The sequence below is a fragment of the Terrapene carolina genome, unplaced genomic scaffold, assembly GCF_002925995.2.
Source record: "Terrapene carolina triunguis isolate 2854851 unplaced genomic scaffold, T_m_triunguis-2.0 Scaffold68, whole genome shotgun sequence".
Taxonomy (NCBI): Eukaryota; Metazoa; Chordata; order Testudines; family Emydidae; genus Terrapene; species Terrapene triunguis.
This window is the reverse complement of record NW_020664419.1, coordinates 16,852,714-16,924,802: the sequence shown is the minus strand read 5'-3', so window position 1 is coordinate 16,924,802 and position 72,089 is coordinate 16,852,714. Positions and strand designations below refer to the sequence as shown.

At 42.6% G+C, this 72,089-nt stretch overlaps 1 protein-coding gene across 1 annotated transcript; it reads left to right on the top strand.

Annotated features, from left to right (window-relative positions):
* The first annotated feature begins 21,170 nt into the window (after positions 1-21,170).
* On the top strand, positions 21,171-61,189 carry CD36 (CD36 molecule). The gene is made up of 13 exons (XM_024194452.1): positions 21,171-21,388; positions 35,795-35,952; positions 37,792-37,936; positions 39,741-39,920; positions 41,409-41,500; positions 43,955-44,001; positions 47,411-47,480; positions 51,548-51,735; positions 52,554-52,672; positions 55,199-55,272; positions 58,262-58,316; positions 59,352-59,511; positions 60,574-61,189. Exons 1-13 carry the CDS (start codon positions 21,269-21,271, stop codon positions 60,594-60,596), a joined length of 1,431 nt encoding a protein of 476 aa, XP_024050220.1. The 5' UTR covers positions 21,171-21,268; the 3' UTR covers positions 60,597-61,189.
* The last annotated feature ends 10,900 nt before the right edge of the window (positions 61,190-72,089 follow it).

Genomic DNA, 72,089 nt, shown 5'->3' with positions numbered 1-72,089 from the left:
GTATCTAAATGGTGCAGAGGCCTAGTAGTGGCTTTTTTCACCTGGAGAAGGGCAGGGTTAAGTAGAAATACCATAGTCATCACTTATCGAGCTGTTTACATTTACCAAGTGCTATGCAAGCATAAATTAAGTCTCTCACCACACCTGGAAAAGTAGGTAAATATTAATACCTTTATTTTACAGGGAGAGAAATGAGACCTAGAGGATAAAGACCTGCCTATGACTCACTAGTTATGACTAAATTTTCAAAAGCTTGTGTGGGCACAAATCCCTGTGTGTGTATTTCAGGATGCAAAAGATGGAGGGAGGAGTTTCTAAAGGGGGTGGCTGTGCATGCTCAGGGTGTTTGTGCAATGGAAGATGAAAATGATACAAATGGCTGGGACAGGCACTGTGTGTATGACTATCCATGCATGTCTGCGTATTTGCTTATTTGCTTGTTTGGATTAAAGCCAGAGTGTCAGTACCTTGCAGAATACAGCCCTAAACTTTGTTTTGTTCTTGACTTGGGCACAGGAAAGTAAAATATACACAAAAACATCTGTCTATTTTACCTTAAACACAGAAATCTTTGTCATAAACAGGACCAATTCATGAGGCAGCACCACTTGGCAACACATTTAGATTAAGTTCCCTTAACTGGGAATGTTTATAACATGCTCGTGAATTATAAATATACTGTAGCATAGTGCCCATATGTAGACCTGTGCAAGTAATGGATTTTTTGGTTCTCTGGCAATTAAAACATTGTTGTTTTGGATCAACCTAACAATTTGTTTTATTTTAAATTTTTGGCAAATCAAAAAAGTCAAAATAACTTCATTTGGGGTTGAACTAAAAATTTTGTTTCAGCCAGAACGAAATGTTTCATTCCAATTTTGACCATTTTAATATACTGGGATTTTTAAAGGAAATTTAAAAACAAAAATAATTCTGAACTGAAAAATTAAAACATTTTTATTCTGAAAATGTCAAACCAATTTGACACTTCTGGAATTTTGTTTGTTTGTTTGTTTGTTTTAACCAAACAACTTGGTGAAATTGACACAAATTGACAAAATGTTTCAGTGTCCCTGAATCTACATTTTTGTTTGCTGAAAAGAGTTTTGTTGAAATTTTTTTCTCAGTTCTACCCACATATGCAACCAGAAGGCAGGTGGTGATAAAAGTCTGGACCTCCTATCAGACATGACCTGTCACTTACTGCTATCTTAAGGAGCATTCCAGAGGCAAACAACATGCTCCTTAGTAGTAATTTCATGACCCTCGTGGAGGAGGCCTCTCTTCCAGGAGCCATTTACTGGTCTCCATCATGGGCAGGGATATCACTCAAACACTTACATCAGTTAAGTGGCAGAACTTTAAGAGGATGTTCCTAAGAATCATCTCCAGCACATTTGTACCCATCTAGTTGTAAGGAGACTTTTAGGTGTATACATATCTTGAGACATGAAATACTGGCAGGCCAGAGATAGATAGATTTAGATGTCCATGCTGAGCAAATGAGACTTTAGCATCTTCAGATGGGCACATGCACTTTTGCACGTCTGTGCACATTTGTGTTTTCAAGAACTCATCCAGACAAACCATATGCACTTAAAGTAGAACCATAGAATCACAGAAGTGTAGGACTGGAAGGGACCTCAATAGATCATCTAGTCCAGTCACCTGTACTCAAGGCAGGACTGTGTAATAACTAGACTATTCCTGACAGGTGTTGGTTTAACCTTGTTCTTAAAAACCTCCAATGATGGAAATTCCACAGTGCTTAACTACCCTGACAGTTAGGAAGTTTCTCCTAATGTCCAACCTAAACCTCCCTTAATGCAATTTAAGCCCATTGCTTCTTGTCCTATCCTCAGAAGTTAAGGAGAACAATTTTTCACCCTCCTACTTGTAACAAATGTGTATGTAATTGAAAACTGTTATCATGTCCCTCCCTCATTCTTCTCTCCTTGAGACTAAACAAACCCAATTTTTTCAATCTTCCCTCATAAAGGTTTTCTAGATCTTTAATCATTTCTGTTGCTCTCTTCTGGACTTTCTCCAATGTGTCCACATCTTTCCTAAAATGTGCCTCCCAGAACAGGACACAATACCGATAAAGCCTCAGCTGGAGTAGAGTGGAAAAATGACTTCTCGTGTCTTGCTTACAACACTGCTGATCATACATCCCAGAATGATGTTCACTTTTTTTGCAACAGCATTACTCTATTGACTCATATTTAGCTTGTGATCCACTACAAGCCCCACATCCCTTTCTGCATTACTCCTTCCAGGGCAGTCATTTCCCATTTTGTATGTGTGCAATTGATTGTTTCTTCCTAAGTGGAGTACTTTTAATTTGTCCTTATTGAATGGCATGCAATGTCTCTCTGTGAGGTGAAGGGCTGAGTTGACAATCTGAACCTTCAATTCCAGATATTTCAAACCTGATGCTCAGACAGAGTTGAGACTTCTCCTGTGGGAGAAGGCAGACGGTCTGGCTGCAATGCTGCAGAGAGTGGCGCGAGGAACTTTGTGTTAGCATGTGGCAGCTGAAGGGAACTACAGTGAAAGAAAGAAAAACTGGCATATGGCTGGCTGGCAACATCAGACTGGAATGCACAGTATAAGAAGCTGTTCCCAGAAGCTCTGGGGAACTGGCTTTTGCATAGTTGTTGCCCTGTGGTATGTGATCTTGCTGTTGTCCCTGCCCAAGGCGGCTTGGGATTGTCCTGCTGCAGCTTTTCCAATATCCTCTTGAAAGCCTAAGTGCCTATTTGTACAGAAAGGAGAGGCGTGTGTTGGGTGCATGGGTGTAATTACAGGGGGTGATGCATGCAGCACCACAAGCAGGACACACCCCCTCCATGTCTGGAACGGGATGTTTATAATTGTGCGATCTCTTCCCTATACACTTTTATTATTTGTAAACGCTAAACTTAAAAGAAACCCTTGTTAAGTTTTCTATTGAAAACACGGGGGGAGGGGGGGGGGGGGGGAGGATGCTTCCAGCTATGCCAAGGGAAGAGGGGACAGAAGTGTCTTGGTCATTCCAAAGGCTGCAAAACACCCCTGTGTGTCTTTCTCCGCCTCATTGCTATTCCCACATATGGTGGAGCTTGAGCTACTTCACACTTTCCCCCCTGCCCAATCCCATAAACTACTAGAGTCTGCCCTCTCCTGGCAGCTCGGCAGGTGAGTGGTCAGGAAGTGACTGGCTCTCTGCCTTGCAGATCCAGACTTCCTTGTCTGGGCAGATCTGTCTCACAGTCTTTCCTGTGAGGCTGACTGCAAGGACAGTGCTGAACTACCATCGGGGCAGAAAAAAAAATCAGTGGATAGGGGAGCAGCAGCAGCCTCTCCTCTCCTTACGGGGGTTAGGGAGGGAAGACCAGGGTTGGGGAGGGATATTAGAAATGGGAAAGGGTTAGACAGCCTGATTTGAGAGACAGGGAGAAGGAGTAGGGAAGGGAGTTAAGGCTGGGTGGAGAAAGAAGGAAGCTGTGGAGGTATATTTGGGGGAAGGGCAGTGACTGGGACAGGGAGCAGAGTGAATGAGGGGAGGGCTGTGAGGCTGCGGATCTGGGGGAAGGAGAGGATAGGCTACAGGATATGGTGGTGAGGGAGGGGACCAGTGGGAAGGGGAGACACTGGATGAAGGAGTGACTAGGAAGATTTCAGGGTGGGAAGGGGAACTGGGGGGACTTGAGGCTGGGAATCTGGAGGACTCTGTTGGGTGGGAAGAGAGTGAGCTGGAGTGCTTCAGGGAAGGAAGAGGAGAAGCATGGCAAGAAGTTGAAGGAAGCTGCTGGGAGCCCAGGTGAGGCTCAGGCAGGGAGCTGGCCACCAGGATCCCAAGGAGGCCAGACAATGAGCAACAGCATCAAAGTAAGTAGAGCTGGTTGGAGAATTTCAACACCAGTGAAAATCTCTAGGCAAATGGAAATCAAATTCTGTGAATATTTTTTGTCTCTTTCCTTGCCCCTATCTTCTGACTAGCTCTAAAAGTCAGTGATGTGGGGGAAAGCTCATAGGAAGTGGGATCGGGAGCTCATCATGCTCCTGGGAACTTCCTGGGGAAGTAGAAGTTTCCTAGTATAGCTGGGAAGCAGTTTTATTTCCCCCATTCTCTCCCTGCCTTGGGGCCATGATTATCTCTCTGAACAAGTTTTATCCTAATGCCAAAAGGCTTGGAGTTTAGGAGCTGCTCAGTCTGCTCACCATCATGGTCCTGAGGGAGTGGAGTGAGGCAGGTGCCCTAGATCTGGAGTGCCAGTCTGAACCTGGCCGAACGCTGGAGAAGCTCAGTGCTTGTGGTAGAGAGGCCTAGCCAGTGAGTTGGGCCCAAAGAGACAGAATGGATAGCACTGATATGTTGGCCTACATTTTCATCTTCTAGCCAATAAGGTCCCAATCCAAAGCCCACTGAAGACTTCCATTAGCCTGAGTGGGTTTTGGATCAACCCCTAAGTGTAACCCTCCTCTAGGTTCACATGCATGAGCCCACATTCTCCTAGCGGACCCCTGGCCTGTCACTGTATTTTATACATAGCTATAAGAATTCCTGTGGCGCTGTAGAGATTTAATAATGATACCTCTGCCCCTAACTCCAGTGGGTGTTGTGAGGATTAGTTAAGATTAGTTTTTGTTTGCAAAGAGCTTTGGAGAGGAAGCATCACATAAGTGCTAAGTATCATTACCAAGGTTTCTTTCTCAATTAAACCTGTTCTCCTGGATAGTCCTGATACATTGCTTCTGAGCTCAGTTATTGTACTGGGGAAAGAGATCAGATGCAGGGGCTGGTGTGGAAAGGGTTTCTCTAGGCTGGTGCTTTATGTGAAGGGGAAGTGGGAAAATGGGTTAACTTTGACCACAAGGGTTCTTATGTTTCTATCTTTCATGAGACAGCTTCGTCACCAGAGGGTTTAAAAGTTCTCTGCAACTTGCTTTTCTTTCTTTGTGGCTGATGGAAGATCAACTGACTCTTAGAGGACTGGCCAGCCTGGGTTGTTGTAGGGTTGCTACAGTAACCAGATTTCTCTGTGTATAAGGAGCTAACTTTGCAGGCTCTTTTGCAACAATCCCTTTCTGCTGATGGGTATTGAGAGCAGCTGTCTCACCATATCACCATACAGGTATGTCTGTACCTTGATATGTTAAGTACAGTTTCAGAGCATGCCACTTGTCGGTGTGTCAGTTCCTTTGGGAATAGCTGTCAATGGACCGTGTTGCCAGAAATTGCACTTCTATATTTAATGGCATCTTCAGCAAAAGTTATTCACCTCATGTTTCTTGTCTGTTTAGCTCTCTATGAATTGCACATTTGCTAAGCCAAAGTTTAGGAAATAATAAAACACATTTGTATGTAGTGCTACTTAAATGAGTTACTATACATGTTAATGAATAATATTTTTCTATATGTTATAATTACTAAAGTTATATAGGTATATATGTACAGTATGTGTATATATATAATATACTATATATACACCCCAGTGTACCTAAATTATTTTGCCGCATATCGTAAGTGTGTGGGCATGTATACTGTAGTTAGGATTCTGAATAGTTCCATATTACAAGGGATGTCCCTTATTTAAATAGAAAATTGCCTGTCCCATACTAAATCAGTATGGGATACCTTTACTCTGTATTTCAACAGCAAGGGGCCAGTACTCGCTGGTGCATCTTTCCACTCCCCTCCTAACCCTGGCCCATGAGTGTGGTCCCGTCTGCTTTCCCTGCGCAGCACTGAAGGGCCAGGGTCAGAGGGGGAATGGAAAGATGCACCTGTGAGTACTGTTTCCCTGCTGGACGGGGCCCTCTGCTGACTCCAGCCCTTGAGTGAAGCCCTGTCTGCTTTCCCTGTGCAGGCTCTGTCTGGCAGGACGAGTGGACAAGGCTCTGTGGCCTAGGCTGTGCTGAAGGGCCAGGGTCAGAGCTCTGTCTGTCGGGGGTCTGTACTCCCAGGGTGTAGCCTCTCTGCTCACAGATTCTCTGCCAATGTCCCCAGCAGAGGAGCATAAATGCTGGTTGGTGGAAGCTGCAGCAACGGGGAGCAAGAAGGGTAGGGAGCCTGGTCCTGGCAGCTGAGACCACCTGCGCAGAGCCCTGTCCACTTCCCCTGCCACACAGACCCCCTCCTGACTCGATCCTGCAAAGATTTCTTCATCTCTGTACAACAAGATTGGGAGTTGCTGAGTGCTGCAAAAGCAAAAGAATGTAGATGAGTACTAATTATTAAGTGCTAAGCGGAGGTGCTAAAAAAATACAATGTTGTGTATATTATAGCTACACCTATATGTATTCATATATGGGTGTACACTACATATAGTGTGTGTGTGTGCAAAACTTAAGTAATTATGATCTACTGCCAATAGTATAAATACTGGGTTGTAGATTACATACATTATTATATTTTAGTTTATTAGTATATTTGATAAAGATGCTTATGTAAACAATTAGTGGGGTTTTTTGATGTACAGGTCCCAGGTTCAACCTAGAAAACACAACTAAAAGTGTCATTAGAGTTAGCACAATAGGTACCTTAAACCGTGGACAGAGAGCTAGATATTAGTTTTCTTCTTTTGTCTCCCTAATTCATTGAGATTGCTAATAGAGCATACTACCGGAAAAACATCAAATTCATAATAACTTGGGATGTTTTCATCATCTGATTCTTTTTAACAACCCAGTATTAATTAAGAGAATGATTTTTATGCCTGTAAAAATCTTATAACAGCAGTGAATTGTAGTAAACAATGTAAAATAACTATCTCCAGTTATTTTGTTACATTGTTTAAACATGACTTACAGCACCCTTTAATCATTTTTAGTGCTAGGAAAATAGTCAGTGATGTAGGTTTTTCTCTATTCTATTATTACGTTTTGGAACAACTCAAGGCATAATTGATAGTTATGATACAGAAATATGTCAATGGTTTGATGTAAAGAGATAGGGACAATTCCTCAGTTTATGTAAATCAGTGTAATTCCATTCACCATAAGAAAGCTACTCTGATTTATACCAGCTAAGTATCTGGCCCATGTCTTTCACAAAAATCACAGAAGTCAGAGTTATTACACACCTATTAGGTCAGCTGCTCCATCCCTTTACAGTGCAGGGCTGTCCCGGACAGTATATTTCCTTGTGGTCTGTCCTGCATAGTTTGAAATGTCGCTTTATTTACAATAATTCTTCACATATTGCTCTTAACCTGTTCTATGCCCTTTGGGACTTCATCTGCTGCCAAGACAGTGTTTCACAGGGCAAGGGTTATTTTATTTATTCTAGTCTTCTTTTCCCTTGTGACTTGGGTTCTTGTACCTTGTTTTGTTTGCAAAAGCAAAGCATCTTTGCAAGGGGAAAACAAAACAAACAGGAAACGTTCATTTTTCAATGTATGTGTGAGGAGGAAGATGTTATTGCCTAGTGCAAGGTGGAGATGGGAAAAATCTCCTTTGCATAATAAAAGGCATTAAGCTGTAGGGCACTATCTCCTCTTCAGAGCCCAAGTCACCATGTATTTGAAATATCCATGGGAAGAGGACATGGAAGGGGGAAACTCCATAGCAATCCTGTCACAGACTTTTTTTGGGAGTCATATGGGTAGCATTTCAGAGCGATCAGATCCCAGGAGATCTACAGGAGGCCTGGAACCCCACGCTAGCCCTGGAGAACCCCTGGCTTCCCACAGGCTTTCTAAGAGTGTGTTTTCACTGGAGCCATGTTGCCCTGACTTCCCTCCAGCTGCTGTCTTCTCTGGAATTCCCTACAAATGAACTTAGCATGGAGGGGCCTTGGACTATATTAACTCTCCCCATGACTTTCTATAAGACTTATACCCAATTGATGTGCTTGGCTATCCTGTCTGTCACCACTTCTCTAGTCACTAGATCACTTTCACATATTTCTTTTTTCTGGGCTGGGGGCTATGTAACTTATCTAGACCACTATTTGCTTCTTACATTTTTATGAGCCAGCAAAGGCAGACTGGACTTCCCTCTCCTCATGAATAGTACAAATTAGAAGCTATGCTAATGGGCGTGGTGGCTTGCCAGAGGAGAGGGAGGGAACCCAGCCATTAATTCTCTGCAGAGGAGTTAGCAATGGGCGGTTGTAGTGAGGAACTCAGTGCAGCGTGACTGGGGAGATGGCTGTGCCTCCAGAGGAGGAGACCTGAAGGACACATGGAGAGATGCAGCAATAGAAATAATTAATAATAATAGTGTGTGGAAAAGGGAATGTTGCCTTGGCGGCATCATTTATCTCACTTCTCTCAACCCTGCAAAATGTCTCCAGTTGGATTTGGCTTTATACTTGGATGGGCAGATGGAAGGGTATTTGGTGCACCGATGCAGGATGTGAAACTGAGCAGCATTCTGGGAGTCAACAGCTGGTGACAATGCACTGAAAACAAGTCTTATACAGGAACTGTATTGGAAGGTGGCTTTCAAAGGACCCCAGTCATATTCTCTCTCTCTCTCTCTCTCTTTCTCTCATTTTAAGAGGGCCCAGCTCTAGTCCTCTGCCCTTTTAACCCCCAACCCAGGAAAAAAAATCCTTAGCAAATACAGATCACAAAATGGTGTCCCCTTTTCATATCTCTCAACCTTAAAACCTGCCACTATGCAACAGAAACAGCTGGGACACATGGCAAGTGGTCAAAATGTGAAACACTTGGGTTTTGTTGCACGTTGTGCTCTGATTGACAGATTATGATGATCTTGAACTACGACGCTTGTTGTTAAAGATGTTTTCTCTCTGTGCAAATAAACTTGTTTTTTAAAAAGAGAAGTGGGAAATCAGGCATTCTATCATGTGTAGTCACCAGGGTCTTTTTTAAACAACTGGTTGGTTTGACTCACAGACAAGGTAAGTCTTCACTGCACACTGCTTTTTGCAGCATATAGAGTATATTTATATACGCTGCACGCCACCCTAGGAATGTAGATAGTAAGGCACTGCTTAGGCAAGCAGAGTAAAGACATACTCTGCACGGCTCACTATGTGCCCGAGACACGCCTCCTCCTTCTACACTGCTAGTTTTAGCAGTCTGGTGTCCCCCTGCTGGAGCCTTTCCCCGACTCAGGGAACAGCTGTGGCAAGGGGAAGACAGAGGTGAAAGGCTCCCTACTTCCAGAGCCTTTCTCTGCTGCCTCCCCCTGGCTGAACCTTTCACTGATGCGTGCTGCACTTTGCTTTTCACTGAGGCTTACAGATACGCATATCCTACACCCTATCTCAGGTGGTGTGCAGCGTAGACATTGCCACAGAAAACATCTTTAGACAGAGATTTTATAGTGATAGTTGTCAGTTATTAACGGGAATTGCACTGGCGTGGTGATAGAAAAAGCCAAGGAACCAGTGCAGAGGAACGGGCCTCCTCCACCCCCAATGGATGGCCTAGTCTATGCCGTTTCTCCAGCTCCACACACAACCCAGGGGTCGGCCCCACCATGTTGCATGACAGACACTTGACAAAATTACCGTACTTAGTGATGGACATTGGGGGTGGGTGGGTGGGGGGGCTGTCATTCCGTCATTCAATTTTTTAAAAAATTACCATGGACCTCAACATTTTCCCCACGGACACGTTGCTGACCCCTGACACAACCTGCAGGATCTATTGTGGGGAGGGGATGGCAACTCTCTGTTATTCCATGGGGAAAGGAGTCAAACCATGGCCCCTGATGAAAGCATTCAAAGTCATGGAGTTTCCTGGCCCTGCGTAGGGCCCTGTAGGGCTTTTTGAGACTAACACTGATTTTTTTAAGGGCAGTAGCTGAAGAAAGTTTGTGATACTACTTTGCTTAGGTTGCAGTGCACAAGAAAGAGGCTGCAGCCTACAGTGGAAAAGAAAGCACCCAACTTGTTGAACTCTGACACAAAACTGTCCATAGAAATAATAGCCTGCTTCCTGTCCCTATTAGCTCAATATAATGAGGGGAAAGGATGCAGATAAGGATAAGTAAAGAACACATCAAAGCTCTTCTGACTAATTTGAACTCAAATCAGCGGGGCCAGATGCTGTTCACCCGAAGGTACTGAAGGAATTTGCTGAAGAAATCTCAGAGTCACTGGCAATAATATTTACAATATTTAAAAAGAGGGGGCGGGGGAGGAGGAGCAGCCAGGGCACTATAGACCAGTCAGCCTGACTTCGATACCTGGGAAGCTACTAGAGTAGTGTATAAAACTTGCAATTTGCAAATACCTGGAGGGTGAAGGGGTGATCACTAGCAGCAAGCATGGATTTATCAAGAAAAAATCATGCCAAAACATTTGGTTTCCTTCTTTGACAGGGTAACTGGTTTGGTGGGAATGAGGTGGACATAATATACCTGGACTTCAGCACGGTTTTTGATACAGTCCCACATGACATTCTGATACATAAGCTGGAGAATTGTGGGCTCGACAGAACTGACATTAAGTGGATACATAATTAGTTAAACAACTGCAAACAATGAGTAACTATTAATGGAATGATGTCAGAATGGAGGCAGGTGGGGTTCCATAGGAATCTGTTCTGGGACCAGTGTTTAACATTTTTATGAATGACCCAGATGTAGGAATAGAGAGCATACTGATCAAGTTTGCAGATGGCACAAAGCTAGTGGGGTTGTCCACACTCTGGAGGGTAGAGCTAAAATTAAAAGTCATCATAATAAATTGGAGAACTGGGCTAGAGATAACAAAATTAAATTCAGCAAAGACATATATAAGGTGCTACACTTAGGGAAGAAAATGCACCAATACAGAATGGAGGGAAACTGGTTTAGCAGCATCACTGCTGAGAAGGATCTGGGATTTGTGGTAGATCACAATCTTAACATGAGTCATCAAAATGTGATGCTGTTGAAAAAAAAGCAAACACAATTTTAGGTTGCATTAAAAGAGGCATAGCATGCAAGTCACAAGAGGTGATAGTACCACTCTATTTGGTGCTGGTTAGGTCTCAGCTGAAGTGCTGTGTCCAATTTGGTCACCAATGTATAGAAAGGATGTAGAGAAACTGGAAAGGATCCGGAGGCGAGCAACAAAATGATCAAAGGGATGGAATACGAGGCATATGACCAAAGGCTGAAGGAACTGGGTATGTTTAATATGGAAAAGAGGAGATTAAGAGGGTTTATGATAGCGGTCTTCAGATACTGGAAAGGCTGCCATAAAAAAGATGGAGAAAAGTTGTTCTCTTGCCACAGAGCGCAGGACAAGAAGCAATGAGTTCAAATTACAGCATAGCAGATTTAGATTGAATCTCAGGAAAGAAAACATCCCAACAGTAGGACAATGGAGCAGACTGCCTAGGGAGGTTGTGGAAGCGCCTTCACTGGAGGTTTTCAAAAGGAGGCTGGAGCCATCTGTCTTGTATGGTTTAGGCACAACAAATCCTGCATCTTGGCAGGGGGTTACATTAGATGACCCTTGTGGTTTCTTCTAACCCTATGGTTCTATTATTCTAACTCCACCCGTGACAGTAACACGTGTGATTACATTTGGGTTATAACTTGTCTGGCGTTATGATAGCCCTGTCAAGGCTGTGGAACTGTTCCCTTGATGCTGGAGACATCAGTTCCTCCTTGGACTGTGGACTGGGGCTTGGTCCCTCTGGAAGCGATGCAGGTGCTGGGACTGTTTCCATTGACTGTGCACCGCTGTCCGCTGGTGCACTATGTGGTATTTCAGGCTCTGGCTGAGCCTCTTGGGTAGGGTTATCTGCTACTTCCGCCAGTTCAGGCTCGCTGGTGCCCTCTGGCATTGGAGTTGTAGATGGGTTTGCAAGCGCTGGACTCAGTGCTGGCAATGGTTCTGGTGCTGGTTGCATTGTCAGTTCCGGTTCCGGGACTGGCTTTGGCTGGGTCTCTGGGATTGGATCCACTACGGCTGTTGCAGTCGTTGGCAGGGGATCCCGTTCCACCACCTGTGTTTGGGTCTCCGGTAACACAGACGGGGCCCTGGTGGACGGCTCAGAAACAGGGATGGGGGTGAAAGCTTGCTTAGCCTGGCTGTGGGTGACTATTCCCACCCTCTTGGCTAGCTTCACATGGTTGGCCAAGTCTTCCCCCAGCAGCATGGGGATGGGATAATTGTCATAGACTGCAAAAGTCCACCTTCCTGCCCAGCCCTTGTACTGGACATGCAACTTGGCTGTAGGCAAGGTTACAGACTGTGACACGAAGGGTTGAATTGTCACTGTAGCCTTCGGGTTGATGAGTTTGGGGTCCACTAGGGATTGGTGGATAGTTGACACTTGTGCCCCAGTGTCCCTCCAAGCGATAACCTTCTTTCCGCCCACTCTCAAGGTTTCCCTTTGCTCCGAGGGTATGAGAGAGGCATCTGGGTCTGGGGATCTTTGGTGTGATTGGGGTGTAATGAACTGTAATCGGTTGGGGTTCTTGGGGCAGTGAGCCTTTATATGTCCCAGTTCATTACATTTAAAACATCGCCCTGCTAAGGTATCACCGGGGCGATGTTGGTTGGTGGAGACTGGTGGGGTGGGGTGAGAAGGCGTCTGGGGTTTCCCTTGGGATGTGGGTGGGGCCTTGGGTTGTCCCCGGTGGTAAGGTTTTGTTTCGGCTTGCTCCTTCTGATATTCGCTCCAACTGCTACTAGCTTTTTTCTTTTCTGTCACCTCCACCCATTTGGCTCCAATCTCCCCCGCCTCGGTTACAGTTTTGGGCTTCCCATCTAGGATGTACCTTTCTATTTCCTCAGGAACACCCTCTAAAAACTGCTCCATTTGCAATAGGAAGGGCAACTCTTCCGTAGATTTAACATTTGCTCCTGATATCCAGGCATCCCAATTTTTCCCAATGTGGTAGGCATGTCGGGTAAATGACACATCAGGTTTCCACCTTAGGGCTCTGAACCGCCGACGGGCATGCTCGGGTGTTAGCCCCATTCTGAGTCTGGCCTTGTTTTTAAAAAGTTCATAACTGTTCATGTGTTCCTTAGGCATTTCAGCCGGCACCTCTGCTAAGGGTCCACTGAGCTGCGGCCTCAGCTCTACCATGTACTGGGTTGGAGGGATGTTGTATCCAAGGCAGGCCCTTTCAAAATTTTCTAAGAAGGCCTCAGTATCATCGCCTGCCTTGTAGGTGGGGAATTTCCTGGGATGGGAAGTGGTACCTGGAGAGGAGTTGTTAGGATGGTCTGATGCACCCTGCCTAGTCCTTGCTGCTTCCAGTTCCATCTCTTTTTCTTTCAGCTCCATCTCTCTTTTATGGGCCTCCTGTTTGGCTTTTTCTTCTCTTTCATGGGCCTCCTGTTTGGCTTTTTCCAGCTCCATTTCTCTCTTGTGGGCCTCCTCTTTGGCTTTCTCTTCTCTGTCTCTCAGCTCCATCTCTCTCTTGTGGGCCCCCTCTTTGGCTTTCTCTTCTCTGTCTCTCAGCTCTATCTCTTTTTCTTTCAGCTCCATAGCTCTCTTGTGGGCCTCCTCTTTAGCTTTTTCTTCTTTGGTAGTCATTTTCCTGGTTTTCTTGTGCTGGGTCACACCCCTCTGCAGTTGACTGAAACTGGGATGTACTTAGCTCTGGCTGCTGCTGAGTTAACAGAGACTTTCTAACAAGCTACTCCCGAGGATGTAAAAAGAAAAAAAAAACAATTCAGCCTGTAAATTACCTTTACCAGTTCAAAGTTTGCTCACTGATTGAACCCTTCTCTTAACAAAGCCCCTTGTTAAAAAAACTTAACACATCTGCCTTCAGGCAAGGAGAGATAAGATATGCATCTACCTTCAGCTCTGCTTTCCAAGCAGCTACAAGGAAAAAAAAAATCTCTTACTGGCTTTTGGGTTTAAAATGTATCCCACCGCTATGCCACCATGTCAAGGCTGTATCCCCACTTTGAACTTTAGGGTACAAATGTAGGGGCCTGCATGAGGACTCCTAAGCTTAACTACCAGCTTAGCTTTGGTCCGCTGCCACCATCTCAAGAATTCCCGCCCTGGGAAGCCTTGAGAAACCTTTCACCAATTCCCTGGTGAACACAGATCCAAACCCCCTTGGATCTTAAAACAAGGAGAAATTAACCATCCCCTCTCCTTCCTCCCACCCTCCTTTCACCAACTCCTGGTGAATACAGATCCAAACCCCCTTGGATCTTATAACAAGGAGAAATCAATCTGGTTCTTAAAAAGAAGGCTTTTAATTAAAGAAAAAGGTAAAAATCATCTCTGTAAAATCAGTATGGAAAATAACTTTACAGGGTAATCAAACTTAAAGAGCTCAGAGGACCCCTCTCTGTCTTAGGTTCAAAGTACAGCAAACAAAGATAACCACTCTGGTAAAAAGGTACATTTACAAGTTGAGAAAACAAAGTAAATCTAAGATGCCTTGCCTGGCTTTTTACTTACAAGTTTGAAATAGGAGAGACTTGTTTAGAAAGATGGGGAGAACCTGGATTGATGTCTGGTCCCTCTCAGTCCCAAGAGCGAACAACCCCTTAAACAAAGGACACAAAACAAAAGCCTTCTCCCCCCCCAAGATTTGAAAGTATCTTGTCCCCTTATTGGTCCTTGGGGTCAGGTGTCAGCCAGGTTACCCGAGCTTCTTAACCCTTTACAGGTAAAAGGATTTGGAGTCTCTGTACACAGAGAGCTGTTACCCTTCCCTTTATAGTTATGACAAGCCCAGTGCCTGCAATGAAAACACAGTGTTTGTATAACAAAACAATGACATCCTAAGAATGTTTTTAAAAAATAATGAGGATGCGAAAGAAGCATGGAATTTATTATTACTCAGCTCCATCCTTTTAATCTGGCAAAGGGACACGATGCAGAACAGATGACCCGCAACTAAACGAGTTTCCCTTTATCTCCCTGGCCCCTGCCTTACTTGGATCAGAAGTTGACAAAAAATGCAGCTGCTGAGTATTTTACCACCAGATATAGGTAATAGGTTTTAGTCAGACTGTAAAAATAGATCCCATACAGCAATACTACATCACTTTCCTTCTAGCAAAAGATAATATTCAGGGAGGTGACATATTCTGGAATATATAAACCCTCCCACAAGTTTGGGGGTTGTGTTTTCAGTGTGGGGATTTAGATGCTCATCTCCTGGTAACACTGAAAGTCATATGCTGAATCCTGGTGTATTTAGCTGAAAATCAACTCACTCTCTTTCAAGGTAAGTCATATGATGGAAATGTAATAATGAGAGGAATCTCCACCTATACAGTCCTTGGTTTAGTGGGAGAAGAGATCCCCAAGATATTTACTTGTAACTTGGTGGGGGGGGGGCGGGAGGGAGAGCAGATTTTGAAAAGTTATACTTATTTAAATGACACTGTCAAATTAATTGTGTATTAAAACAAACATGTTTTCTTCCCTATTAATAATAACATATATTCAGGGTTGCCAACTTTCCTCATTTTATTGCAAGTGTTGTGATATTTGGTGGTTTTATTAAAGCTCCAGTTCCTTGTCATGTGACTATGTGGGAATCAGAGCTTTGATTTTTTTAACTAAAAGTAAGATTGTAGCCCTCAGTTGTGGAGAGAGCTTGAAAACGTGACTTTAATGCACACCAAAGGATCAAAAAACAGAAGGCAAATGAAAATAACTCCTAATGTAAATTTTTTAAACATCATGGTTTTTAAGACATGATTCATAATTTTTGAATACATGAGGTTGTCAGAACTGTTTATTATTAACACTGAGATGTTTCAGAATCCATGTAACTTTTCACTATTGATGCTATTTGTTTCCCATTTGTATTTCCCTCTGCTGGGACAATGACCATAAAGCAGTGGTCCCCACTCCTCCTTACCCTTGTCCGTACCACCACCCCCACCGGGACCAGGAGTGGGGGATGCGGACAGGGGAAAGAGTGCCAAGGCTGGGGCCACAGCTGGGGTTGGGGACAGGAGTGGAGCTTCGGCTGGCACCAGGTGCCCAGTGGGTGCGGGGACAGGGCCAGGAGTGGAACTTGGTGGTGCCCCCTCCCTGCCCCTGTGGGGGGGGGGTAGCCTGGGCCCCAGCCACACCTCCTGAATGTTCCTCCATGCCCCCGTAGGGGGGCATGCCTGACAGTTGGGGACCTCTACCATAAAGGATGTCAGTTTTGCTTTCAGGAACATAGGGCTCCAATGTCTGGCTGTTGGTAAAAATTGTAAGGCAGTGCGTATTTGTTTAAAAACAACTGTCTGAGAGACTGTAAAGAACATCCTAGGAGAAGGCTGATACAGTTTTTAGGTTTTTGTAAAGACTTTTTTTTACACAGTCTAAATTTTGGGCTAAACTTGATTAGGCAGTGTTCCTTTAAACATGCATTCATAACACACAAATAGCCCTACTAAATGAACCCAATGAACAAAGTTTTAAGGACTTTTTTTTTGTTTCCGCCACTATTCAGTGGCTCCCCAGAGGTTTGAAAAGATATTTTAAGCTGTTCTCATAAAATAAAAGGGATTTCAAAGATCAACTTCATAGACAGCAACAAGTATAAAGACTTAAATTATCTTCATGCCCAGCACTGTAGAAGCGGATTACTGTTGGATAGTGGTGCTAATGCTAAAATCAATTTGTTAATGTTAAAATGAAATTGTTTCATGGCACCATATATAATATTCTGTTTTTCATAATACATATAACATAAGGATGGAGTGGATGTGCTCTGAACTGGAACTTGTTTTATCAATTGTTATGTAATATTTTTATCTTCATATGTTATTTAGCTGTAAAATGATGATAGCTAAGGGTTACATACTTATTTCTATCTGATTGAATGTTGTCAGTAACCTTGTAGTTATCTGAAAGTAATTAGCTATTACACAAGATTTCTGAATTGCATAACTTGGGATGCGTCTAGACAGTTATTGCATTTTATTTGGTAGAAAAGTGGTGAATGCTTTACAGTTACAAAAGTAGGGAATTATGACAAAAGTTATTACCAACCAATTGGCAAATCGAGTTTGCTACTTTCATAAGTGCATAGATTTTTAAGGCCAGAAAGTAATTTTAGATCACCTAGTCTGACCTCCTGTATAACACAGGCCAAAGAATTTCACTAGAACTGGTCAGAAAAACGTTGATGGAACAATATTCTGTTTGGATATGCAGTTCTGTTGAAAGTGAAATACCAATTGGAAGTTCAGACAATGTTAAAACGTCCTGTTTTAACAGTTTTGGAACAACACATTATAGATTATGCTATAATGCAAATAACTAAAGTCAAACTTGAAACAAGATGATATATATTTTAGAATTTTCCTTCATAATTTTATAATATTAGGATTTAATTCAGATTGAGAACAAAGCCAAATGTCAAAAACTTGACATCCTTTGCAATATGGACTTTTTGTCCTCTGCAGAGCTCTAAATTAACCCAGTTCCCCCTGTTCTGAGGCCAATGGCTTGTGTTTGACTAAATCATATCTTCCAGAAAGGCATCCAATCTTGATTTGAAGATATCAAGAGATGGAGAATCCTCCACTTCCCTTGGTAGTTTGTTCCAGTGGTTAATCACCCTCCCTGTTAAAACTTTGTGCCTATTACTAACTAGAGTTTAGCTCCTAGCCATCGGCTCTTATTATGATTTTCTCTGTTAAACTAAAGACCCTTTTAGTAACTTGGTATTTTCTCCCTGCATAGTGTATTTATACACTATTAGCAAGTCAACTCTCACTCTCCTTTTTGATAAACTAAACAAAGCTCCTTAAATCTCTTACTGTACGTTTTTTTGTTTTCCATCCCACAAATCACTACTGTGACACTTCTCTGCACCATCACCAATGTGTAAACATCCTTCTGAAAAGGACACCAGAACTGAACACTGCTCTCATATCAGTCTTGCCGATGCCATATACAGAGATAAAATTGCCGCCTTCCTCCTTCTTGCTCCTCTATAGTTCATACATCTAAGGATCATATTAGGCCTTTATGCCATAGTGTTGCACTGGGAGCTAATGTACGTCCACTATGGCCCCTAAAATCCTTTTGATAGTCTCTGCTTTCCAGGATATAGTCACCTATTCTGTGGGTATGGCAAGCATTCTTTGTTCCTAGATGTTTGATCACGTATGTTTACTTAACCCTAAAAGAAAACAACTGCTTTACAATTAATGTAGCCTAAATCATTCACATCGTATTAACAGAAACTGTTAAGAATACAAAGTAGTAGAGGGAGCAACTTGCAACATGCAGGAAAGAGCAGTTTTGCTCTTACCCTGAGGTCTCAGGTGAATAAAAAGTTGGCAAGTTCTGTGACAGTGGTGAGGTCTGAAACTAGTATAAATTAAGAACTAACCCACTTTTTTCTCCTGAGTTCTACTGTATCTGGCACCAAATGCAGCCTTAGGCCCCAATCCTGCATAGTGCCAATGGGAGCTGAGGGCTCACCACACCTTGTGGAGCCATATTTTTGTACACATACTTGTCAAGGTTGGCCAGACCCTAAACTGTGCTAGCACCTGCTAAAAGCAAGGATCAGGTCCCATTTGAAAATTGGGGACCTTCCTGTTTCTAGCACTGAATGGTCATGGTTTAATGCATGTAATCATATATTAAACCTGCCATGGATTGAAGACTGAATAATGCACATCCTACACTGCATACCAGGCACTATAATGAGAGGACTGGAGGTCAGAGAGAGACGAAGGAAACATTTTTCTAGCAGGCAGATTTTCTAAAATGGCAGCTGTATGAAGTTGCTCAGATGTTTGGAATGTTAAAATTAACCCTGGCACAGATGGATTAGTGGGCGAATGCAGAGGAGGTGCATCACAAATTAAATATATCACATGGCTCTGCTCTTTACCTCATTATCACAGCATTTGTGGTATCTAATCTCATCCTATTTGATCTGTGCAGGTATTTAGAACACGCCCTTCCTGGTGATATATGAGCACCCATTATATGGTATCATTCTGCAGGTAGAACTCCTGCTGACATCTCCAAGGCCCTGGCATGCCTATTCAGAGCAGCACATACGCATTTGCTTAACTTCAAGCTCATGCTAAATGCCACTGAAGTCAGTGGTCAAATTAAGCATGTGCTTAAATTCTGTCATAAATATGGATGGATGGAAGCATGTGCTTAAGATCTTCCCTGAATCAGCATCCGGGAGTATTCTTCAAAGGCACAGTAATAACATATGATTTAATTATTACTAATATTATCATATTGTTCCCCTCGGGGTAACATAAGCTGATATCAGGGCCCCATTGTTCTAAACACTGTACAAACAGTACATAGTAACAGCCAACCCCTGCCCTGAACAGCTTACAGTCTAAATCAGGGGTCGGCAACCTTTCAGAAGTGGTGTGCCGAGTCTTCATTTATTCACTGTAATTTAAGGTTTCATGTGCCAGTAATACCTTTTAACGTTTTTAGAAGGTCTCTTTCTAGAAATCTATAATATATAACTAAACTATTATTGTATGTAAAGTAAATAAGGTTTTAAAAATGTTTAAGAAGCTTCATTTAAAATTAAATTAAAATGCAGAGCTCCCCGGACCGGTGGCCAGGACCCGGTCAGTGTGAGTGCCACTGAAAATCAGCTCGCGTGCCATAGGTTCCCTACCCCTGGTCTAAACAGACAAGACAGACAATGGTTGTGGGGGACAGGACATAATATAAAAGCAGAATGAACAATGGGATGGTGATATATGTCATGTTAGTTCTATGATTCAGAAGGCTTTCAGTGGCAGGAAATTAGAGAAACAGAAAGATGTCCCCTGCCCACCCTTCATACAAGAGGGATAGATGAAAGGAGAACAGGTGGGGGAAAAGAGCTGGGAGCGCAGATTGAAGTGAAGAGACTGTGAGAGAGGGAACTGGGGTGAACAACTAATCAGCAGAGTGGAAAGAATGCCCAGAGTAAAAACAGAAGTATATACCCCTTTATTTCTAAAGTACTGCCCTGCTCCTCTGTCAGCACATGCACACGCCTAGGGACTTGGGACACTGCACAAACACTTACATATACATTATGGTTAAGAACATTAGATGGTTTTGAACTGTAAGGACACCAGATAAACTATTTCAACAGCCACACGCTGCTTATGAGGCTTTATCGTTGCTTTTACTAAGCTCTCAAGGAATCTTCTGTTTGTGCACCTCCTAAGCCTGACTTGCAGCAAATGCAAATCTGCATTCTTTCAGTGAAGCTATACTTACACCAGTTGAGGACCTGGCCCTCTGTGTTTTAGAAGAATCTATTCTCACTGAAGCTTTTATTTAAGTATATCAATTTCCTGACTCTCTTAATTTCAGTGATTCCTGCAAAAAGTATTAATTTTTGTAACTCCTAATTCAGCAATTCTGACAAATTCTTGTTTTATGCTGGCATTATATCACTGACTTCAGTTGATTTATTCCTGATTTACACCAGTGTAAGTGAGAGGAGAAATCAAGCCTAAGGAAAAAGGTTCTATGGACATCTGCCCTTAGATACACATGCATGTTTGCCATTTGTCCTGGTTCTAACAGCCTTATTTATACTGCTGTAAATCCAGAGAATGTTGAAGTCAATTCAGCTACATAGGGAGCAAACCTGTCAGGTTAAGCAGAATTAGTGCTAATTCATGTCTTCATTAATTTACCAAAGGGCAGGGCAGAGTTTGGTTTATTCAAAGTTTATTTTAGGTTGTTTTTTGCATAGTAGATATTTTCTGCATGAAAAGTGAAGGATTCAGTCAAGATGTAGCTAATCAGGGCATAAACTTACAGCTAGTTGGAGTCACAAAGATGTGGTATGCACAATTTGCTAGAGGCATTATTATGTACTTTAAAACATTGCCTTTCTTTTTCACTACCTGCAAATGGCCACTGACAGAGACAGGATTCCAGAGCAGATTCCTCAGAGATCTGATCCAGTGTGGCTAATCTTATGCTCCAAATTCTTTAGTCCCTACTCGGTCCAAACTCTCATTGCAGTTTCAACACTGTGGTAGGAGTTTTGACTGAACAATGATGGAAGGATTTGGTTGGATGAAATGAAAATAAAAATGAAAAAAAGTTCCCAGTGTTGCAAGCAGTAGGACTGTCAAGATAACTTCATGCAACAAATAGTTAAAGTGCCAAGGAGTCTAGAAATAACTTTTTTCCTGCCAAGACCTCATAGATAGAGGGGGCTAGTTTTAGTATGTTAAAACTTATCTTCCTATTTGTTTCCCATCATGTACTTTGCACTTTGAGCTCTTGATAATGATTTTTTCTCTCTCCTGTTGTATTAGCAGTTTCTGTTGGTAAGATCGGTTGATGCATCCGGACCACACAGTTATACAAGGACCTGAAGCCTAGAAATAAGCTGCCAACGCGCACACTGAAAAAGAAGCAGCATGGGCTGTGGCAGAAACTGTGGGCTACTCACGGGGGCTATCATTGGTGGAATACTGGCTGTATTTGGAGGTGCCCTCATACCACTTGGAGATTACCTTATTAACAAGACAATAAAAAAGGTACAAGTTATGTTCTCCTTTAAATCTCATATGATTTGGGGTTATTTTAAGTCTCAGAACTTTGGTTGGGAATATCTTTTTTCCAGTTTTGAGAAAATTTGCACAATACTGCAATTGGACCTGAGGGCTTTTAGTTACAGTGAACGTGAATTCAGGCTGATCCAAGGTTTTAGAAAATTGCACATGCCAAAAATAGCTTTTAGTATTTCAACATAAGTTAGTTTGTTTTTCTTCTATTCTCTCTCTATTTCATGTTTAGCATGAGGGGAAAGTGGTAAGAAATAGAATCAGAAATGTAGGGCTGGAATGGACCTTGAGAAGTCATCTAGTCCAGCCCCCTGCTCTGAGGCAGGACCAAGTATACCTAAACCATCCCTGACAGGTGTTTGTCCAACCTGTTCTTTAAAACTTCCAGTGATGGGGACTCCACAACTTCCCTTGGAAGCCTATTCCAGATCTTAACTATCCATATAGTGAGAAACTTTGCCTAATAGCTAACTGAATCTCCCTGGTTGGAAATTAAGCCAATTACTCCATGTCCACTGAAGGTGGGACAAGGAGAACAATTGATCACCCTCCTCTTTAGCACAGCCCTTAACATATCTGAAGACTTTTATCAGGTCCCCCCTCAGTCTTCTTTTCTTAAACTAAACATGGCCAGTTTTTTAAAAACTTTTCCACATAGGTCAGGTTTTCTAAACCTTTTCTTATTTTTGTTGCTCTTCTCTGGACTCTTTCTAGTTTGCCTACATCTTTCTTCAAGTGTGGCACTCAAAAAATGGACACAGTACACCATCTGGGGCCTTACCAGTGCTGAGTAGAGAGGGACAATTACCTCCCTCGTTTTACATACAACAGTACTGTTAGTACACCCAATAATATTAGCCTTTTTCACAACTGTATGATACACAATGTATCACATTGTTGGCTCAAATTCAGATGGTGATCTGCTATAATCCCCATATCCTTCTCAGTACTGATTTACCAGTTATTCATCATTTTGTATTTGTGCATTTGATTTTTCCTTCCTAAGTGTAGTACTTTGCTCTTGTCTTTATTGAATTTCATCGTGATTTCAGACCAGTTCTCCATTTTGTAAAATGTTATATTAAAGCTGAATTTTCTGATCAAATAATTTACAGTTAAGCTGCTCGGTGTATAGCTAACACAGAATCTGGCAACATATATTGTAGATAGGACTGTCCAGAAAACAAAAATTCCAGTTTGCAAAAAATAGTGAGCTTTCACCATCTTTCTTTCTGAACCTCTCTCTGGCTTCATGAATATTTAGTTACTGTGGAACAGCTTCAACAGGAGAACTGTTGAGAGAGAGACTCTATAGCTCGATGGTTAAAATATTTACAAGGAATGTGGGGACCTTGGTTCAAGTCCTTGTGCTCTCCCACATTTGAATCTTCATTAGAAGTGAGTGACATGCACCGTTGGTGTAAATCTGCATAGCTCCACTGACTGTAATAGAACTACACCAATTGGACCCAATCCCACTGCAGTCAATGGGACTTTATCCCAGTGGCTAAAGTTTAGCATGTGTATAAGTCTTTGCAAGATTGAGGATCTGGCCCAGGCAGTTTTGGAAGCTAATATATATTTTTTTACTGTTACTTTATTTCCTTTGTTTGTTAATGCTCAATTGCTTACTAATCTCTGAATCTTTTTTTTTTTCACATATGGCCCAATTTGGCAACAATGTAGCCACTCACTTAGCTTTAGCTAGTAGGAGTATTCTCAGTGATGTTAGGTTCTGATCCTGCAAGGAAATGCCTTCTGGTTGACCCCTATGCCTGCAAAGAGGCCCTTCAAAGTCTACAGGAGTCCAACAGTGCTTGCCTTCTTGCATGATGAGGACCTTACATACTAGCAGGGCAGTGTGCAGAACAAGGGGAGTGGTGCCTAATAGAGCTGGGTGGCGAAACATATTCCATTTTGTGGAGGATTTTGCTATTTTGAAACTTTGGTTTCATTCCAATTTGAAACAAAAATTAAAAAATTCGAAATTTTCCATGGAAGGGGATGAAGCTCTAGGGTCCCTGGCTTTGGGATGGTCTGCATGGTGCACTGTCCTAGAGCCGCAGACCCTGGAAGATCAACTTCCCCAGCAGCCCACCAAGCAGCTGCCAAGTAGCCAGGTGAGTGTGCTGGCAGGAAGCCAGACAGGTTTCCACTGGACCCCTGGTTTACTTCCAGAGGAACTTCATCAAAATCAAACTGTCTCCACAATATGTTTTGATTTTGATGAATCCGCAAATTCCAACAAAAAACTGCTTCACTGGAATTTTTACAACCAATTCTAGTACCTAGTTTTGTTCAGATGCAGGGAGAAGCCACACAATAGCTAAAAACAGTGGTGTGTCTCACTAGGTATTTAATCATACCCATCTATCAACATTTTAGGAGATAGAAATCATGTAACATACATTTTCACAAACATTTTATAATTGATTGAAACTTGGAGGAACATGTAATTGCATAAGAACATAAGAACGGCCATACTGGGTCAGACCAGAGGTCCATCAAACCCAGTATCCTGTCCTCTGACAGTGGCCAATGGCAGGTGCCCCACAGGGAATGAACAGACAGGTTATCATCAAGTGATCCATGCCCTGTCACCCAATCCCAACTCCTTGCAAACAGAGGCTAGGGACACCATTCCTGCTCATCCTGGCTAATAGCCATTGATGGACCTATCTTCAAAAAATTTATCTAGCTCCTTTTTGATCCCTGTTATAGTATTGGCAAGGAGTTCCAGAGGTAGACAGTGCGTTGCGTGAAAAAATACTTTCTTGTGTTTGTTTTAAACCAGCTACATATTAATTTCATTTGGTGGCCCCTTGTTCTTGTATTATGAGAAGGAGTAAATAACACTACCTTATTTACTTTCTCTAGAACACTCATGATTTTATAGACATCTATCATATCCCTCCGCCCCTTAGTCATCTCTGTTCCAAGCTGAAAAGTCCCAGTCTTATTAATCTCTCCTCATATAGAAGCCATTCTATACCCCTAATCATTTTTGTTGCCCTTTTCTGAACCTTTTCCAATTCCAATATATCTTTTTTGAGATGGGGCAACCACATCTGCATGCAGTATTCAAGGTGTGGCTGTACCATGGATTTATATAGCGGCAATATGATATTTTCTGTCTTATTATTATTGATGATTCCCAACATTCTGTTCGCTTTTTTGACTGCCGCTGCACATTGAGTGGCTGATTTCAGAGAACTATCCACAATGACTCCAAGATCTCTTTCTTGAGTGGTAACAGCTAATTTAAACCCCATAATTTTATATGTATGGTTGGGATTATGTTTTCCAATGTGCATTACTTTGCATTTATCAACATTAAATTTCATCTGCCATTTTGTTGCCCAGTCACCCAGTTTTTTGAGATCCTTTTGTAGCTCTTCATGGTCTGCCTGGGACTTAACTATCTTGAGTAGTTTTGTATCATCTGCAAATTTTGCCACCTCACTGTTTACCTCTTTTTCTAGATCGTTTATGAATATGTTAAATAGGACCAGTGCAGATCATTGGGCGACACCACTATTTACCTCTCTCCATTCTGAAAACTGACCATTTATTTCTACCCTTTGTTTCCTATCTTTTAACCAGTTACCAATCCATGAGAGAACCTTCCCTCTTATCCCATGACTGCTTATTTTGCTTAAGAGCCTTTGGTGAGGGACCTTGTCAAAGGCTTTCTGAAAATCTAAATACACTATATCCACTGGATCTCCTTTGTCCGCATGCTTGTTGACCCCCTCAAATAATTCTAGTAGATTGGTGAGGCATGATTTCTCTTTACAAAAACCATGTTGACTATTTCCCAACAAATTATGTTCATCTATGTGTCTGACAATTTTGTTCTTTACAACAGTTTCAACCAATTTGCCAGGTACTGAAGTGAGGCTTACTGGCCTGTAGTTGCCAGGGTCACCTCTGGAGCCCTTTTTAAAATTTGGCGTCACATTAGCTATCCTCCAGCCATTTGGTACAGAAGCTGATTTAAATGATAGGTTACAGATGACAGCTAGTAGTCCTGAAATTTCACATTTGAGTTCCTTCAGAACCCTTGGGTGAATACCATCAGGCCCTGGAGACTTATTTCTGTTTAGTTTATCAATTTGTTCCTAAACCTCCTCTAATGACAATCTCCATTTAGGACAGTTCCTCAGATCTGTCACCCAAAAAGAATGGCTCAGGTTTGGGAATCTCCCTCACATCCTCAACAGTGAAGACTGATGCAAATAATTCATTTAGTTTCTCTACAATGGCCTTATCGTCTTTGAATGCTCCTTTAGCATCTCAATCGTCCATTGGCCCCACTGGTTGTTTAGCAGGCTTTTTGCTTCTGATGTATTTTTAAAAAAAATTGCTATTACATTTGGAGACTTTGGCTAGCTTTTCTTCAAATTCTTTTTTGGTCTTTCTAATTATATTTTTACACTTCCTTTGCCAGAGTTTATGCTCTTTTCTATTTTCCTCAATAGGATTCATCTTCCACTTTTTAGAGGATGCCTTTTTGCTTCTCACTGCTTCTTTTACTTTGTTGTTTAACCACGGTGGCTCTTTTTTGGTGCTCTTACTATGTTTTTAAATTTGGGATATACATTTAAGTTGAGCCTCTATTATGGTGTCTTTAAAAAGTTTCCACGCAGCTTGCAGGGATTTTACTTTTGATACTGTACCTTTTAATTTCTGTTTCACTAACCTCCTCATTTTTGTGTATTTCCCCTTTCTGAAATGAAATGCTACAGTTTTGGGCTGCTGTGGAGTTTTCCCCGCCACAGTGATGTTAAGTTTAATTAAATTATGGTCACTATTACCAAGCGGTCCAGCTATATTCACCTCTTGGACCTGATCCTGTGCTCCACTTATAAACTGTATATCACTGATATAATCTTGAGATATACTCAGATTTCTGGACATTAAATATTTACTTTGGATTAGACCAGAACATTCTTTTAATCTCCTTCAGTTTTTTGGAGTATTTATGTTGCTAACATTATTGTACATTCATTTACTTGATACAGATATATTTTCGAGATCACTTTTGCGACAAACATATCTTTGCAAATGTCTACATGAGTTTTGTGGCAATGATGCATATTTATAAATTCTTAACTTGCGATTTTTAAATGAGATCATCTTTAGCTTCTTTCTGTTTTATTTCTTTGTGATAATTTGTTTCAGATGCTTGAATTTTTCACTATTCAGCTTCTCTGATTAAGAGAGAGCACCACACTGAATTACAGGGGTTAAGTGAAAAACTACTCTGTAAAATGGTGCTGTAGGGTTCCATTTTTATTATTATTCTAAATCTAATATGCACAGTTGAACATTGAAAAGATACGGCTAGTCCTGCACACTCATACTGAGCCTGACTCAAGATGGATTCCTTCTTCCTTGTGCATCATCATCACCAGTCAAACCAGTTTTGATGAAAATTTCTTCAGGAAAGTTTCTCAGGTCCAGGACAGAACATTCAGAAAATAGAGGGAATGCAGAATAACCAACACTCTGGTGGTTTAGAGCACTCAGCTGGGATGTGAGAAATCTAGGGTTAAGTCCATACTCTTTATGATTCAGAGTAGGAATGTGACCCTAGGTCTTGTACTCCCCAGGCGTACCCACTGCATTACTGACTATGTGGGGGTCTCTAGCCATCTCTACTGTTTTGGGGTATCTGTGATTTTTTTTTAAATGAAAAATGTACGTCTCTGTTTAATTCCAGAATGGAACAAAAACAAATTTTGAAACCAATATTTTTTTCAGGAAATGGAATTGTCACTTTCTGTCCAGCTTTACTGCTGAGAGTGAAAATGTTATTTTTACAAAGTTGCTTTTGAGAATAGAATCATAGATCTATATTTCAAAGCTTTTCACACTGGGCTCAGATCCGGTGGGAGGACAATAGCTCTGAGTTAATCCCTGTGGCATGTAGAGGTTCATGGTGGCTCTGGGAGATGTACCGTAATTTGATATACATCCAGGTTCAATTAATTTGGCTTAAATTCTTATTGCTGGGATTAAAGAAGCAGTGGTTTAACAAATTAACTTGCCCTTTCAGCTTCTGAGGGTCGAGATCTGACACTTCACAACTACGGTGAATAAAACAGTCACAAACTAACTTCTTATTGACTTTTATCCACATCATGCAATCACCAGGAGCCTATACAGTTCACCCCAAACAAATCCTATTAAAGCAAATGGACTTTGACATGAATAAAATGGGAAAAGTTTTGGCTCCACAAATTAATACCATTAAACAGGCCTTGCCAAGAACAGCTGAATTATGTCTTGCTGGTCTAACCTGAGGTACACAGACAAAGCCATGAACAGAAGCCTGAATAATGCCAGTGCTTCACGTGTTTCTGCCTTCTGGGCCAAACCCTGCAGCCTTTACTGAAGTCAGTACGAGGTCTGCCTGAATACACTGCAGGATTTAACTCCATGGTGGTTCTTCCCTTTCACTAAACATATTTATTTCCATTTCAAATGTTTTTGTTTTTACTCCAATACTTTTGAGGATAATAAATCCCAAACCAGATGCACTTAGTAGTTTGACCTCTAACTCCACCATTATCTCCTAGATAAGGGTCTATGGGCAGGTGCTTATCATAGCCTGCTCTAAAACAAAGTCCACACAATATGTGGAATTAAAAAGTCACCATTCCTGCAGTTCAGCATTCTTACCAAAAACATGGCAATAGCAAACGTCAGCTAAAACATTCTCCCCAGATTTTGCTGCCTCTAGGGGCCCTAGCCTGTAGAAATGGCAGACAGCCAGGACACTATAATCAGGGTAAATGCAGGACTGTCTTTATTTCCTGTTTACATGGATTCTTTCCTCTTTACTATATGCCCCGTGACCTATGCCTATACTGCAGCTGGGAGAGCCTTCCAGCCTGGGTAGACAGACTCATGCTAGTTCCGTTCAAGCTAGTGCACTAAAAATAGCTCTGTTGATGTTGCGGCTTGGGTGGCAGCTCAGGCTCTCAAGCCCACCTGACTCCCTGGTTCTGTGCCTGGGTCGCTAGCCCGGGTCTCTGGCAGAGCTGCACTGTCCACACTGCTAGTTTTAGTAGGCTAGCTCGAGTGATGTTAGTGCAAGTTTGTCTGCCCATCCTGGGAGGCTCACTCCCAACCACAGTGTAGGCATGCCTCTGGTGGCCACTCTGAAGAGTAGTTCTAAACCAGAGGTGGGGAACCTTTTTTATATCAGGGGCCACTGACCCATGGGAGGACGTGGAGGCTCGGGGCTTCCCTAGGCTCTGGGGTGGGGCCAGAAATGAGGGGTTCAGAGTGCGGGAGGGGGCTCCAGGCTGGGACAGGGGGTTGAGGTGTGGGTGGTGGTGCAGGGCCTGGGAGGGTCTTAGGGTGTGTGAGGGGGTTCCAACCTGGGGCAGGGGTCGGGGAACAGAAGGGAGTTTGGAGTGCGGGCTCCAGCCAGGCAACGCTTACCTCAGGTGGCTCCCGGTTGGCGGTGCAGTGGGGCTAAGGCAGGCTCCCTGCCTCCCCTGGCTCTGTGCTGCTCCCAGAAGAAGTGGCCATGTTCAGCCCCTAGGTGGAGGGGCCAGCTGGCTCTGCGTGGTACACGCTGCCCCCGCAGCTCCCATTGGCCGAGGTTCCTGGCCAAAGGGAGTTGCAGAGCCAGAGCTGGGGGCAGGGGCAGCACACGGAGCTTCTCTGATTGCCCCTGCTCCTTGGGGTCGCAGGGACATGTCAGTCACTTCCGGGAGCTGTGCGGACCTGACCGGACTTTTAACAGCCTGGCAACCCCAGCTTCTCCCTGCAGCGGAGTGAGCCAGTGCTTGTGTCTCCAGCCCCACAGGGGGTGGGAGGGTAGGCAGCACCAAGGCTCAGGGCTTCCAGCTAGCAGCCTGGACAATTGCCGCAGGCTGCATGAAATGAAGAGCAGGCCGTATCCCGCACAGCTAACATCACATAGCCCTGAGTGCTTAGCCTACACCCTGGATCCTCTCTTTGTATAGCTTACTCCCATCCAGGGCTGGTGTGTTCTTTTTAGGCAGAGGCCTATTGAGGGCATCTCCACCCAGGCTGCCTCGCTCCAGCCCTGCATTGTCTGAGAGCTGCACTGGTGCTATACTGTGGCCAGGGCACCCTCGAAAACAGCGGCTGCAGCCAGGAGCTTACAGCAACAATGCAGTTCTGGCCCAGTCACTCCCCAGAACAGCGCTCAGGAGATCTAGGCCTTTACATGCACTCCCACAGACACACCAGCAGTAGCAGCCAGGCAGGGGCTAGGTCCAGTGCCGCCCCAAGCCAGCTACAGCGAAGCTGTCAGAGGGGGGCATTTCCCCTTTTAAAGGTACCTGCCACTGCCTCAGTAGAGCTCCAGTTAAGTTCCCCCTAATACTAGAGCTTGTGTGGTGGACAGAAGTTCCATTTGATGAAGGATTGCGAGATTTGGGAAGCTGGCTTTGTTCCAGTTAGGAATGAAACCCGAACATTTTGAAATTCTCCACAAAAGAAATTCTGATTTTTAAAAAATAGTTTGGATCAATCAAAATGTTTTGTGTTTGCTTTTGACTTTTAAAATGTTACATTATAATACAGAATGAAACAAAGTCAGTTCAAAACAGAAAATGTCTCATTTAAAAAATGTCTAAACAAGACTTTTTTGATGTCATTGGACCTTCTTCTCCCTCCATTGTCCCTGCCCTCTCCTCCCCTCCCCCCCCCGACAGAAAAAGGTTCCATGGAAGTTTTTCTTAGCAGCTCTACAGAACACCTCAAAAGCTGTTTTAAGGAGATGCTTAGGCCAACAAATTATCTAATTCCGGCCTTCTAACCAACTCACCTTATGCACCTGGGATAATGAGCCACCTGCCTCAGTGACTTGGTAGAATCCAATGTTCCTTAACCGTCCAACTCCTGATAACAGGGATATCCCTGATAACATGTTGGCATCTTTTAGGCAAATGCTACCAGCCTGCTACAGGCTCATAGCAACACAGTACTGAAGTGTTCCACTTTCATCTTGCTGTGCAAGACTCACATTGCCAAGTTTAATTTCCTGCACACTAAGCAATAAACCTATCAGTGATAATGATTACTGTACTCAGCAGTTTGACTCTCTGCCTATCTATTATCCATCATAAACGCGATCCTCCTCTCTTTTATATCAGTGGGAAGGGATCACGCTTGATTAACAACAGTGTATTTGGAAGGAGAATTGGGCCCTGCTTGCCTGTCCATATCAGTGATACTAACTAAACTCCTGGCTTTGAGCCACACACAGCCCTATACATAATAAGTAGTAATACGGGGCCTAATCCTGCAGTGCGTAGTCAGGGCCTAACTGCTAAAAAACCTTCGTGGACTTCGACAGAAGTTTTTTCACATGCAGAGACTGAAAAAACACTGCACAATTTGGCCTGATAAAGCCTGAATAAGGACTTTAATCTACATAAGACTCATCATTGTTGTCTTCACTTTAAAAGTAGTAAATAATTAAGGCAAACTAGAAAATATAACCCTGAGAATTATTCCTTCCCTGGGAATATATTTAGCTCAGTTTTACAGAATTTGGAATACACATTTTCCGTTGCACAAGGCAGGTGATATACTCATAAAATGGCCAGGTGTGTGACAAAGCTGAGATAGGCCAATGGTAGCTTTGCTTTGCTTCAACCTGAGGTGCTCACAACATTGGCAGCTTGAGCTGCCCAGAAGTCAGCATCTTTTGGAGGCCTGTTCAGAGACATTGCCAAACAGCAACTTACCTTGTTTTAGTTTTTTCATCACCAAACATGTCAATTTGATTATTGTGAGGCTTCAAAATGAAGCCAATCCCCATTACTTTTGATTCTCATCATTCCCTGTATTTTTTCTCTGCTAGCTAACATATGGAAGGTGGGGATAAAAAGGGTAGGTTCAATACAGGAGTAAGTGAGTGAAGGTCCCATTGCTTTTTCACATTTAGGCCATGGAGAGAATTTAATCCTGTGACAAGTACATTACAGAAGCATTAAATCTTGCATTCAGCACACTATATTCAATAAATGCGATATTAGAAATGGTCAAAAACTTTCCATTGAAACATATTTTTTGGGGGAAAATAGCTTGTTGAGTAGATGGAAATATTTGCAGAAAAATTGCTTTTGTCAAAAAATTTTGGGTTTTAGTTTTTAAATAAGAATGTTCAAAGTTTGATTTATTTTAATTCAAACCCAAAATATTTTCCAATAAAAATGTGGACAAAAACAAAAAATATATATATTTGTATTGAAAGCTTTTGCAAGAAAAAATAATCATTTCCCAACCTCCTCTACATGAAATTATCTGGGCCCTGAGTTACTACAGAGAATTCTTTCCCGGGTGTCTGGCTGGTAGGTCTTGCCCACATGCTCAGGGTCTAACTGATCACCATATTTGGGGTTGGGAAGGGGTTGGGTCAAATTGGCAGAGACCCTGTTTTTTGGGGGGGTGGGGTGGGGGGGGTAGGGGGGTTGCCTTCCTTTGCAGCATGGAGCATAGGTCACTTGCAGGTTTAAACTAGCGTAAATGGTGGACTCTCTGTAACTTGAAGTCTTTAAATCATGATTTGAGGATTTCAGTAACTCAGCCAGAGGTTATGGGCCTATTACAGGAGTGGGTGGGTGAGGTTCTGTGGCCTGCAATGTGCAGGAGGTCAGACTAGATGATCATGATGGTCCCTTCTGAATTTATCTCAGTCTGTGGAGTCTCATCCATTTATCATGGATAGCAATCAAGCACTTGGAAAGCATATTGTGGGTTGCACTTGATTTCCCAATATCCTAATTTGAGCTGACAAATATGAGAGAGAGAAGAAACTATTGAGGCTATAGCCAAAGCATGGAGTCCCTGTCTGACATTTCATTGTAAAGGCCAGCCAAGAAAACAAGACAATGGAGCATGTGCTGAGCTGGTCTCTGTGATCTGCAAAGTCCCCAACCGTGCTCTCTAGCCCCAGTTCTGAGAGGGTATGAATGTAAAGGACAAGCCCAGCTTTCATTTAAAAAAAAAAGTCTCTAGCCCTTTTCTTGCAAAGGCTCCTTTGAAAATACAAACTGATGTCCGGTCACTAGAGATTAATGTTTTCTGCTTTGATAACTCTCCCTTTCCCTCTAGCCACACAGGGCTGGATTTTCAGACCTACTGAAACCTGTCACCATGTGTTCTTGGAGGGAGAACAGATCAATTAGTGGTTTTGGGATGCAGTGCTTCGGAGGCTCTGACTTCACTGCCAAAAGAGGTGAGGTATTATCATGGGACAACGAATGCATGTTAGCTCTCCTGCTGTAAAATGCTAGTGGAAATTAGGCGCCTGTGGTTTTTCCATAAGGTTAACTAGGCAACGACAACCACAGTGCACATATAGTGTTGCGTTCACTGAGCTACATCCTGGTAAAAACTACAGGTGCTTTATCTCCACTAGGATTTTACAGCAGGAGAGCTAATGTGCATTCATTATCCTTTGGTAAAAAACATGCCTTTTTTGGCAGTGACGATATAGCCACAGCCTGCCTTTTTTGAGGCTAGAACCTCTGCCAGCTATCTCTTAGCTGGAGGCTGCGGCGAAGCCAGTGTGGTCTCCTGGATACAGCCTAATAGCACGAGAAGTAGCTTGGCATTGTGTAGTAAACATGGGGCTGAAAGCAAGGGACTCCTGCATTCCAATCCCACCTCCGATAAAGTCTCTTTACACAAAAATCAGACTATTTTAATTATACTGTATAATGAGAGTGGTATGACCTTTCTAGTGGATGTAGTTATACTGGTACAGGCACCATTATATTGGTATAACTGTGGCTACACCAGGGGTTGTACTAGTATAATGATCACAGCCCTCTCTGAAATTGTTATACTAGTACAAAAACTGTGCATAAACCAGGCCTTAGTCAAGTCTCTTAACCTTTCTGCCATTGTTTCCCCTTCTGCAAAGTTGGCATGGTACCTACCTCCTGGGAGACAGGGAGGGCCGGTGTGATGATTCAGCACTAAATGTTTGTAAACCATTGCGCTATCTGTTCCACAAATGAAAAGAACGGCAGGAATATGTGGGGTCAGGACTGAATCCCCTCAGGTGAATCACCTCCAGTCCGAGAGGATGATGAATACAGGCAACAGCTCGATTCTGAGCCGAGGGAGTTGTACAGCGCTTACATAAACTCCCTTCTCCTGGTCATATGGGGAACTCGCTGTGAACAGCATAACCAGGATTCCCCACTTCCTCCCCTGCCCAAGAATATGACGACAATTATTAACCTTAAGGCGCTCATCCTCCGAGAAACCCTTGGGAACTGGTGTTCTATTGAAATCTCAGGGCCCTCGGGTGCCTCTCCTGCAAATGGCCTCATAATGGAAGGTCGATCTTTCCCCTGGATTAATATACTGCTGTGCCAGCATCCCTGGCCTTCTGGGGCTTGCACAATATTAAAGGCTCCTTTTTCTTTTTTTCTTTTTTTTTTCTTTTTTTTTTTTGCTGACTTAGACTCTCCGTGCAAGAGTACAATCTGAAAAGTTAGGTCTGTTGCTGCTGCGTTTCTGTTCCCTCTCACACAAATATCTGTGCACATAAATTACTGCAGAGATTCAAACAGCAGGCCCAGGCTTTTAAACTATCACCAGTGTATTTATGAATCAGAGTATCAGAGTACAAACTGGCTGTATTTACACAAAGAAGTTATTTTAAGCAACATCTTTACGTAGCGCTCTCTAAGGCAACTTCTAAACGAAGTGGTTCCTAATTGCTGCCATTCTTTCTTTACGCAGTTCTGGTTTGTGCTGGGCAAGCTCAAAATGGCAAAATTGTGATGCAAAGAAAATCTGGTGAATTTTAACCCAAAAGCCCCTTCTTTCTTTTACAACACTCTGAACTGATGCCAGCATTTTAGTTTTTACTGCTACTGTGGGTGCTGCAAATTAACTAATTAATATTGCACAGGACTGGTACTCAGTAGAGCTGTGTGCAATTTTTTTGACAACTAGTTTATTCATCAAAAAATGCAGTTTTTGGTTGGCAAAAATAAAAGGAGAGGGAACAAAAATTGAAAAAGTTAAAACATTTCATTTTGGTATTTTCAAAATAAAATGTTTTGCCTTCTCATTTCTAAACAATGTTTCCTTTTGAAATTTAGCTAGACTTAATTTAAAAAAAGAAAAAGTTAAAAATTACCCCAAACCAAAATGTTTCATTTCCGGCAAATTAAATATTACATTCAAACTGAATTTTTTTTCCCCACTTTTTGTTTCAGCAAGAAAAACCAAGGAAAAAAATCCATTTGGGGTTGACCCAAATTAATTTTTTTGTTACTTATTTTTTGGTTCAGTGGCCAAACTGAAAATTCAGTCAGCTCTTTGCTAAGTAGTTTTGCCTTTGCTATATGCAAAATAATTTACTGAATATCTAAAGCTTGATTCCTCCATTGAACAATAGGCACAGGTAAAGATTTTCTTAAACAACATGCTAAGGATAGTTTAGTTTTATTTTAAACTTTCTTGTCTAGAGTACTCAAAGGATGTGGTACTGGAACCTAAGCCAACTCCCATTAAAGTCAATGGTAAGGTTCCCAGTGACTTCACTGGAAGTTCTATCAGGTTCTTGATGACTTACAGCTGTGACCAGATTGTATCCTCATGTACGTCTGACTCCATAGTCTAGCCAGACCACTGTTTTTAAAGCTTCATCAGAAATGATTGCCACAAGCCTCATATGAATGATAAAAACGCTTTTGCCACCCGTTTGCAGACACTTTACTATCACATGTTGCTAGATTTGGTTTTTCCCCCCCCCATCTGGTAAACAAAAGGCTAAACTGCCTATTTTAGGCTATGTCTACACTGCAGTTAAACTCCCATGGCTGACCTGTGTCAGCTGACTCATGCTTGCAGGGCTTGGACTAAGGGGCTGTTTATTTGCAGAGTAGACATTCAAGTACGGACTGGAGCCAGGGCTCTGGGACCCCGTGAGGGGGGAGGGTCCCAGAGCTTGGGCTCCAGTCCAAGCCCCCACATCTACATTGCAATTAAAAAGCCCCTTAGCCTGAGCCCCTTAGCCCAAGTCAGCTGACATGGGCCAGCCGTCGGTGTTTAATTGCAGTGTAGACATACCCTTAGGTACCCATCACTATTGTATTTGAGTGCCTCACAATCTTGTTTTACTTCACAATGCCTCTGTGACTTAGTAATATTCTCCCCATTTTACAGCTGGGGACCAGAAACACAGAGAGTGGTAAGTGACTTACCCAAGGTCATAAGGAAATCTGAAGCATAGTAGGGAAGGTGGGGTTCAATACCCATGTCCTAGGCTACTACCCTAACATCATTCCTCTCTATCCTGGAGTGCTCAGAGCAACAATTCTGCTGTGGTTAATTTTAGTTTTGCTGTTGTGCTTGCAGGAAGATGTCATCGAAAATGGTACAATAGCTTATGAAAACTGGGTTGTGCCAGGGAGTCCTGTTTACAGGCAGTTTTGGTTCTATGATGTGCAAAATCCACAGGAAGTGATGAATGGATCACGGCCAATACTCAAACAAATTGGACCTTACACATACAGGTAGGCAAACGCTTTCAAAATATGTTATATGTCGTATTAGCAGTATTGTAAAAGTTACTGAAAGCTCTTCTGAATGATACACTGTCCATGAGAAAGAGCTACAGACATAACAGGTATGCCTTAATATCTCCATAGACCCACTGCACATATAACACTGACAGACCCTGGTCTTCAGCAGGCGAGAGTCACACACACACAACCACATTGCATTCATGTGCACAAATTGGGTAAAGGCACATATAAATAAGAAGTGAAATGCAAATTAATATGATTTTCATGTGGGAAAGCTTGCTTGATGCCCCAATCTAGCCTGGCGATTAGGCATGTTGGATCAAGGCCTGAAAGCATTCGGGCATTTATAGGCATAATAGGGGCATCCACATTTTGTCGATGTACCTGTTGTAGTATTATCAACCCCAAGCATATCCAGAATAGGGACCACTAAAATCATGAGATTGGCTTAAAAATCATAAGAAATTAAAAAAATATATATTTTTATTTGTCTCCTGTGAATCTTTAGGGGTCCCATTTCCATGCTTTTCTCTGCAACCATCAGGGCTAGAAGCTTTCTTTAAAAAAAAAAGCCCACTGGGATTCTCACATCTTCATAGCATCAATTATGCCGAGACTCACAATAAAATTGAGAAAGTTGGCAACGCTGTTGCATCTGTAGCTAAAATGTTGGCCCTGAAGGTTCACAAGTACTGTTAATGTAGTCTGCAAAACTCAAACCACCAAAATATTCCTTTCCCCAAGTTTGTTTACCAAGGCCCAGATTCGGCAGCTCATCCCTATTCAGCAAAGCATGTAAGTACATAATTAACTTAAGTAGGGTGACCAGATGTCCCGATTTTATAGGGACAGTCCCGATTTTGGGGGCTTTTTCTTATATAGGCGCCTATTCCCCCCACCCCCTGTCCCGATTTTTCACACTTGCCCTCTGGTCACCCTAACCTTTAGTCACGTCGTTATGTCCAATTCACTACAGGCGATAGGCCTCTTCCACCTCAGTGTCTTCTGGGGACACAATCTCTCACTTTCCAACATAATGGCCTAGGAAAACAAATCATAATAGCTTCTACTGACCTCCCTGAACACATGAGAGAGGCTCATCCAATCAGAGAACCTGAACAATGTATGATATGATGAACTCCAACTAATTCAGATCAAAACTTGAAGAGCTGCGTAATAATATTTGTTGCCATCCAGATAGTGTGTATGTGTGTGTGTGTGGAGGGACTATCTAATCATGCATTGAAGAAATTACTGAAGAGGCAAAAATATTTCACAGGAAACATAGTATTTTCACAGATACTCCTGTAATTCTAAGTCTGTATATACAGTGCAACTGGGGTGTCTGAGTGTAGCACATGGAGGTATACCCGAGCTAGCTTAAATCTAGCTAGCACAGCTACCAATAGCTGTGAAGCTGGTACAGCATCAGCTTCAGTGAGAGCTGTACAAGCCTTCCTGGGACCATGGGTGCTTACTCAGGCTGCTAGTCCACAATGAAGCCTGTGCCGCCATGTCTTCCCTACTTTTGGTACCCAAGCTACCAAGATTAAAGACAGCATTGGTATAGCTACACATGCTGCCATCACACCTCTGACTGTGGTGCAGATGTTCCCCAAAAGGGACATATTTACAATCTTTCCCCTGTCACAGTTAGAGCTGGTTGGAAAATGGTGCCATTTTTTCTTGAGAAAGTTTTGAAATTCCTCAGGAAAACTTTTCAGCAATGTTTCAAACAAGAGAAACCAACTCTAGTCATGCCCAGTGAGCCATATGGCTCTAAAATCAATGTTAAACTATGCTTGGTTTTTTTTTTTGTATTTTAAGGATGAGATATTTACCCAAAGAAAATATCACTCAACATCCTGACTACACCGTGTCCTATATGCTGCCAAATGTTGCTCGCTTCGAGCCTGATATGTCAGTTGGGTCCGAAAATGACACCTTTACATGCATCAATCTCGCTGTTGTTGTAAGTAAAGAAAGGAAACAATAATATCTCAGCCTGGGTATTGAAGGATTAAGGGCAAGAGGAGAGAAGTTATAGCTAATAACAAAACTGCAGGGTGGGCTCCATTGACCTAAAACATAGGGGGCTCTATTCTTTGCACCACTCTGGCAGTGTAAAAGCAGCTTGAAAGTGGAAATATATTACATGTAATTTAAGGCTCCTTCACACTCTTGATGTACCGTGCTCTTAGTGTAAATGCAAATCAGGCCCAGGGACCAATTAGTGTCAACAAAACACAAAGCCAGCAGCAAAACCTTTCAGGTGGGATTTATCCACATAGGACAAGAGGAGTTTATTGGCCAGTTTTAATGTGAAATTAAACTGATTATCTTGGAGACTGGAGTTCCCTCTCTATCCAAGATACAGTGCAAGCAGTGCATTGTGGGTTTTACACACTGTTCTGGCAGTCTCCTCAACCCTGCTCTGAAGGGAGAGGCTGGAACAAATCCCATGCTCATTCTATACTTGGCCTCCCCACTACAATGGCTAACAATGGTGCCAATTAGTGCCAATGGGGTACTGTCCCCTGAGCTAATCAGTCCTGTTGAGATCACAGTCGGTTTAAGAAAAAGCACATTGTCCAAGAAGCCTGGGACCTGATCGGTAGAGTGATACTAGACTTGTTTTTGTCTGCCTGAATTATTTGTGTATTTCCATATCATTAGAACAATTGGCTTTGACTGAAGCTATAAAATGCATATTTGTATTGGCGCTTGGCTTTGTTGCTGAATTATCTTGAGTTAAGACAAATACTTTGCATTATTATCTTGTGTCTCCAGATTTTAAGCAGAACTGCTTTAAAACTGATGCTATGAAATGGCCCCTTATTAAAACAACTACCATTTATTAATTATTATTATTATTATTACAAACACTAGTATGCTTGATGCTGTGCAATAAGAGAGGAAGAATCTGGAGTTGAATGATAGTCCTGTAGTTAAGGCACTGAACTGGGACTCTCAAGGTGTGGGTTTAATTTCCAACTTTTCCACAGACTGTCTATGTGACCTGTGCTTGATTTCTCTGTGCTTCAGTTCCCCATCTGTACAATAAGAATAACAACACTCTGTTTTCCCCACCCTTTGTCTATCTTGTCTATGCAAACTACGAGGGACTCTCTCGCTATGTCTTTATACAGCACTTAAAAAAAGAGGCCTTCATGCTGTTTGGCACCTTGAGGAGCTACTTTAATTATAATGCTAGTAACAGCATGATTACATTTTGCATTTGAAAATGTTTGAATTTCAATGTTTATTGACCAAAAGGAGACCATTTTTGGGTGTGTGTGACAAATTTGTGTTTTTTTTAAACCATCTCTAATTCTAAATTACATAAACGTAGTTCCTTTCAGTCGAGAGCATCCAAGTGCTTTAGCAATGTTAAGCAAGGCTAATATTTTCGAACCTGTATGCACAATGTTAAGCACCTAAATTCATATCAAGGCCCTAATTCCACAAAGCACATGCTAATTGGAAAGCTCTGCCCAGTCCCGGACCCTCTGTGCACCCGTCCCACCCGCTTTCTTGCAGTGTGGGAGCAGTGACCCTAACAGCTTGCTCTTATGCCTCACGTCTTAACTTGCACTCTGGACAGGCTGCACAGAGGGTTAGGGAAGGCCCTTTCTCCCCCTACTCCATTTCACAGCCTTATTAGTCCCAGCTAAATCTGTCCCCCAGTACATATATAAATAATAATAATGAATACATCTTCTTTGGCACTGAATGTGTCTGCCAGATCATACTAACTGTTGTTATTATTATTGCAGGCCGCACCTGCCATGTATCAAAACTCTTTTGTACAGATATTGCTAAATACATGGATCAAGTCATCTAAATCGCTCATGCTACAAACCAGAAGTGTGAAAGAAATTCTTTGGGGCTACGAAGACCCATTCTTAAAGAAAGTACTATTTCCTGTGGATCGAACAATTGGTGTCTTCTACCCTGTAAGTAAAATCTGTGAGGAGAAACGCCTGTGGTGAACGTTCTGTGGAAAGAGACTTGGACAACTTGACAGTGGCAGTTAGGGAGATAGCACCTAAAGGTAAGTCTGCACTGCCTTTTAAAACCTGCGGCTATGAATCTCAGAGCCTGGGTCCGTAAAATTTAAGCTTGGGGGCCTTGTGCTAGATTGCAAAAATGTGTAGACGCTCGGGCTTGACCTGGAGCTCAGGGTCTGACACCCAGGAAGGGGCGTGGGTTTCAGATCCCAGGCTGCAGCCAGAGTCACAATGTCTACGCTGCTGTTTTCATCATCATAGTGCGATCCCAATTCAGTAGACCTTTCCTCTGAGATGCGCTGCCGGGGGTTTTAAAACTCAGTATAGACATACCTTAATATGTCCCCCTATTCACAGATATCGACATTCTCTCTTGGGAAGCAAAAAGAGGAAAGAAATGGCCATAATCAATGGAAGTGACTGGAGAGCATCAACCCTGTTCCATATGATCCTGCAAAAATACCCCCACACCTGGACCCTGCTTCTTTATAGAGTCCTACTGGAGTCACAGGGACTCTGTGCAAGAGTCCATGTGTGTGTGGACTCTGTTTCACGAATGGAGCCTATGATGATGATAGTTTGGAAGTGGGGGAAGAGAGCTTCTCAGTGGCATTCTTGTACCTGATAAAATCAGCAGAATGTGCTCTCTTCTGTTTTGCTACAGCATGGCACAGTCATGGGTGGAAGGGGAGGGGCAACGAGGCAGAGTGGCATAGGTCTAAGCCATCCAAACATTTCAAGGATAAGTGTGTAGGTGGCTGGAGTTGGAGAAAGTGTCCTGTCGCTAGAATCCCTTTGGGAATTACTATTTATTTGTCTGCTCCTCTACTATGAGGCAACAGAGAGAAAGATAGATAGATACCCAGCCAGCATGTACAGCAGACAGCAAAATTTGTACTAGCCGGCTGGGCTGGCACCCACAGATATGGGTAGAGATCCACCTTCCTAGTCGTTCCTCTAGCACTTAGTTGGTTGGAATCTTTCCCAGCTGCTGCTTAGATAAGAAGAAATACTTTATACTCTCTCTCCACACTAGTGCACCTATGCACTGGGGGCAGGATCTGACCCTTTAGGCCCCGATTTAGCAAAGCACTTAATTCAGGTGCTTAAACTGAGGCAAGTTAAGTCCCGATGGAACTATTAGTGTATATCAAGTTTAGCACATGCTTAAGTGTTTTCCTGAATCAGGTTCTTAGTTTCTGTTTGCTACTAGCATTAACAAATAGGTGATTCCAATCATCAGAATCTCCATCCCAACCGTAACTCCAAAATATATGAGGACAAAAACCCACACCTGATGTTTGCACAGTGAAGAAGAGCATAAAGTTCATAGAAGATAGGAACATAAAGGACAATTATTCATATATGATCTTGCTAAAAGTCCTGGGAGCAGTAAAACTAAACTGTTGTTCCCTGTTCTTGTGTCTTTTGCAGTATAATGGCACATCTGACGGACTGTACAGAGTCTTTAATGGGAAAGATGACATAAGCAAAACTGCAATAATTCAATCCTATAAAAACAAAAGGTACCATAAGTATTGCTGATAAGAGAAATGTGCATATTTTCTATGCGTGACTCTATACAAGACATTATGGCCTGATTCAGAGCCCATTGTAGTCAATTGAAAGACTCATTTACTTCAATGAATGCTGGATCAGGTCTAGGATCAGCAAAACCATAGTCTCTCTTTTAGCCCACCATGGGTCCATTATGGCCTTGAATTTCAGGGAGTTATGGATAGTGTAATCTAATGAGTTGCTGCTGTTTTCCCTTGCAAGTGTTTGGATCCCTTTAATCCCCTTCCCTATGCCACTGGTTTCAGAGGATATGATTGAATACAGTTTGGCCAGATAAAAATACCAAAAGAAATTGCCACTGCTTTCTATTTTTGCACCTTTTTCAATGCATTGAACGAGTGACTACTTTATTGTGGAGCCATTAAAGTTAGAAAGTCATAGCAACACCCAGGGCTGGCTCCAGGCACCACCATTCCAAGCAGGTGCTTGGGGTGCCAATCTGCAAGGGGTAGCAGTCGTGTGTTTTTGCCGCCATAGCAGCGCGCCGAATTGCCGCCGCAGACGGCGGGGGCAGTCCGTGTGCCGTTAGGGCGGCACGCGCGTTTCCACGGGGGCAGCAATTTGGTGGCCGCTTCTATGTTTAGCTGCCCACGGCGGCAATTCGGCGGCTTCTGTCTTCCGGCTGAAGACAGAAGCTGCCACCGAATTGCCACCACGGAAACGCGCATGCCGCCTTAACGGCACACGGACTGCCCCCGCTGTCCGCGGCAGCAATTCAGCGTGCTGCTTGGGGCTGCAAAAACAGTAGAGCCGGCCCTGGCAACACCAGACCAGACAGTGATAACCATCCATTACAATATAAAACAAACCTGGTAAAGAAAATTTGGGGTGGGGGCAGATTAATCTGCTGATCCTTGTGAATTGCCTGGTCTGGAAAAGTCAATTGTAACTACACCTCTACCTCGATATAACGCTGTCCTCGGGAGCCAAAAAATCTTACCATGTTATAGGTGAAACCGCGTTATATTGAACTTGCTTTGATCCACCGGAGTGCGCAGCCCTGCCCTCCCGGAGCACTGCTTTACTGCGTTATATCCAAATTTATGTTATATCGGGTTGCGTTACATTGGGGTAGGTGTATTGTGAATTCTGCAGGGCCGCCCGGGGGGGGGGGCAAGTAGGGCAATTTGCCCCAGGCCCCGCAGGGGCCCCCACGAGAGTTTTTCCGGGGCCCTGGAGCGGGGTCCTTCACTCGCTCCGGGGGCCCCGGAAAACTCTTGTGGGGCCCGGGCACCCGGAGCTTCTTCCGCTCTGGGTCTTCGGTGGCAATTCGGCAGCGCGGGGTCCTTCCGCTCCGGGACCCACGGCCGAAGTGCTGGGTCTTCGGCGGCAATTTGGCAGCGGGGGCTGAAGACCCCAGGCCCCCTGAATCCTCTGGGCTGCCCTGGAATTCTGTCCACTTCCATACATCTAAATACTGCTCTAATGCACTGTCACAGGAGACATTTCTCAGAAGGTACAGGGATTTTGTATCTAACAGCAATCTTTATTATCCCTTTATCCTCAAAACAATATGATCTGTCAGGCCTTCTCACAGGGAGTTACAAGAAGAACAACCAGTGGAAGGATTGTTCAAGTTGTGTGGAAATTCAGAGATTTTCCATTCCATTTGTTTTCATAGATATTGTTTATATTTTTCATCTAGAAACTTTGTTTTTGGTAGTGAATACTTATGAAGCACATGTTTAAGTCCATATATTCCATCTCACCTGATCTCTGTTTAAGACAAGTCTCTATATGCTATCAAATACCCTGCCAGTGTTAGGAAACAGAGGGATTCAAATGTAAATGTAAATAAAATAAGCATGTAAATAAAAATACTGTTGAAACTTTTGGACCTACACGTCAAAGACTTCCATTTCATTAAATTGGGATTCTTATTTCCATAAGTGGCCATTGAGCCTTTTATGCTTTTCTTTTTAACCAGGAAATCTCATCAGAGTTCTTCATTATGTTTCCCTATTTGCAAAGTTCAAAATGTGCACATTTCAGCTTAGATTACATGTATTTCAGATGAAAGGAAACAGCATGCAAAGGAAGAACAAATTCAGAGCCCGCTTCTCCTTGCACTTACATCATGAATAGTTACAGTAAAGTCAGTGGGGCTATAATGGTGTCACTGAGGAGTTTCAGGCCCAAAACCTTGATGAGAAGAGCAAGTGAAGTGATTCACTCTGAAACATTCTGCATCGTAACTGAAAACCAAAACCACAGCCCCCTGCATCAAGGAGGGGACTTCTCTATATTGAAAGCATCCCTGTTCAGTTACATAGGCCCTGCTTCAGCAGTGAGTGATTGCAACTACATAGCAGGGCCTATGTAGCTAATTGGGTAACGAAATAGATTACATTAAACAATACATGGTTGGCATGACCAGGAACTGTTTTTGTTTTTCGTTAAAGCACTCTTTCCATCTGGGCTGGCCAGTGTGACATGGTCAATGGAACAGGTGAGCCTACTTTTTCTCTCTCTCTGTTCATAAGAGAATTCCCATCTTAGTGAAAGCACCATGGGCCGCAGAAAAGATTCCAGCAGTCTTTTCCCTTTTAATTGTGTACACAGTGTAATGCAGCAGAGATTTCTTTTTGTGTAATATCTAAATACAATCCGGGTCCCAAAATGCTACAAAGAGTTAAGTAATGCACTCACGGAAAAACTATACTAGAGAAAGTATTATACTGCAGATGCTGCAAGCCTGGGCTTGTGGAAGCCATAGAGAAGGCTGTTGCAATAGTAAAAGTGTTATAGACATGGACAGTAGTGGCAAATGGAGGTCTGAGCAAAGAGTGGTGACAGACGATACAGCGTTACATTGGAGGATATGTGTAATGTTTCTCTCTTTGAAGCACTTAGATGAAGGAAGTTCAGATGAAGCCACAAATTCATTTGGTCAAAACAAGTAGCAAAGGTAGACATGGAGGTGTCAAAATGCATGTACAGTTGTGTTACCATTGTCATTGTAAAAGCAATAGCTAAGATTAAAGATAGACCAAGATGACCAAAAAGGAGAAGATAGATAGGAAGGAGCAGAGGGCCAAGAAATTAATCCCGTGGGACTCCACGCTCGCAATAATACAAGGGGACACAACAAACTTTGAACAGTTTATCTTGCATGTTGTGTGTACCTGAAGTCTCTTCCCAATAGTCTTAAGCCAGAGAGTGTGAAAACAAGCAAGTTTATTTGTACTGTACAGTGCTAGCTAGTATAGAGCATTCTTTTGACAGTAAAGCACACATACGTGATTCAGGTATGATAACACCTTACTAGTGCTTAAGTTTCTTATGAAGGCTGAGTCAGGAAGGATTGATTTTTTATTGCAGTCTGTGCTAGTGATTATTTGTTAAGCAATATTCTTAGCTTCTGGGACTTTTTTTCATCTCTTTCGTCTTTGACTTGAACCTTTCTCCCATTCTCTGCCTTTATTTTGCTCTTCCTTCCTTGCCATGGTGAAACCAGGCTTGCAGACTGTACACTATATGCATTCTCTGGTAAATGGATTCAGTGGCTCTGGTGAGGTATAAACTGAAGTTAATCAACCCATGCTTGATGAATAAAAAGGATTTTACATATACATTCATAATGGCTGCTCAAGAGAGATTATGACCTTGGAGAATTAAACAGGACCCTAAAATCCCGTCAGCACCTGTGAGAGCTGCTTCTTAGTCAGGTATTGTATCTGAGAGGATATGGATGGAGAATGAAGGAAAGTGTTTTGTAGCCAGAGATGGAGTTGAACCTATTGTGCCTGTTCTAATTCTTTTTCTTTGTCTCTTTTATGGTTGTTAATCAGTCCTCATCCTAGAATGAAATGTAACTGTGGTAACAGGTTTAAAGAGGAAGGCTTGTTTGCATTAAACTGTCAAAGGACTCTATATTTGTCTTTTAAATTCCCAGTGCCCTAGCAAAAGAACAGAAGATTTTTATTAGTAAAATTAGCAGCCCGCAGAGATGACTACTAGTCACTGTGTGATCCCATTCAGTGTTTATTGGATATTCAGTTTGTTGTCACAACAAGCACTAGGTTCAGCTAGGCCAACTGCAAATCTGTATGGCAAGAATTCCTCCTGCTCTTGTGGACTTTCATATCACGGAGTGGAGCTGTTTTCCCTTACTAGATAAAATGAAGTGTTTAGATAACTAAATTAAACACCATAGGCAACATTCGCATCCAAGGATTTGAAAGTGAGTCAGGTTTTGCCGACCCATTTCCTAGGCTGTCAGGATTTAGGAATAGCACACAGACATGTGCTGGAGGACAGGGTCATAATTCAAAATGATCTGGACAAATTGGAGAAATGGTCTGAGGTAAACAGGATGAAGTTTAACAAAGACAAATGCAAAGTGCTCCACTTAGGAAGGAACAATCAGTTTCACACATACAGAATGGGAAGAGACTGTCTAGGAAAGAGTACAGTAGAAAGGGATCTAGGGGTTATAGTGGACCACAAGCTAAATATGAGTCAACAGTGTGATGCTGTTACAAAAAAAGCAAACATGATTCTGGGATGTATTAACAGGTGTGTTGTGAGCAAGACACAAGAAGTCATTCTTCCGCTCTACTCTGCGCTGGTTAGGCCTCAACTGGAGTATTGTGTCCAGTTCTGGGCACCGCATTTCAAGAAAGATGTGGAGAAATTGGAGAGGGTCCAGAGAAGAGCAACAAGAATGATTAAAGGTCTTGAGAACATGACCTATGAAGGAAGGCTGAAAGAATTGGGTTTGTTTAGTTTGGAAAAGAGAAGACTGAGAGGGGAAATGATAGCAGTTCTCAGGTATCTAAAAGGGTGTCATAAGGAGGAGGGAGAAAACTTTGTTCACCTTAGCCTCTAAGGATAGAACAAGAAGCAATGGGCTTAAACTGCAGCAAGGTAGGTTTAGGTTGGACATTAGGAAAAAGTTCCTAACTGTCAGAGTGGTTAAACACTGGAATAAATTGCCTAGAGAGGTTGTGGAATCTCCATCTCTGGAGATATTTAAGAGTAGGTTAGATAAATGTCTATCAGGGATGGTCTAGACAGTAATTGGTCCTGCATGAGGGCAGGGGACTGGACTCGATGACCTCTCGAGGTCCCTTCCAGGCCTAGAATCTATGAATCTATGTGGTTGGATGGAATCTAGGCTTGTATGAGAAAAGCCCCTGCTGCTAACAGAGGTCGAGTGATGGTCTGTAAGAGAGTCTCCTTGCTCCTGTCATCTAGGCTGAGGATGCAAAGATACCAGAGAAACATTTATAACTCTGTGATGGGTGCTGTATAAAACCTAAATAGAAGCTGTTACAGGATCCAGAGAATGAACTGGTTAGAGGTTTGTTACAGCATCCTGCTGGGCAGGAGCCATCTTCAGTGGCATGGTGGAGGTGATATTAAGTCAATATGTAGTTAGAAACACAAGTTCGAAAGCCTAAGGATATGATGTTTATAAGCGCCAAGCATCCATAATTCTAGTCAACAGGATGTTCATCTCTGAAAATCAGTTCTCAAACCTAGCCACAAGAATCCTGGAGCTGACTCTACTAGGCAGCAGGGAGTCAGAATCAATACTTTTTTGTGCCCCGTATCTTCTATGGCACATGCCCTCATATGTGTTAAAGATATTGCCTGCTCACCACAGACTTTATATGCCAAATTTAAGATTAAAGGACTTATTAGGGACTTCAGAGGGGGTTCCAAAATTAGGCTTATAATAGAAAACAAGACTTGGCCAATGCCTTGCATAAATCTTTGTGTGCACAAGCACTAGATTTGTCTTTCTTTGTCAGAAATGTATGGAAAAGACCATAGCTGAATGTGGCATTATCAATGATCTCATGTCATAAAAGTGGAATTACATTCAAGCTCTTATTTTATTTCATCCATAGATGGTGCATCATTTCCTCCTTTTGTAAAGAAGGACCGGATTCTGCGCTTCTTTTCCTCCGATATTTGCAGGTAGGACACTTGGAGAGAGCCATATTGTGCACATATTCCTATGTGTGCTCACCAAAAATCACGTTCTTTGAAAAACTATTTAAGACAGCTGCTGAAATTGCTCTGCTTGGTCTTGGGTCATTGAAGCAACTCAATAAACACACCTTTGGTTTTAACCATGTGAATCTGCTGTGTTCATGATTGGCTACTTAAAGTCTGATTCTGTCACCCTTAGTTGTACTGAGTAGTGAGTAGTTGCAATGCCTCTGAGTCTCTGACCCTTTGCACTGGTGTAATTCAGGATCATAGAATTACAGTGGTAGATGTGAGAGGAGACTCAGGTCCATTGAGTTCAAAGGGACTATTCACACAAGTAGTACTCAGTATTAGGGTTGCAGAACTTGGCCTATAGGGTGCATTTACACGACAAGCAGCAGCCATGGCAGTGAGTCTCAGAGCCTGGGTCTACAGACTTGGGCTTGCGCTACAGTGCTAAAAATAGCAGCATAGATACTTAGGCTCAGGCTGGAGCTCAGGCTCAGAAACCCACCACCCTCGGTGTCAGAGCCCAAGCTCCAGCTCAAAAGGTCTACACAGCTATTTTTAGCATCATAGCATGAGTCCTGTGAGCCTGTCTACAGACCCAAGCTCTGAGACTCACTGCCATTGGTTGCTGCTTGCTGTGTAGTCATACCCTAAGGGTATGTCTTCATTACCGGCCGGATCGGTGGGCAGCGATCGATCCAGCGGGGATTGATTTATCACGTCTAGTCTAAACATGATAAATCGACCCCCGAGCGCTCTCCCATCGACTCCTGTACTCCAGCTCGGCGAGAGGTGCAGGCAGAGTCGACGGGGGAGCAGCAGCAGTCGACTCACCGCGATGAAGACACCACGGTAAGTCGATCTATGTACGTTGACTTCACCTACGTTATTCACATAGCTGAAGTTGCGTAACTTAGATCAATCCTCCCCCAGTGTAGACCAGGGCTAAGAATATAATTCATCCATGTGCATAGGGCTAGCACGAGGTATTTAAACATTATTTTGAGGGCTTATGTGGAGCTTAACTGATGCACAGGTCATCTGTACAGGTGTGTATTTCACAATTCATAGCTAAATACACCAAACTGCTTTCTCTCAGAATATGATATATATTACCCCAAATAAATAAATAATTAATAAAAAAATAATAAATCTCCTTGCATTTTTTCTTTTCAGTCTGTCTTTTCTGCTTTGCCATACAATGTCCCTGAATACTCCAGTGAGATAGTTACAACACTGCTCAATAGATTTCAAGGAAACAGAAGTTTAATTCTTCCAGGTGACACATTTGCAGGCTCAACTTTGATTTTCAGTGCCGGGAATGAGCTTTTTCTTCTTTAAAATGCATCATTTATTTTAAAAGTTGCATTAAAAAGGATCAAAGTTTATAAATCAAATTCTTATCATGAAGCAGCTTGGACCCCAAAACTGAAATCTGCCAATCACAGCATGTACCTGGTGAAGAAGAGAGAAACTGTTTCTTCATTCAGGCTGTTGGACGCAGACAGACCTTGTCTGGTTCTTTGGTTCTCAGATCAAGTAATCATAGGCCTGGTCTACACTACCCCCCCACTTCGGACTAAGGTACGCAAATTCAGCTACGTTAATAACGTAGCTGAATTCGAAGTACCTTAGTCCGAACTTACCGCGGGTCCAGACGCGGCAGGAAGGCTCCCCCGTCGATGCCGCGTACTCCTCTCGCCGAGCTAGAGTACCGGCGTCGACGGCGAGCACTTCCGGGATCGATCCGGGGCACTTCCGGGATCGATCCAGGATCGATTTATCGCGTCTTAACCAGACGCGATAAATCGATCCCAGAACATCGATTGCCTGCCGCCGGACCCTCCGGTAAGTGTAGACGTACCCATAGTTGCTTCTTTCTAGTAGTACCACACAGGGTCTCCCTAAATTCTGACCTAGTCTCAACAGTCAGGGAAGGCAATGCTTGCCATAATATAGGACACGGCAACACTCAAAACACTGCTTTCTTCTAACGGCTTGTCTACACTAGAATGTTTTGCCACTTTAACTACATCAGTAACACCTTCCCCCACCCCCAAGTATGGATGCAGCTATATCAGTATAAAAGGGTTTATACCAGTATATCTTATTCCAGTTTGCCAAGTGAAATAAGTTATACGAGTATAAGGCACCTTTATACTGGTAGATCTATGTCCACACTAGGGCTTATACTGGTATCACTATATCATTAAAAGAAAATCACACCTCTGACATAAGCAACAGAGGGTCCTGTGGCACCTTTAAGACTAACAGAAGTATTGGGAGCATAAGCTTTCGTGGGTAAGAACCTCACTTCTTCAGATGCAAGTAATGGAAATTTCCAGAGGCAGGTATAAATCAGTATGGAGATAATGAGGTTAGTTCAATCAGGGAGGGTGAGGTGCTCTGCTAGCAGTTGAGGTGTGAACACCAAGGGAGGAGAAACTGCTTCTGTAGTAGGATAGCCATTCACAGTCTTTGTTTAATCCTGATCAAATTTGCAAATGAACTGGAGCTCAGCAGTTTCTCTTTGGAGTCTGGTCCTGAAGTTTTTTTGCTGTAAGATGGCTACCTTTACATCTGCTATTGTGTGGCCAGGGAGGTTGAAGTGTTCTCCTACAGGTTTTTGTATACTGCCATTCCTGATATCTGACTTGTGTCCATTTATCCTCTTGCATAGTGACTGTCCAGTTTGGCCAATGTACATAGCAGAGGGGCATTGCTGGCACATGATGGCATATATAACATTGGTGGACGTGCAGGTGAATGAGCCGGTGATGTTGTAGCTGATCTGGTTAGGTCCTGTGATGGTGTTGCTGGTGTAGATATGTGGGCAGAGTTGGCATCGAGGTGTGTTGCATGGGTTGGTTCCTAAGTTGGAGTTGTTATGGTGCGGTGCGTGGTTGCTGGTGAGAATATGCTTAAGGTTGGCGGGTTGTCTGTGGGCGAGGACTGGCCTGCCTCCCAAGGTCTGTGAAAGTGAGGCTATCCAGCCTCCAGCTGGCTATCCAGCCTCCTTTTGAAAACCTCCAGTGAAGGAGGGTCCATGACTTCCCTCGGCAGTTTGTCACATTGTCCTATTGTTCTTAGAGTTAGGAAGTTTTTCTTGAGATTTATAAAGTCACCACAGGTGCAGTTTCTCCTCCCTTGGTGTTCACACCTCAACTGCTAGCAGAGCACCTCACCCTCCCTGATTGAACTAACCTCGTTATCTCCATACTGATTTATACCTGCCTCTGGAAATTTCCATTACTTGCATCTGAAGAAGTGAGGTTCTTACCCACGAAAGCTTATGCTCCCGATACTTCTGTTAGTCTTAAAGGTGCCACAGGACCCTCTGTTGCTTTTTACAGATTCAGACTAACACGGCTACCCCTCTGATACTTGACCTCTGGCATAGTAATACCATTAAAACTTTTCTAGTATATCGCCGGGCAGAAACCACTCTGAAAGACTTAAAACATTCCAGCACCACAGGCGCTGTAGATCTGTGCCTGGGAAGGAGTTGTTTATACATTTACTCTTAACTGTATATTTTTGTCTATGTTTCTGTATTTTATATAATAGAATCATAGAACCATAGGGTTAGAAGAGACTGCAAAGGTCATCTAGTCTAATACCCTGCCAAGAGGCAGGATATGTTGTATCTAAACCATCCAAGACAGCTGGCTATCCAGCCTCCTTTTGAAAACCTCCAGTGAAGGAGGTTCTATGACTTCCCTCGGCAGTTTGTCGCATTGTCCTATTGTTCTTAGAGTTAGGAAGTTTTTCTTGAGATTTATAAAGTCACCACTGCCTGTGTTTCTTTTCTGGAAATGTCATGTACTCTTGTTCATTGTCTGGGCAGTTCCACAAACTGCTAATCCAGGGCTAAGGGAGCCTGGAATCATCCGAGCAGCTGCCAAGGGCACTTTATCATTTAAAAAATGAGAAAGGTAGGGCGTCTCTATAATGGATCAGACATGAATGTGTATTAGCAACCAAAACACCTGTAAATACAATATAAACTAGAGACAAATGAAACATTTCTCTTTTATATTCAGATCTATCTATGGCATATTTAACAGTGAGCAGATTGTGAAGGAAATCCCCCTGTATCGTTTTTCAGTTCCTCGTGCAGCATTTGCATCTCCTCTTGAAACTCCAGAAAATAAATGCTTCTGCACAGAAACTGTTCTGTCAAAGAATTGCACAGCATCTGGAGCCCTGGACATTAGCGCCTGCAAAGAAGGTAGAGTAGTAAAATGTCACTAATCCAAACAAGCCATTTGGTCTAGGGGAAAGGATGGTTTTGTGGTTAAGGTACTAGACTGTGAGTCAAGAGACTTGGATTCAATTCCTGACTCTGCCACAGATTTCCTGTGTGACCCTGGGCACATAATTTAATGTCTCTGAAACATCGATTCCTTAAACAGAGATTTGAATACTTCTTTACCTTCATGAGATGTTGTGAAGATGAATTTATGAATGCTTCAGAGATGCTCAGAGACTGTGGTGATGGGGCTATATATCTAGCTTTGATGGTAAAAATATGAGAGATGCATAAGGAAGAGAAAAAGAGATGGAACTTTTAATACCATTTACACATTCAGGGCTAAATTATCCCTTGTCTCTGTGGGGGGAAGAATAAAAGGAGCTTCATCCACTGCATAAAAGCTTTGGATACTCACAGTTCCTGTGTTCATGAGATCTCATATACATGGTGTGATAACGATATGTGCATATATAGGATGAGAGCAGCAGCTGTTTAACTCAATGTAGTTCCACTGGAGTAAATTTACAGCTGGGAATTTGGCCCATATGCTGTAATTTTAATAGCAATTAATTTTACTCATGCAAATGATCTACATACCAATAGGACTGTAGACCCTATAGAATCTCTCTCTGCTTAAGGTTTAGCAAATCTTCATAATGAATGTGTATATTTGTGTGCATATCATAGATATTTATTTATATATAAATCAATAAAATCTCCTCAGGTGAGGTACTTCAATAAGAGAAACCACACTAAGACTTGACTTTCCAATTTTGCTTGTCTTTTTATAATAGGAAAACCAGTGTATATTACACTTCCCCATTTTCTATATGCAAGTGAAGATGTGACCGAGAATATTGAAGGATTGAGTGCAAATAAGGATGAACACGAGACCTTTTTAGATGTAGAGCCTGTAAGCCAACATTTATAGTATTTGTTTCTTGATAACCATGCACAGTATTGCTTTGCAGTGTAGTTATAATACTGATTCATTTCAGATATGATCGGAGGAGCCCATATTTTGGTGTCTGGGTTTTGCAGAACCCCATCAAATCTTATTCTGACCTCCAAAGTTTGGTAGCTCACATAAAAGTGTTAATTTTGACTCATCCCTATAGTTGACAGATTGGGGTCAGTATGGGTTGGCAAAATCTCAGTCAGGTTTTGGTTTTTACAAAACTATGCCCAGAGTCCATTTTCTACGGATCATCAACATTTGGAGAGAATTGGTTCAAAGAGTCTGTTTTTGCACACTCTCATTGAAAAAGGGATACTTGAAGATGCTATAGGAATAAATTAAGTTACACAGATCATGCTTTTTAAACACTTGCTACTTGTCATTCTAAATTGCCAAATGGTCTTTCTTCCAGCACAAAATACAAACATTTCTCCACAATACTGTTCAACTTCTCAATCTATATGAAACCAACTCAATTGTAAATCATAAACACATATGTAGAGCAGCCTAGAATCAGATGATCTTTTTAGGCAAACATATGCCATATGTAACACCACATCGTATGACAGTTTGGTGACCACAATCTTTGCTACAAATTATTGTGTCAAATACGATCATTGTCTTGTTCTGTGATCACTATTCTATGTATGTATAATGTACAGTGATGAAAGTGGCATCCATGTGGTCTTATATGCAATACATTTGAGAATTTCATCCATGGTGGGTGAAAAATCTGTTGGGGCCACATTTTCAACTGATGTAAATCAGTGTAACTCCATTGAAGTCAATGAGATTTTTCTACTTTACACCAGCTAAGGATCTGGCCCAAGATTGTGTTTAAGCCAAAGTTGTTCTATTCCTCTCTAAATTATCCCCTACAGAGCTCATCTATTTTTGCTGTGTTTTAAACATGTTTTGATTTTCTTGGTTTCATTAAGTAGTAAGTCTCATCTAAATTACAGTCACAGTTTAATTAAGTTGACCAAGTAATAGCAGTACAGCCTGTTCTGACCATAACAATGAAGCCTCCCGTTTATCTGATTCCAGAGTGCAATTGATTGCCACACTTTGCAACTGTGATAAATTCCTAAATAAACATTTTTGTTGAACCTCTGATTTTAATCAGCTTCAATTTTCCCTCCACTTAGGTCCTAGTCCCGCAAAGCATGTGCTTAACTTTAAGCATGTGGAGCAGTCCCATTGAATTATTTCAATCCAGCTATTCACATGCTTCAAATTAAACACTTTTTATACTGGATTGGAGCCTGGCTGAATCATTCAAAAAACAAGTTAAAGTGGGGGAAAACTGAACAGGTGATACCGACATGTTTAACCTTTAAGATGAAGATTAAGATTAACCTATGTGTCTGAGAAAGTAGTTGTGAGTCTCAGTCATCTTCCTAAGGTACAGATGTCCACAAAAACGATTTCTGCAATTGGTATTAATTAGAGGTGGTCCAAAAATGGAAATTCCACCCCATGGAAAATCTGAGACTTCAAAATTTGGTTTGTTCTGAATCAGGATGGAAAGTTGAAATCTTGGAATTTTTCACAAAACAAAATATCTAGAAATATTTGGTTTTGACCTTATAAATTATAACATAAAGTAATATAACAAACATTAAAATGCTGAAGTCTAAATGAAATATTTAGACTAGAGCTGGTTGGGAATTTTCTGACAAAATGTTTTTTTTTTTTTGGTTGGGACTGAAACTTTTCATGGCAATGTATCCATTTCTCAGGTTCAGGATGGGATTTCTGGGTAGCAAGTGTGAGACAAGAGTAGTCAATAGCATGATGGTCAGTGCACTCCCCTAGGATGTGGGAGACCCAGCTTTAAGTCCTTTATACAAATCAGAGCCGTGAACTTGGGTCTCCCACATCCATGGTGAGTGACCTGACTACAGGTCTATGGGCTACCCTGTGGGCAAAGAGCCTCTCTCTCTCTCTTGTTTGTTTGTTTTTTGTTTTTGGTGACAACATTTGAGTGGTCTCATTTTCATTTTGATGCAGAATGAGAGAAATTTAGAAAACTTAAATTTTCACAAAATGGAATTCTTGTTTTCTGGCCAGCCCTAGTTTTCACCTTATCGGAAAGAAACATTTTGTCTTTATCGAATCAAAACATTTCAATTATTTCCTGCCAAAAATGTTGATGAAATTCCTGCAAAGTATTTTGAATTAATCAAATCAGCATTTTCTGATGGAAAATGGCTCTAATATTAATTTGCAACCTTGCTAGTCGTCTCAATAAAGACACAAGAACAGATTGGACATGAAGAATGAAATGACCCTTTGACCCCTTAAAGTAATCCCAATGGTAAATAAGTTAATGAACAGTGTTAATTCAAATTTCTCTGATGTACCTATTCCAGACTTACGCTTGTAGTGGCCACCATCACAAGCATTAATATCATTGTGGTTGCTTTATTTGTTTTGTTTTATTTTGTGTTTTCTCCTTTTCTACCTTTCTGGCTTTAGACCACTGGGTTTACATTACGATTTGCCAAAAAGCTGCAAATAAACTTACTGGTGAAGCCTGCACCAAAGATCGAGTAAGTGTTTTCTCTGTCTCTTGTTTCTAAAATACAGGTACAATATTTTGTTTGTTAGCCCTTTTGCAATTAGGGTGACTGGCTCTACAAAAATGCTTGGTTGAGTTTCAATAAATATAACCTAAATATTAAGTATACATTTCATAATGACAGTATTATGATAGTGTGTCTCAGTTCTGCAGTATGGCAGCTATGTATTTATATTCCTAAACCAACCCATTGAAGATTCCCAGCATTGGGGAAATCCTTGGGTAGTAAAGGAATGAAGTAGTTCCTATATAGTTCACATCTCAGCAGTTGGCACAGGATACATGGCGAGGGTATCCTTACACCCTAGTGATCTCTGAGTGCTAGAACGTCCCTTGGGAATTGGTGGGGGTAGGGGGAGACAAGGAGTAGTTGTGGACCTGAGCCCACAATATTACTATTAATGAAAGCAGCAGTTAATACGTAATCTCAGTCGTCCCTGAGACTTCCGAAGAAGATTCACTTGGTGATTTCCCCTCCCTCCCGGGCTCTGAACTTAATCATTGATCAAGCCCAACAGTGAATACGATTTACTTTTATAATGATCATTTAATTATGTTACTGGAGACTTAGGGGTCTGTCTTGCAGGATGATACATACTTTGGCCCTGATCCTGCAAAAGCACTTAAACATGTATGTGCAAATCTTTCAGCATGTGAATAGTCCCATTGATTTCAGTGAGGTTACTCAGGTACTTAAAGTTAATCACATGCTTAAGTGTTTTGCTGGATTAAGGCCTGAGTGCTCTGCAACTTGTAAGATCAAGTCCCTAATTCTTTTCCTACACTTCAGTATTTGCTATCACCCAAAAGGGAGCTTTTTGAAATAAAATATTAGAACACTTTCTAACAAGCTTGTAAGTCCATTGCAATCAGAAATAAATGTAAATATAAAAGGTGTGAAATTTTGTAAATAAAATCGTAAATATTTTCCAATTTGTGAAATTTAAAAATGCCAAAAATTTCAACCTGCTCTGTAGCTCATAAAAAGCCCAAATATTTGTGAATGTCATGAAATGCTCCATTTTTAACTGAAACAATTTGCTGATATTTATTTATTTTTAAATGTCCTTCAGCTCCAACATTTGCAAGGAGAAGTCAAATTTCAGATTTCTTGGGAATGTCTGGCATGCACTAGGGGCCTGATCCAATGCCCATTGAGGTCAATGGAAAGACTCTCATTGGCTACAGTGGGCATTGTATCAGGACTTAGAGTCATGTTATGAATCTACAAACAATAAATGGGATGAGAAGCAAAAGCAGAATTATATCGTATATGGAGATTGTAAATAATATGATCATTCCAAAACTAGTGCCAATGAAAAAGATAACCGATACCGTACTGTGAGACGGTTGATGCAGCACGTTACACAGGAGACACACAGTGTGTTTTCTTCATTGTTTTATTTAACTTTAAAACAAAAGTCATTCTGACTGAAAACTGTATTGAAAAAAAATATGAATGCACTAGTCGTGGAATGATCCCATTATTGTGCATGCATATATATAAATATTTGGGCGAGGTGATGGTAATGGCTTTCCCGTCAGACAAAAATGTTTGATGCTTCAAAATGTTTTCTTATCTCAAAATATGATGAAAAACTGAAATCTCAAACATTTTTGCAAAACAAGAATCCAAAACATTTTTTCATTTGGGTCAGCCAAAATGGTTTGCTTCAATAATTTTGAAAAATTTCATTTCAGTGTCAACCTTTTTTCTTTTTTCTTTACCTTTATTTTAAATTTAATAAAATTTAGAAATAAGAAGTTATTTGAAATCCCAAAATGGAAACTTTCTGGTTCCATATTGTCAAAATAGGATGTTTTGATAATCTCAGTATTTTTTTACCAATTTTTTTTTGAGTCAGTGGTTTTGTTGAATTTGTCACTGTTTAACAAATAGTTTCACTTTCAACAAATATGTATTTTTTGACAAAAATGATTTGTTGAAAAGTTCCCAATCAGTGCTAATAAATACACACACACGTACATATGTGTACTTAATATTTTGAAAGAGATTATTGGTTCCATTCATGGTCCCTATTTTAAGTATAAAGTATATTTTTCAAGCTAGTAGACTCTTTCAAAATGGCAGAAACCTTTTAAATCTATCCACTGTATGTACACATGCATATTATCGTAATTATTATTTATATGTAGTAGCACCTACAGGCTTCAATCAGGGATCAAAACCTTATTGCACCTTAGGTACTATACATGCATTTAATTTAGAATACAATCAAAGAGCCACCTCCGACTCCACAAGAGATTTTAATCTAACTATATGATGAAAGGCAACAGACAGATTTGAAAAACAGGTTTGGGAAGGGCAAGGTAGAAGAGAAACAATTATATAATAAACATATAGATGATCATACATAAATTATCCATCTATCTATCTATCTACTTTCTCATACCCAGAGTACTAGATGAAGGATGGTATGCATAACGGCTGTAGTCATAGGTGCCCACTCCGTGAGTGGTCCGGGGCTGGAGCACCCACAGAAAAAAGATAGTGGGAGTTCAGCGTCCACTAGCCGCAGCTGTTTAGTGGCTTGGGGAGAGGATTGGGGAAGGGCAGAGACCAGCAAGTGGCAGGTGGGTGGGGCTTCAGGGAGCGGGTGGAGTGGGGCAGGAGGGGGCAGAGCGAAGGCAGAGTCTTGGGGGAAGACTTGGAGTAGGGGTGGGCCTTGGGGCAGAGTGGGGGTGCAGCACCCCCAGGGGAAAAGTAAAAGTCGGTGCCTACGGTTGAAGTTACTTATATACTTTCTACAGAGCAATGCGCTAGTTTGAATTTACTGGAGGTTTGCCACCTGAACACATACAAATCATACTTCCTGTCAGTTTCAGCAAAGAGGTAGAGTACAGGGGTATGAGAAATTGATAGATGGAAATTGTGAATATGCAATGTGCAGATAATGTGTTGTGGTTGTTTCAATTTTTTATTTCAATATTTGTTGCAGTGCTTTATCAAAACTTACAAAATCCTATATCTTTCCTGTTCTTTGGCTGAACGAGGTTAGTATGTTTTCAGTCTATTAAATCATTCTAATTATTTCATCTTTATTAGAAATAATCTGGGAGATTTACCAAAAAATAGTCCAAAATTTTCAGTCTTGTTTGCTTGAAATTAGGCACCTATAGCTAGAGCCACAAAAGCAGTTAGACACCTAATGTCCATCTTAGGTGCCTAAATCGAACAGGAGGGGTCACTGAGATCCTGAAAACCCCCACTCAGCTGCTTCCGAACACTGTAAGCACCTAAAGTCCTTAGCTGCCTAAGTTTCTTCCAGTGAGCATGAGCACAGCTACCTCAGTCTAGGGCCTCAGGCTCTTACCTCATACCTGAGCCTCAGCAGCTTCATCAAACTAGATGTTAACCAACCTGTCTTGCCAGTGGGGCCCAATCCAGCAGGCATTTTGAGCGCAAGCCGCCAGCCTCACAAAACAGCTGGAGGAGGTGATGAAGGTTATGGTTAAGGCATTCTCCTGAGATGGGGAGACCATTCTCCCCAAATCCCTTCTCCACATCAGGCAGAGAGAAGACTTGAACCCAAGTCTCCCACATCCTTGATGAGCACTCTGATCCCTGGGCTAAAACTTGTTTGCAAGTCAAAAGTTAGGTTTATGCACTTTACTCCAGGAGAGGGCACACAGCTGAGAATCCCAGTCGGTGACAGGCTCCTCCCTCTCCCCTAGACTTAGGTTCCTAAGACCCATAGGGGGCGGGGCTTAAGAGCCACTCCTCTCCTTGGTATTTCCCTGCTCAGCAAGCTGACTTTTGCAGATCCCATTCTTAGGTGTGTATCCCTCCATAGGCACTGTGTAGGGAGCCTGGGCACCTAACTCAGGGCTGTGGATTCCACTGGGTGGCAGAGCAACAGTTAGGCATTGCAATGCTGAACATTGCAAGGCCCAAGTCCCTTTGTGGCTATAGCCCTTAGATCCATGTATATGATAACATTATATGCAATCACATTGTCTATAACATGTATATGTTCCATGAGAAAGGACTTGCATACTTCAGCTGTAAATGCTCTTGCACTGTTTCAGACGGCGATTATTGATGATGAGAAAGCCGCAATGTTCAGATCAAAAGTGATCTCTCCAATCAAACTGCTGCACTTGCTGCAGGTGGTGCTGATCATAGTGGGCAGCATGATGCTCCTTGTGTTCATAGTCTCATATTTCATATGCAGATCGAATAAATTAAGTAAGTAGATCTCTGGTGCTGCTTGCACAGCCTGCCATAGGAGCTTTACTAGAGTAATGACTTCAGCCTAGGATTGCCAATTTTGTTTGGATGGAGGTTTCATCACATGACATAATCTTTAATGAAAGTTAATCTTTAATTCCTGGAGACTCCAGGACAATCCTACAGGATTGGCAGCCCTACGGTTCCAGCCCCAAGAATTATTCTAAATTCCAATCAACCTCAACACTTATCCTTTCAGTTTCGAGTTCTGGTTTTTCCTTTTGTAAAGGTCCAGCATTTTTCAGTTGACATTTACAAATTCTGTTCCTAGCCCTATTCAACCAAGGTGCTATTGACAGATTGAAATTCATGCAAGATAAGACTTTGGGAATTGGGTGATTCCAAGAGTGATGTCTCATTTTCAATGAGTCAATGGGGCTTCTGTGATCTGAAAAAAAACACATATGTGTTGTCCAGAGCTATTCCACAGATCAGAATGGCCTCCTTGGCTGCTCCACTGTCCATCTATCTGGTAGAATGTCAGGTGAAGCCACATAGTTACAGTTCCACATGATCTCCTAATAGCAAGTCCCTGCTGGAACCCCCAAACTTCCAGTGCACTGCAGTGCAGACCCCCACTGTAAGCAGAGTGATCAGGATGCATGGATCTCTTCCATAGGGTTCCCAATTCTCTCTGATCAGCATTCTGCATCAGAACCACACCAGTTTCTCTGGGTCTTGGCCCTCTGTAGCCACGGAGAATAGGACTGGACATGGTCCTATAATGCAAGAAGAGGTACAGCAGAGTAATCCAAATAATCGCAGTGGATTTGTTATAAGAGTTTAGATGGGGATTTTTGGGTGATTTGAAAGAAACGAGGGAGTGTATAACATCAACTTCTATCAATAATATCAGAGTACAAATATCATATCACAGTACAGAGCAGTGGATCCCATAGTATAAAACAGGAGGTTTTCAGTTCCCACAATACACTTTTCTCTCAGGTCAGATGGGTTAGCCATTTTGTAGGAAGAGTGAATACCACATGATTAATTAACTTTTGACTTTTTCCATTATAGGTAACAAAAAAGAGTACATGTAGGCAATAGTTACTTCAAATTTCAAACAAGGAGTTTGTAAAATTCAGTGGCAAAAGAATCTGGTCTTACGATATCGTATATACACATAAACAGGCTATGGAATGAATGTGCCTTTCCTTTCTGTGAAGAACGTACAGAATCCAGCTTCTCAACGAGCAACGCCTGATGTTTCAAAAAGCCCATTTTTACAACCTCATTGAAGAGGCCACAACAATATCATATTCTGAAACCACTATCATGGTACAAACCTCTAATACAAATAGCATATTCGCAGGTGAAAACTGAAATCCAGTTTGAAATCCAATCCACTTTCTGCCATTTATAGAACTTGCTAGTTCGCTTCTCTTGGGACTGTGAGAATAGGAGTAAAAGCCAGTTGCTGATGTTCTGGTTCTAAGTATGTGGGATGGTGACCTCATCAAGCTCATGCAGTGCCCTAGAAGTTATTTTTCCCCATTCCTTCAAGCAATGGAAGTTGCTGCAGTAGAACTGCTCTCCTGTCTTCAGAGATGTGAATTTTAATGACTATAAAGTTTATTATGTAAAGTGGTTAACCATAATATCTGAATGTCAATAAAGGGTTTCTGAAAAGCTTTATTTTTAACTATGCATGTACAGACATGAACAAAATACATGCATGAATGCTAACAGTGGCTGATCCGTAGCCACAAACTGCTTCCTTTCTAAACATTTGTGCAGCAGTCCCATCCCTGTCCTTGGTCCGCTGTGCTCTCCTTCACTCTTTTCACCTTAACTGCTGCTTCTCTTTCTGGCACTTCCTTGGCCAATAGCTTGGCCCCTACCAAATTCATGGCTATGAAAAATCACCCTATACTATACAGATTTCACGGGGGAGACCAGCGTTTCTCAAACAGGGGGTCCCAACCCAAAAAGGGGTTGCGGGGTGGGCAGGGGTCGCAAGGTTATTGTAGGGAGTTTGTGGTATTGCCACCCTTACTTCTGTGCTGCCTTCAGAGTTGGGTGGCCAGAGAGTGGTGGCTGCTAGCTGGGCACCCAGCTCTGAAGGCAGTGCCGCCGCCAGCAGCAGCGCAGAAGTAAGGGTGGCAATACCACGACCCTCCTACAATAACCTTGCGACCCCACTGCAACCCTTTTTTGGGACAAGACCCCTACAGTTTCAACAAGGTGAAATTTCAGATTTAAATATCTAAAATCAAGACATTTATTATTTTTTAAATCCTATGACTGGGAAATTGACCAAAATGGACCATGAATTTGGTAGGGCCCTACCGATAGCATTTCCCCCTACAAAATAAATTCTACTTCTCTCAGTCCCTTCTGTCAAGTGCTGCTTTCATGTCCTCTACCACCAGCTTAATACTTAGGGGATAAAGGGACTCTTGCTTCTTCTCAAATTTCCCCAAAACAAGAGCAGCAGATTCCAGGCCTGCTTCATCTCCCCCACAGGCAGGAGCGGATTCTAGAGAAGACTGGCAGACCCGCTAGCATCACCATGACCCATTGGCTTTGGTAGAGTATCAGGCAGTCCCACTCTCCAGATGTAGAAAGGAAGGAGGAAAGGAAGGAGGTGTCCACAAGCCCATTCCCTTTCAGGCTACGTGTTACAGCTGTACATGCACTAACTGCTGTTTAACAGGAAAATTCAACCTGGGTGTTGATCCTGTAGTCACTGAAGTCAAGGCAGGCTGTTGGATTGTCTTCAGTGGATGTGGATCAGGTGTCTGGCGAGCTCCCTACAACTCACTGTGACATCAACAGGTCAAATCCTGAGAGGCACTGAGCACTTGGAACTCTCATTCCCTCACTGGATTCAATGAGAGCTGCGTGAGTGCTCAGCACTTCTCAGGACTTGGTTGATTTGTGCTTTAAGGTGAACTGCAAAGGAAAAATAAATACTGAGGACATATTCACAGAAATAAGCCTAAAATGTTTAACAGCATGGCCTGGCAAGCTGAAACATTGCTCACAACTGGTGGTGGGAAGGGAAAGAAATTGATTGAAATGCTATTCTATGTTTACAGAACATTGTGCTTGGATTAAAACATTTAGCTCCCACTGAAGTCAGCGAAAACTGACCAGGTATATTGAAGGGTACAATCTGACCCTTTGTACCATGACCCTTTGTAACAGGTGTGCAATAAGCTGTCAATTCTAACTTTACTTTAGCATTTGTCCAAAACTGCAGTAAGAGCTGTATACATACAATACTATTCTTCTTTCCTTTGAGTTTAGCATATGTTGATATTGATATATAATATATTAAACACTTGGAGATATTTTTTTGTCAGTATCCCAGAGTCAGAGCCATGTGGCTTGATAAAAACAAGCCCACTTATGAAATACCGAGAAAAGCACTCAGTGTGCATTGGTAACTACAATAAACATTATCAGGGCCGGCTCCAGGCACCAGCCCACCAAGCTTGTGCTTGGGGCGGCACCTGGAGGGGGGGGCGCGGCGCTCCGGCCGCCGGGGAGAGCGGGGCCACGGCCGGGCTCGCCGCCCTCCCTCCGGCGCTCTGGCCGCCCTCCCCCCCGGCGCCCTGCCCCCGGCCGGGGCTCGCCGCCCTCCTCCCAGGGCTCCGGCCGCCCTCCCCCCCGGCGCCCTCCCCACGGCCGCCGGGGGGAGAGCGGAGCCCCCGCAGGGGGCTCACCGCCCTCCCCCCGGAGGCTTTTTTGCCTGGGGCGGCAAAAAAGCCAGAGCCGGCCCTGAACATTATAACCACAAGGAATTAGAGCTGGTGGAATTATTAACTTCTAATGGTGGGCCAGATCCTCAGATGGTGTAAACTGACGTAGGTCCATTGAAGTCAAGAGAGGCAAATGGCTTTACAGCAAAGGAGGCTCTGTCCCAGTGATTCTTGAACAATTTAGCTCTGTTCCTCTTTGCTAAACATTTGCATCCTGATCCTGATTTCTGGTAACATATTGCTATGTGTAAGTTCTTCCTGAATAGGTTTTGTAAGCAAACTGCAGCCCATGTGTTTCTCATAAGCTGTTTACGCTGAGTCTGTTCTCCACTGCTTTGTACCTTGTGTACTCATTTAACTCTGGGCGAAATTATTGGAAAGAGGCTGCCCTGCCAGATCTTGAGCTACGGCCAGGGAGCGTTTCCAGACGCTCAGGATGGGGAAGCAGGGAACAAAGGTGCCTTTAAGCTACTTTCACATCTCCTGATCCTGGAGCAGTCTGCGTATTGGTTGGATCCTACACACAAAGTTAACTTGCACTACTTGCTAACAACCCTAAGGAGCTGTTCTGACAGCAAAGGATTGCTGAGGTCCAGGGACTCCATTATCATACTTCCTTTCCCCCCACTTTGAATGCTACACTACTTTCTTTGGGTTATTCATTGTGACAGAATGGCCCTATGGACAGTTGGATGTCCTAAACTGCTCTAATTTACAGTAGAGACTGGCCAAGCACCAGGACAGGATCATGGGGGCATAAAGGTTGCTTGAAGCCAATAAGATACTTTTACCCCTTCTCCTCTTGAGCTGAACCAAGCACAGCTCTACCATAGCTCATGCTATGACCCCAAGTCCCACACAACTAGTCTTTTTGTGCCAGAGTCTAAGGGTGACATTCCAGCCCCTTTGAAGTCATTGGCAAAACTCCCGTTGGCTTCAATAGGGTAAGGATTTCGCCCTAAAATTTTGGCTTGATGTCTATTGCCAGCAAATCAAATTTTCCTGGCTTAGTGTCTGCTGCAGCTGTGGTCCAGAATGCCATCCCATGGTTTTAAAATCTTAGGGCCCAATCCTACATAGACATAAGTAGCTTTAGTCCCATTGGTCTCAATGCAAGATTGAGCTGTTAGGTGATATTCACCATCTAGCCTGCACTTGGAGTATGATCAGCAGTTATTTTGCTCAGGGCACTGTTTACAGAGATTCTAAATTGATGTACTGAAAACAATAAGTTAATTATATATGTTTGTACTTGAGTTACCGATAAGCTTTCCATTTCTCCTTGTTAAGCCACATACTGAATATGCATTTATGACAAATGTTTCCAAGCCTTACAAGTGGAAAATAAAGCTCACCATGTAATGAACACCCTCTTTCCAAAATTCATGCCTGGAGTTATAAATTAATACAGAAAGGAGATATGGGTGAGGCTTATTTCAAGATGGATAGAATTTATCTAGTGTGTACAAGTCACAGTGTCTTAGAAGTGCATTTCACTCTCATATGACTACAGTACTTACCATGCCATAAATACTGGTTGCATTCAGTTTTTATAATATACATTATAGCATGGGTGGAGTGTAAGATGCATTACCTCAGAAGCAGCCCCAGGAGCCATTGTACCCTTCCTGCTTCCCTCTGGACCGGCAGGAGTAATAATTTGTAGCTAGCCTATACCAGCAACAAATTACAACATCCCTCTTCTGGCCCAACTGCACAGACTGGCTGTGTTGGAAAGTGGAGCCTTGGATTCACCCATTTCACCATGTTTCTTGCTCACCTGCTTAACTCCTTAATTACTCCTGGCTTGGGTATCCCAGACATGCTTATTCCCAGCACAGGTGTGTCATCTGAGTCACAGTCTAGCTCATGAGTTCAAACTACATTTATTCTTTCAAATCCTTCCTTAAAGCTTTTCCAAACAACCCTACCGATGTCAGTTCACCTAAATTAGATGTGCTGTTACACCCCACTAAAAACAAACGGCAAGCTCTTAGACATCTAGGGCGATTTGAATGATTTTGTCTGGTCATTTAGACTGGAGTGGGGAGAGGGACTGTACTTTATACATGGCTGAGAACACTGTCAGCATTTAATAAACAATAAATAATAGTACATGTATTTTTGTATTGCTTTGATGGAGTAACCAAGAGACACATAAACAAATTACCCATTTAACCTAATTCAAGCCACATTTCTGATTAGGTATAATGTTTGTTCTCCCCTCTCTTCTCTCATGTAATCTAAATGAGCACCAGATTTCTCTGCTACTTCTGCGTAGAATTTTCAGTAGCCCTGGATATAACTGGAGTGTAGCTTTCCCCTAGACCTACAAAGAAACAATCATCAAGCTGCTATAAGACTGTAGCCATCCTGATCACCACTCAATTGAGAAAGGACTGGAAAGCTTTGAACTGTGCGCCACCCAATGGACACACATTCGTCCACAAATATTTAAGACTGAAACTTTAGCGAGGAAAGGTGGGTGAGGAAATATCCTTTATGGGACCAACTTCTGTTGGTGAGAGTGGCAAGCTTTCGATACCCAGAGCTCTTCTTCATGGCTGGGAAACAGAAGTTGGTCCCATAAAAGATATTACCTCACCCACCTTTTCTCTCTGATATCCTGGGCCCAGCACAGCTACAACAACACTGCATACGGTATAAGAGTGAAGCTGGCCAGCTGAAAATAACTCAGGATACACACACAGGCTCGATCCACAAAGGACTTAGGCTAAACATTACATGCCTAACATTAGCCATACTGCCACCCAGTGAAATCCCCAGCCCAGAGTTAGGCACTCTCACTCCCTGTACAATGCAGAGGGAGAGTTAGGAGCCTAAAAAGGGATTTCCAGAAGCCAGCATGCTCTACCGGGAGCTGCCTAAGCTAGCCAATAGGAAATGCCTACGAGAGGGAAGTGGCCTAAACTATTTATCTGTGATTGGGATCCACAGTTAGGGGCCTAGCTTCACTTGGGATTCACAGCTATGAACACTCACCTGGAGTTAGGCACCTAAGCTAGATCAGGCCTTTGGCACTGAAAATGGCAATGCCTTTGCACCCAATAGCCCAGCGGTTAGGGCATTCATCCCGGATGGGGGTGACTCCTCTGAGTGGGTCAAAGCAGGGATTTGAACTCAGGGCTCCCAGCTGATTGCAGTAACCGGTGGGCTAGAGGAGGGTAGTTTCTATGTTGAAATGGTCCCACTTGTATGAAATGCTTAAATAGTCACTGGACCAAAAACAAAAGTCAGGCTGACCCAATAGCCTAGTAGCAGGGTACTCATCTGGGTGATAGGCAACCTGAGTTCATGTCCCTGATCTGAATGAAGTAGAGGAGGGATTTAAACCTGGGTTTCCAACATCCTGAGGGAGTATTTTAGGTGTTTGGCTATGAGGAGACACCCTCCTCCCTTTTTTTGGTGTGTGGGATGGGCATGCTCTGAGCACACCTACTGGCTCGGGCCCTGCTGGGAAGACACCTAGTTTGAGTATCCTGCCATCACAACATGTAAGTTGCTTTGAGAATCTGGCCCCTACTGATTTTAGGTGCCTACAGGCTAGGTGGTGGTGCCTATGTGTTGGAATTAGGCCCTTAGTGGGACAGTTAGATGCCTAAATACCTGTTGTGAATCTACCCCATTGTGTATTAACGCGTTCTTTCCTAGCGTTTGCTCAGTAACCCTTTTTAAACAGAAGATCTAAGGGTATGTATGACATTAGGTCGATTTTATAGAAGTCGATTTTTTAGAAGTCGATTTTATACAGTCTATTGCGTATGTCCACACTAAGCGCATTAAGTCGGCGGAGTGCGTCCTCACTACCATGGCTAGCATTGACTTACAGAGCGGTGCACTGTGGGTAGCTATAACACAGTTCCCGCAGTCTCTACTGCCCATTGGAATTCTGGGTTAAGTTCTCAATGCCTGATGGGGCAAAAACTTTTTCGCAGGTGGTTTTGGGTACGTCGGCAGCCCCCCGCCCCCCCTCCTTCCGTGAAAGCAACGGCAGACAATTATTTTGCACCTTTTTTCCGGGGTCCCGTCCGCTGAACCCACTGGATGATCGGAACCCCAGGCAGGCAGTGGGCTGAGCAGGGCCAGCAGACGGCACCTCGGACCGGCAGTGGGCTGAGTGGCTCAGCCCGCTGCCTGTCTGGGGCTCCGTCCGCTGGCTCCTGCCAGCCAGGGTCCCGCTCAGCTGGCAGACCTCAGTGAGGTTGATCAGGGGTGCCTGGACAGACATGGCTATCCTCCTCTTCGAGCACCGAATGGGAGTGACTCCAGGTCATTCTCTTCTTTAAGTTTTGTCTCATGGAGATTCAGTCCTGCCTGGAATATCATGCGAGCTGGAGGCTTCTGCCTCAGGCTGCTCTCCCAGCTGGCAGCACCGTGCGGTCGCACCTACCCCAGCCTGCCCCTTGCTCCCATGGCTCATGAAGCCTGGACAGTAGTAAGGAGCAGTTCAACTTGTGGAATGACAAATCCAGAACAAAGGATCGCACTCTATGGGCCACGTTAAGATTATTTCAGAGTCCTAGATAGCATTAGTCCCTATAAAAGCCTTCATGAAAATTTCCCCCCGCCCCTTACAAAAATGTTAATTTATCAGAGCAGCTGAAAGGGTAAGGAACCTGGGACTATAACTTAGAGAGAGCTTCCATATTATTTAACTCATAATTGATATCATTCAAAGTAAAATTTCACAGTGCGGTCTGTTCTAAGACTAAAAATGCAGGAGGGGAGTCAGAAAAAGGAGCAGTGACCTGTTTCCAGCCAGTTTCAAACCAGGAATGTTTTGCGTGTTAGGTGAACATGATAACCACTACACTACAGGGCTTTTGTGTGTTAAGTGAACGTGATAACCACTACACTACGGGCTTCTCTTTTTCTGCCACAGACTTTGCCGAATGCACAGGAATGTTTTCTCTAGCTACAGAAGCTACCTAATGCAATGTCTATATCTATGGCCTTCTTGCTCACAAAGTGGTCATGCCCCCGCCCAAGGCTGACACAGCGCGGAGTGCATGTGACACAGTGACCTGGCTCGGGCATGATCTCTAGCGAGGCATGATACTTTTGCCATTAAGCAAACACAGCAATTCTTTCCTGGCCTCTGCCACTGAATCATAGAATCATAGAATATCAGGGTTGGAAGGGACCTCAGGAGGTCATCTAGTCCAACCCCCTGCTCAAAGCAGGACCAATTCCCAACTAAATCATCCCAGCCAGGGCTTTGTCAAGCCGGGCCTTAAAAACTTCCAAGGAAGGAGATTCCACCACCTCCCTAGGTAAAGCATTCCAGTGCTTCACCACCTTCCTAGTGAAATAGTGTTTCCTAATATCCAACCTAGACCTCCCCCACTGCAACTTGAGACTATTGCTCCTTGTTCTGTCATCTGCCACCACTGAGAACAGCCGAGCTCCATCCTCTTTGAAACCCCCCCTCAGGTAGTTGAAAGCAGCTATCAAATCCCCCCTCATTCTTCTCTTCTGCAGACTAAACAATCCCAGTTCCCTCAGCCTCTCCTCATAAGTCATGTGCTCCAGCCCCCTAATCATTTTTGTTGCCCTCCGCTGGACTCTTTCCAATATTTCCACATCCTTCTTGTAGTGTGGGGCCCAAAACTGGACACAGTACTCCAGATGAGGCCTCACCAATGTCGAATAAAGGGGAACGATCACGTTCCTCGATCTGCTGGCAATGCCCCTACTTATACAGCCCAAAATGCCATTAGCCTTCTTGGCAACAAGAGCACACTGTTGACTCATATCCAGCTTCTCGTCCACTGTGACGCCTAGGTCCTTTTCTGCAGAACTGCTACCTAGCCATTCGGTCCCTAGTCTGTAGCAGTGCATAGGATTCTTCCGTCCTAAGTGCAGGACTCTGCACTTGTTCTTGTTGAACCTCATCAGGTTTTTTTTGGCCCAATCCTCTAATTTGTCTAGGTCCCTCTGTATCTGATCCCTACCCTCCAGCGTATCTACCACGCCTCCCAGTTTAGTGTCATCTGCAAACTTGCTGAGAGTGCAGTCCACACCATCCTCCAGATCATTAATAAAGATATTAAACAAAACTGGCCCCAGGACCGACCCTTGGGGCACTCCACTTGAAACCGGCTGCCAACTAGACATGGAGCCATTGATCACTACCTGTTGGCCCCACGATCTAACCAGCTTTCTATCCACCTTACAGTCCATTCATCCAGCCCATACTTCTTTAACTTGGCGGCAAGAATACTGTGGGAGACTGTATCAAAAGCTTTGCTAAAGTCAAGGAATAACACATCTACTGCTTTCCCCTCATCCACAGAGCCAGTTATCTCATCATAGAAGGCAATTAGGTTAGTCAGGCACGACTTCCCCTTGGTGAATCCATGCTGACTGTTCCTGATCACTTTCCTCTCCTCTAAGTGTTTCATAATTGATTCCTTGAGGACCTGCTCCATGATTTTTCCAGGGACTGCCTCCATGCATTACACTGTTCCCTATCAGTGCGGGAGGACTGCATGAGCTCGGAAAACATGTCATAAATTGATCTAACGCTGCTAAATTTGACCTAAACTCTTAGTGTAGACCATGGCTAAGAATGTTTGGTGCTCCTCGTCTATCACTTCCCCATGGGTCTGTAGAAAGAACAACAAATGGAATGTATAAAGCCAATGTGATTGTGTCTGCTGTTTGGATACTGTTTTATATGAATCCAGCAATATTCTCTTTGCTTTAAACAGAATTGGAGCTCTAACTATGTCTGTTTAATCTACCCTGAAACGTGTTACCAATCCTTGCACTGGCACTAGAACTGAAATCCTTTCTTCACAGAATGGTTAGTCACCACTATGACTTATGTTCTTATCTGATGACCTTTAGCACCTTCCTTATCTCTACTGATCCCTAATGAATTACCAGGTGCCTTTCCCTTCACATACTAGCTGAACTCCTCCACAAAAACATCTTGTCACCTTCACCAGTGTAAATCAGGAGTAAAAGTATTGAAGTCTATGAAGTTTCACCAGTGTAAAACTGGGGTAAAAGGAGTATCAGAATACTGTCGGTTTTCACGTATGCACTTCTTATTGCTGTTATTATTAACAGCCAAACACTAAAGTCCTTACTGCGTAGAGCTGCGTTAAGGGCACAAAAATTAGATGCAGCTAGCTATTCATTTGAATTCAAAAGCAGATTTGTATTCAGCTGTATATCCAGGCCTTTGGTACTCACTTTTGTAGACAATTCAAGTGCTCAAGCTTTACTAGATCCAGAAAAAATTGTAAGCTGAAAGGCGCAATTATTGGCTGAAACTTTGAATGGCATATTCAGCTGTAAAATGTACCATTTGTAACTTGTGCTGCATTGATTAATTAGGAGTTATCTAGTCAGAATATAATTGCAACTGAATTAATGTCTTAGCGATTGCCTAGGTGTTTCACTGGCTTCACCCCCATCTCCCCCCCACTCTTTTATAGTCTTATTTCTTTAGGCTTCCAAAGGGTCCAGTCCAGCGTTGTTAGAGAAAGTTCTCATTGAATATAATGGGGATTTTACTCAAGTGAGACCTGCACGATTCCTAAACAAAGTAGGTGCACACATCTGCTATTCAAAGATACATTCAGTTCTACTTCAGCAAGGACCAGCTGGCACCGCTGAAGGGGCGAAATATAAATACCATGTGATGATGCAAGTAACCAGTGCAGTGCAGATTGTCACTATTCACATTTCTAAAAGATCTGCAAACTCAGTCACTAAAGCAATGTGTGTACAATTTTGAGTAATAAAATACATCTTTTGCAAAGCTTACATCCAATTTGCAATCTGTTTGCAAGAAATTTGTGAGCAGGAAAAAGGGAATCCTGTTGCACCATTTAACTCAGAGATTATTCTTTTCCTGGTCAGTTTCCTCTGTGTCCAGTTATGAGTCTGGGATATGGCAGAACTCCCTGATTTTAACACCAGATCCCTCACCAGAGCTAGTCCTTGGTGCTTTGGGAAATGAGTCTTGAGATTCTGAGGATTTCCATAGTCATGGGCCTTCTTCTTCTCTTATGTCTCATCAGAAATAACCAGGCTCTGAAGTACTCTGATGACCCTGTTTATATTTGTAGACATTTTATTACTGAATATCTTACATTGAATATAAGGTGGCTGTTTTAGTGTGTAATGTCCGCAATGACCACTAGATGGCAATGTTATATCTCAACTGACTATTTTGTGTTTTCCAAATGCTTGTTCTACCCTTTAATTAGGATGGACAAGTTGCAGTGATTCTTAACCTTTCCAGACTACTGTACCCCTTTCAGGAGGGTGATTTGTTTTGTGTACCCCAAGATTCACCTCACTTAAAAACTGCTTGCTTACAAAAAATACATAAAAATACAAAACTGTAACCATACACTATTACTGAAAAAGTGCGTACTTTCTCATTTTACCATATAATTTGAAATAAATCGCAACCCCCAGGTTGAGAAACACTGATATGGCATATAGAGCAGTATAAACAAGTCATTGCCTGTATGAAATTTGAGTTTTTACTGACTTTGCTACTGCTTTCCATGTATTCTTTTGCAAAACTAGGTGAATATCTAGATGAGCTGATGTACCCCCTGGAAGACCTCTGTGTACCCCCAGTGGTACATGTACCCCTGGTTGAGAACCACTGAAGTAGGGAATATTAAAACCTTGATTTTTGCATTAAATTTAGCACATAAAACAATATTGCAACATCACCTCACAAATGAATGTTATGGTGCAATAACTGCATAGTTCACTAGCATAGATATTCGATAAGAAATAAAAAGGTATTTATTTTTAAGCACTTGTGTTTTA

Coding starts and splice junctions, on each gene's coding strand:
- CD36 (XM_024194452.1), top strand. CDS start 21,269: ATGGGCTGTGGCAGAAACTGTGGGCTACTCACGGGGGCTATCATTGGT. Junction 35,953..37,791: donor ATTGGACCTTACACATACAG/GTAGGCAAACGC, acceptor TTGTATTTTAAG/GATGAGATATTTACCCAAAG. Junction 44,002..47,410: donor TGACATGGTCAATGGAACAG/GTGAGCCTACTT, acceptor TTTCATCCATAG/ATGGTGCATCATTTCCTCCT.